At 34.9% G+C, this 72,089-nt stretch overlaps 2 pseudogenes; both read right to left on the reverse strand.

Annotated features, from left to right (window-relative positions):
• Window positions 1-15,478: 15,478 nt before the first annotated feature.
• Window positions 15,479-17,165, reverse strand: LOC111886701 (E3 ubiquitin-protein ligase SINAT3-like; annotated as a pseudogene).
• A 1,201-nt stretch (window positions 17,166-18,366) lies between these two features.
• On the reverse strand, window positions 18,367-49,171 carry LOC111886699 (polyadenylate-binding protein 2-like; annotated as a pseudogene).
• Between the last annotated feature and the right edge of the window lie 22,918 nt (window positions 49,172-72,089).

Here is a 72,089-nt window from a genome sequence, read left to right on the forward strand (position 1 = left end):
AATCTAGACTAGTGCATCACTTAATCAGACCATTCTATCTAACATTTGAAATCTATACTAGCATGTAGTTCTAAAATCTCAAAAACATGCATATAAAGGCATCTCTCCTAGCATTCTAACATGCAATCTTGAGCACATCCTTAACCCTAATCTAGCATGAAATTCTCATATATTCATACCAGAACAATAAGCATAACGCATGTATGGTTAGTTTGGTAAATACTTACTTGAGCTCGGATAATTGCTCGCATCACACCCCTATCTTTGTAGTAACATTTTTAGAAAAATTAATTTCTCTCTAAAAGTTTAACAATTCCTTAGTTTGAGTTTAGCCACACCCTAGAGTGTGCCCGAATCCTACAAACTAAGGCTTTGATACCAACTGGTAACGTCCTAAAAAATACTAAGTAAAATTTTCATTTTAAATAAGTCAAAACCATTCATTCGTTGTTCCAAAAGAGGGTCAGAGTCAAAGTATTGTCAAACCGTCAGAGTAAAATCATAAAGAGTCAATGCAAAAATAAATCTCCAGGGGATGCAATGTGATCAAATAGGGCCCTTCCTTTTGAAACTAGAACTACTTGAAAATATTTTAAACGTAAATTCTAAGCACAAAGCTTAATGAGTTCCCCAAAATACCGCATACGATACATACATATTAGGTGGAAACTGTAACAGGTCTATTTCACCCCCAAGTTTATTTCAACTCAATCGGGTTTTTTCAAACAAACAGTTCTATTTCAGCCCTAAGTCTATTTCAACTCAGTCAATATATTTCAATCGAATATGTCTATTTCACCCTCGAGTCTATTTCAACTCTACTAGTGTTTTTCAACTGAACGGGTCTATTTCAACCTCGAGTCTATTTCACCCTGCATACATATAGCATACAAGTATACATGCATAGAGCAAGAGTCACAAAGACAACAAGCACATACGACACCTAGTGTCCTATAGTAGAGTGAGAAAGCTCACCTTAATCGGTCAACAAATATATATTACAAACGCGCCGCTAGTGCTAAAGTCTCTCCCACTAAACATATCCAAAACTAAACCTTATTTAGCAATTAAGGTAAATACTTCAACCTAGCAATTCCAAATACCATGAAAAATCTTCACTTGGGTAAAGGACCATCTTGCCTATCTAAGTCCTCAACCCTTAACAGTTGACCAAAAGTCAAACTAGCAAAAAGTTAAAAGTCAAACTAGCAAAATGTCAAAGGTCAACATTTCATTGAATTACGTGCAACATACTTCTTACTCTATGCAGGGTGTAGAGTCTTTTCCCGAAAACGGGCAAACATGAGGCTGCGTTGGGCGTATCCCAAATTAAGCTCTGCAAACGACATCCCTTTCCAAACTTTATTTTAAGCACTTAATACATTAACACCTTTCACTCAAATCATAGATTTGGTTCCTAATACCTCCATAATGGATAAAGTTTCAAAGTTTATCCATTAGGATGGTCCAAAAAACCAAGATCTAGTCTTTAAGTCTCAAAGGGACCAGAAATGCATCTTTCTCAACTTAGCCATTATGATTAAGTCTCCAACCTTTAGATTTTAATCAATATGATGCTTAGATGGATAAAGTTTCCAACTTGATTCATAAAAGGTCACAGACGTTCAAGATCTAAACTTTATACACTAAAAGGACTGAAAATACTAATACAACTTGCATGGTTTAAGGAATAAGCACCAAATCACAACTTTCCAAGTCAAATAAATACCAAGAGTGTTCCATATAGCTTAAAAGGTGTTGGAGTTGCCTCAACTCCCAAAACACAAGCTCAAGGGACCAAAAAGTGACAAGTATGAGAATTAAGATGATCTATGAAACCAATGAGCAAGTTTGAAGCTTTTTACTCACAATGGTCCAGGAATGAAGTAACCTTGCTGGATCTATACTTGAACCCTTTTCTATACACTTTGCCACCACCTTGGTCTTCAAGATTCCACCTTCCAATGGAGAAAGAAGCTCATAAATGATGCCAAGGCTAAAAAAAGTGAGAGGAGGCTTAGGTTTCTCATGGAATGAACTTAGGTGATGGATGTTGGTCATGAGAGGGTTTCCCATAAGTTAGAGCCCTTGAATATGGCTCAAAACCAAAGAATTAGGTTTTTGATCTGCAACATTACACCCCGCATAACCCGAAGTTACATCGTGCATTACCCATTAGTAACACAATCCACAGTTAGGAAGTTACTCCATGCGTAACTTGGCTATGGCTTGCATAACTTTCCTACACCATGCATCGAACAAAACCCCCAATTTCCACAAGTTGGCGAGTACCGCCTTGACCTCCAGTCCTCTAACCCCCTCCTGACTCACTGAGTCATCCCCCAACTCAGCAAGTCTACTCACTGAGCAATTTACGTGAAACCCTAACCCTACTCGCCGAGTCTCAAGAATAACTCGGCAAGTTCATGCCATGCACAAACTCTACTGGCCTCCTGAGGTTAGATATGTTTCCCCAAACCATAGATCTGGCCTCCCCAAGCATGAATGTCACGTAAAGTTCGAAACTTGATGCTTGTATAACCAAAACAAGGCATCAAAAGGAGATTTAGTCCCAAAAATGGCAACCTAAGTCCAATAACCCCAAACTGGTCCATAAACCTCCAAGGGTCAAGGTCTCTGGACCTCTTTGAGTCCAGATCCAAGGCACAAACTCGAAGAGGGACCATTTGCTCCCCATAATCACTCTCCCAAGGGGTTAGAAAACCCTAACTCTGATGATCAACACCAAAACTAAAGGAGGTTCGAACTATTACCTCAAAATGAAGTCTCTGAACTCTGGAATTGCTTGAATCGCACCTCCTCTTTGCTCTTCTCACCTACTTCTTGCTAAACCAAAGGTACAAGGATCAAAAAGTGACTTCTTCTCCCTCACAACGATTTGGCTCACTTAGGGTTCTCTCAAGGGACTGGTAGCCGCAATGGGAGGCTATAAGTGCCCTTAAACAGGCTCCAAACCCGGGGGATTAGGGTTTCATTAAACAGCATGGACTCGCCGAGTCCGGACATGAACCTGGATGAACATCCGCGACCCTACCCGGCGAGTCTTGGATCGAACTCGCCGAGTTCCTCCACAAACTCCAAAATAATAAAATAAAATAATATACCTGGGAAAACCGGATGTTACAAACTTAGGTATCTATCCTAAAATATGCCATCACACACACATCACCATTTTACTTAGCTTCTAAGTTTAAGTCTAGAAAATTATCAAAATTCTTAGTTCGCTTAAACTAATGCTCTGATACCAACTGTGACATCCCCCATTTTTCAGAACCAATTAAAACTTTTTTCTTTACTATTTAAAATAATGAGTTGTCTTTGTTCAAGAAAATCCTAGTTTAATAAAGCATTTTGATATGACAATTATTATTTCATAATAATAAAATAACAAGGATTTCATAATTAATATCTAACATAGATTACAACTTAAATACTTAAATGTCCTTAAAACTATTATAAAATCATCTCTTATTTCACTCGACATCCTAATTAGTTTCCAACAGCCTTAGTTCCGCTACATGTGATGCATATAAATTGTGTGGGTCGGGGTTTAGGAAACCATGGTGAGATACATAGGGTCTTCAAGCCCATAATTATTTAATTATATTAAATGTTATTAATAATCCTGTAAAATAAACATTTCTAAACAATATAGATATATAATTCCAATGTAAAAATCTATCAGGCACTCTACCCATACATACCCAGTCTAACCGATTCTCAGAAATCCTAGTTAAACAATTATCTGGATGAATCACCTTACCTAATGAATCGTTTGAGTAACTATTTGACTACATAGCTAGGGGAAACCTTGGCTATCGTATGTTATTTAAAGGCAACCAATATTCAAAGTGTTTGATAGATATTGTATCTCATTTTTTATACGTCAGTGGGTGATAAATCCACACTAGCAACGTAATTCACAATGTCTAGCATAATCAAGTGTTGTTATCTTACTATGGTAGATGAATCATACATACATGTCAGTTGTCCGACTCAGACACATCATTTCTGGCTGTCTAAAAATAGGAGGACTACTATGCTTCACCTTAATCTCACACTTTACCCAACTATGAGACTATTCAGTTTTTCAACTTACTTTGAACTAAAACATCCTTTGTAAGCCTTAATTTATAATTAAACAAGACTATAATAAAAGAAATCGATATTAAATAAAGTTTCATGATCATACAAATCTATTGTAATGCAATTATATAAAATCAACACACAATACAGATAGTAAAGGCTAAGATATAATTAAACCTCCGAGAAACAAATACTCTTATTATAACTATGCTCTAGAATGTAACTACACACTCACCAGGTTAAAGGTGAAGGATTTTTAGTCAAGTCTGCGATCCGAATAACACTTCAACCTTTTCTTTTAAAAGGACCTAGATATGAATATTAATACGTTCAGTCATTGCTTATATTATTAATGATTATAATTATAGTTTCTCAAATTTATCAATAATACTTAACGAATACCAACTTACAGCTGATAAGAAACAACCATGTAAGATCGTATAAGAGGTAGGGTCTATTTGGCATATAAAGATATATTGTTTGGAAAATCCACTCTAAACACCTCACGCATATGGCCTAGACATCATTCCCATAAGTAGATCGATTAGTATAATATCTAGTATTATTGATAAATCTTATTTAGAAGTTCATAATTACGATTACAAACATAAATATAAGTTATACTTAAAGTACAATATACATAACTCAACTTACAGGTTCTTTAGCGAAAAACCGGAAACTATGTGGATAGAACTTCAAAACCAAAAACTCTATTTCTCTGGGCTTTCTAGTGCACCAGAGCTTCACTACTAACACCTAAGTGATAGGAATTCTAGGTTACAAAAAAAAATCACATGCGGAAAATCTCTTAACACTGTAGGGTACATGCAACCTAGAATTAGAACTATGTCTTTTTCACATCTAATAGCAACATACTTCTGAAGAACACGAACTAAACCCTATGAATTCGAAATTCATGTGACACCTCTAATGGATTACAAACACCACTAGCAAGAGGATGAAAGGAGATATGATGGATGCACTTAGAAATTCGGTTAGGGTTTACAAATGCAAGCATTGGCCGAAAATCATAGGTGGTGTGGTCTTTATATAGTTGTGGGCTGCTAGGGTTTTCTAGAGGAAAGTCCCTAAGTTGCACGGAAGCGGATACGGCAATGGGAAACGGATACGGAACAGAAACGGGAAACGGCAAAACCCAAAAAATCAAGATACGGATACGGCAAAGATACGTCAATATAAAATTGTGTGTGTGTGTGTATATATATATATATATATATATATATATATATATATATATATATATATATATATATATATATTGACGTCAAGTCCCGCAATGGAGGTTGATCTATTGATGTAGTTGATGATCCTTGTGTTTCTTGAGAAGCCATAATCGATGATGTGACTAGGAATTAAGAGAATCAAGAATGATGATGAATGATGATTGACGATCCTAGAGAATTGTGATCGACTAATCGTTTTTGATCGAGAAGACAGGAGACGACTCACGATTGGGGAGACTTTGATTGACGATCGGTTAGGGACTTAAGGGAATACCAAATACGTTGTGAGCCTTAAAAACAGCAGCCCATTATTTTTTTTGGATTTAAACTTAAAAAGCCCATGTAAACCTTAAAATAAAATAGAAACGGCTAGGAAACTTCATCGAAACTTTAAGGAAACTTCACAGAAACGTTTCCATGATATCCGATACTTCCAGGAAACGTTTCCAAGGAGTTTCCATGGAGTATCCGTTTCCATGGAGTTTCGGAAACGGAAACGGCAACCTTAGAGAAGTTTCCATGCATCATAGGAGGAAACCCTAATTTCCTGCTTAAGGCTTAAGCAACCCATGGACTCCTCACCTAGAGGCCTTGGACGAAACCTATAGGGCCTCCCTATAATTTTTGTCCACTACCATCTAAGGAGTCCAATAGCCCATTTTCACAACTATCAATGATTTGCAAAATAGATCATGTTCCTTTAATCAGTTCCTTTAATCCCAAAATTAATTCCATATTAATTTTTGATTAAATACTAATTAAATAACATGATTTCTAATTAATATATTATTTTCATAATACATTAATAAATCAATTTATTATTCCAAATAATAAATTCAAACTCTCTCTCTCTCTCTCCAAAAATCATCATGTCAAGTTGCTAGAGTGAAGGAAACCCAAAAGGACCATACTACTATCAAATCAAGTACATACCAATTATAGTTATGAGCTTAGACACTTAATCCAATAGTCCCGACTCTGAATCTTAGCTCCAACCAACACCTATCCATCCGAGTGACCAAATCCATCAAAATCCCAAAATACCAAAGTACCTAAAATACCCTTTAGGTTAGACTTGGTCAAAGTCCAAAGTTAAAGTCAAGGTCAACAAACCATGTCGACCAAACAAGCCGTGTTGACTTGACAACACGTCGTGTTCCGCCATCATCCAAATAGTCGGGAAACCCCAAACCAACACACTGTGTTGACTTGCAAACACGCCGTGTTTTTCCGAGTTCCAACAACTTAATACATTAAGTTGCTTTCTTCGACTCCAAGAGCTCCAAAGCTCAGATCTAGACCAAAATCTGATTAAGAAGGATAAAGTTTCCAACTTTATCCATTGGGACCACCTAGTTGGTTCAAAAACTCAAATCATAAGCTTGATGATGCAAGGCTTAACCCAAAATGCACTTAATCCTTAAGATCTGAACTTTATCCTTTCCTGAAGTGATTTAAACACCTAAACCATCCCAAAAGTTGGTGCTTTTTAGACATGCATGTCCAATGTATGTATTGAACCTATATTAGGTCAAAATGAGGGTTTAAGACCTAACTTCTAAGCACGACATCATAACACGACTATAGATCAGATCCAAGACACTACTAGGTCACCGTGACCTGGAGATTCATAAAGTTGCAAATTTATGAGATCTAGCCATTCCAACATCCAAGAACAAGAAGAACAAGGGACAAAACTCAAGATCTAGCAACTTTGAATGATAAATATTGAATCTTGAACACTTACAAAGATCCAGAAGAGTGCCAAACTGAAGAATGGGAGCTTGCTTGCTGGATCTTTGCTTCCTCCTTCCTCCTTCCACCTTCTTCATTCTTTTGCTTCAAAAACACCACACTAGCTCAAAAATGAGAAGGAAAGATGATTAGGGTTTCTTTCAGGGCTTGAGGGGCTGATGGAGGCTTAGGGTGAACAACCCTAGCCTCTAATTTCCTTTAAATAGGGGGGAAAACATGGAAAATTAGGGTTTCATTCCCAGCCATCAACACGACGTGTTCTAAGAGGAACATGTCGTGTTGCCTAAATGAAACCCGCACCTTTTCCTTATCTAGACACGCCGTGTTGGTGCCTCCAACACGCTGTGTCAAATTCTCAAAAGGAAATTATACTCAAAGTTGCTTCTCAAACTTCCGGGTGTTACAGAATTCAAGCCATTTGGAAGCAGGTTCCACAACCCGCCTTAAGCTTCTTCTAGCGTTACCCTCCTTGCTCGGAACCGCCTCCTTGATGGTATCGCCGGAGCCCGCTGACGATTGTCTCCACCCTTATGGCCTCACATGATCCACCAAGCTTTCCATGACAAGTTTGATATTCCAAGTTGATATGTTTTCCTTTCCATATTCCAACATGTTTTTTAAGAACGTGTGTAACATCTTGCTGTTACATAATTCAGTTTTTTTAATAAAGTTATTGTAATGAAATCAGCCTGCTTTCTTTATAATAAAGTTGCCCATGCGGTTTTCATCATTAAAGAAATGGGGACACTTGCAGTTCTAAAGAAGTTTATACTCAAGTTGGTATATTCTATTGACAATACAGCTGTCGGGTTACCAATTTATATGCTTGGTTATGGAAGCCTTTTGCGTCCCCATCAAAGTATATGTTAGTTATCAAAACCTGATAGCTATTACAACTTTATATCCATTTCTTGGAAAAAAATGTCATTCGGAACAATAATTTACATTTTGTGGGCTCAAGAAACCAACATCCACAAAATTAAGAGCCAATTACCAATACAAAAAATTATCATTTTTCTTATTTGAGGTCCATGGAATTGGTCAATGATTAGAGCAATGAAATTTCGTCATCTTAAGGACCAGTTCTAGGCACCAACGTACAACGGTACAAGGCCAGTAGGACCTTGTTTAAAAACGAGAATGGGTCATAATTAAAAGATATTTGTTAATATGAGTCAAGTCGTCTAAAACTAAAAGAATTGGACTGGATTGATTTACCAATGTTGTTTTTTCTTCTGATTTTAAGATATAGTTTTATGATAACCCAATTTCATAAGCTCGTAAGCAAATTCTGAACTTTTTTTTTTTTTTTTTTGTTCCATGGGGTATATAAAGATACAAATTGAATTAACCAATCTTTAGAGATATGAGTTAAAATAGGTGTTTTAGGCATGACACAAAGATGTATTAGGATTACGAAAACGGTTTCTACCTTATGAGTTATGATAGGGGCGCCGACGATCAGACTTCTTCTTACCCCATTTTTATGGGATATTATTAGGATAATGTTGTTATTGTATAACGATGTATAATAGCCAATAACAAAAAATTTAACCTCTATCACTACAGATTACAGAAGTTGTTAAAAAAGCAAAGAAAAATACAATAACTATAAGAACAACCAATAATCTAAGTTTTTATGATTAATTTTGTTTTTCAGTTTGTTCTCGTAAACAAGTAAGAGATTATATGAATTTTTAATAGGGAAAATGACTTATATGGGTAACTATGTTTCAAAATTGTTCAAAAAATACCATTCAAGTTTGGTGTGTCCAAAAGACATCATCCAAGTAAAACATTTGTACAAAAAACACCAACGAAGTATATTCTTTGTTCAAATTTGACCTTGTGTAACCGGCAATTACCGGTAAAAAATAAGTAAAGGAAAAAAAACAAGAGGAAATGACTTAAAGAGGTAACTATGTTTCAAAATCGTTCAAAAAACACCATCCAAGTTTGATATGTTTAAAAAACACCATCTAAGTAAACTTTTTGTACAAAAAACACCAACAAACTATATGTTTTGTTCAAATATTACCCACTGGACCTTACAGGTTAAATGATGACTTGACTTAACTATTATGACATGACGTAATAATTATTAACAAAACAATAAATGATATATTCCTCATTTAAAAATCGATTTAGGGTTTCTTAATGAACGAATGACTTCATATTCTCCTATGATTGCTCTTCTTCTTCTAAAGTGATGATCTCAAACTCAAGTCCAAAACCCTAATACTTGATTTAAGGCAAAAAGGGCTCCTTTACCCATGCCTCAATAAGCCTCCCTCCGACTAATGCCCAAATCCGTAAAAAGCCCAAAAAGGCATCCAAGCCCAACTACAAGGCCTCTAAGGCCCAATATGGCCCAAGAACCCCCAACATGGCCTTAAGCCCAAAAAATGACATGCTACAATCAGGTGGGCTTGAGGCCTAAGTTAAACAAGTCCATGCATATGCCTAATATATGTTGAAGCCTCTACGATCTGGATTTCAAGCCAGTACGCTCGACATACTCCTAGCGTACGCCTATTGTACCCGGCTAGGGTCAAGAACCGCCAATCTTCTGAAGACCATAACTTCTTCATTCTAAGTCCGATTTCGTCATTCTTTATATCCATAGGAAGCAAACGAGAAGCTCTACACTTCTATCAACTCCCCCTTGCCTTACAAAATTTCAAACATAAACCTAAACCTCATAAAAGCTCGAATTGATACTTACCGATATGTCCTTGGGCTCCAACACAAACCGAACTGTAACATCCCGAAATATCAAGAGTAGAGTTGAAGGGCTAAAAGAGTAATTTGGGAAAGAGCGACTCGGTGAGTCCATGGATGGACTCGGCGAGTAGAGTCGCGACTTGGTCGCGTGTTAAGTAGCCGACTCGGCGAGTCAGTGAGATGGACTCGGCGAGTAGGCGCTGAGTGGAGAAAACCCTACTCCTCGGGGTTGAGCCCTATATAAAGAACATTATGTTTCCTCCCCAGCCTCCTTATCACCCCTTGAGTCCCAGAAACCCTAATTTCATGGAGAAACCCCATTGTTGAGCAAATTGGAGCTTGGAGAGGTGGTTGTTGAAGAGATCTTAGAGAAGAAGAGGCTTGGAGCAAGGGGCTTTGCTTGGATTCAAGTTTCATTGCAGTTGGGGCGTTCTTTTGAGGTAATATCTCGTTTTTGAGCTGCTATTTCCTAGATGCATCATTTTGGGGGTATTAGAGATCATATCTTTGAATGTATTGGAGTTTAGAGGTTAGATCTGAGGTTGCTACCTCAGATCTGGAATGGAGAAGAGTTGGAATGCATGAAAGTCCCTGTGTTGAGTGTTGGATGAATCTATCATGTCCCAAACCTTAGCCCTAATGTGCAAAATGCATAGATCTCTTTGGATTCACGTAAAGTTTGCCACTTTACGTGATGGATGAGTTGTAGGAGGCTAGATCTATGTTTTGGATCAATTGCATGGCCTGGAATGCTTCTGTATGGATTCAGACCGTCGGTACTCGGCGAGTCACATGGGTGTACTCGACGAGTTGCTTGAAGATGAGCTGGAACTCGACGAGTTGGAAGAACAACTCGGCGAGTTGGATGAAGATGGCCTGGAACTCGGCGAGTTGTATGAACAACTCGGCGAGTAGGTTGAAGATAGCCTTAGACTCGGCGAGTCTGTTCTTGGACTCGGCGAGTCTTGTCGAAGAGTCCCAATATTTTCTGGTTGAGTCGAGAATCGGTGAGTCAAGGGATGACTCGGTGAGTTGTGTGCGAGTGGACTCAGAGTTGTTGGACTCGACGAGTCTCGGGGTGACTCGGCGAGTTAGGTCGCAGATTGAGTGAAGTTTTGAGTACGGGGACTCGGCGAGTCATCGGGTTGACTCGGCGAGTAGAGTCAGTCAGGGGTTGACGTTGACCTTGTCTTTGACCAAGGGTTGACCAGTGGTTTCCAGGGGTATTTTGGTAATTGTTGATTATTGTTTTGAGTTCAGTGCATTGGTGGTTGTCCAGTGGTGGAGATCGTATCAGTGATCGAAGCAGCTTGGGTTATCTGTTCAGTCGGCAGTTTCGAGGTGAGTTATCCTCACTATATCAACAGGGTCTAAGGCACCAAGGCCGGCCCTTATCGGATTGAGATCCGGGTAGTTGTTGTTATTTTGTTGTTGTGATATGTTTGCATCCTGAGAGCTAGGGTGGTATATGTTAGAGACCTGATTGAGATTGGTATCCTGAGAGATAAGGAGATGCTATGCTAGTGACCTGTTAGGTCGGTATCCTGGTTAGGATGGTGGTATGTTATGTGATCTGTTTGATCTGCTTGTTGACTATGAATTGCTATATGATTGTATGTATATGTGCACATGGTTGTTTGGACTAGAGTTGGGTTGAGGCGGGTCCTGCTGTGTGCTATAGGCCAAGATACCCAGGGCGGACCGGTTGTTCTGAAGGCCCAGTGAGCGGTCCGGATAGGCTGTAGGCCCAAAAGGGCGGACCAGACGTGCCGAAGGCTCGGAGAGTGGACCAGACAGACTGAAGGCCCGGGAGCGGGCGGACCAGTCATACTGTAGACTCAGAGAGTGGACCAGGTGGATTGAAGGCCCGGGAGCGGGCGGACCAATCACACTGCAGACTCGATGTATGTGGATAGACTCAGAGGGTGGACCAGGTGGACTGTAGGCCGGTGCGGCGGACCAATCACACAGTAGACCCGAAGTGCATGGCTGTTCTGTGATTAGATATGTTGTGGCATGATATGCGTGTATGGTATTTTGGGGATATCTCACTAAGCTTTCGGGCTTACAGTTGTGGTTTTATGTTTTTCAGGTTCTTCAGGAGACCGTGGCAAGGCGAAGGGGTGATCGTACCGCTCCTCATGATTTTGTAGCAATGTGATTCTGGGAATACGTTAATTGTTTTGTATTGAAAACCTTTTTGTAAAGACTTAATGGAATCGAGCTGTTTTTGAAAAATTTAAAATTGGTTGTTTTTTTGGTCGTTACACGAACACTCGGTCCCCAAAACCTACATTATCCATCACCAAATGGGCATTACAGACACCACGACTTGTTACAAACGAATATAAATTCGAATACATCGTACACAAGTATCCGAACCATATCCCAAGAGACATGCAAAAGAAATGATACAAAACAATAAAATAGCAAGGAAGGGACAAGAGACGTGCCTATCTATAGACCAGATAATAAATGAAGGACCGGTCAAGACTATAAACTCTTCTAACAACGAGCAACCTATTAGGCCTTAAATGCCTTGTAGTTGGGCTTGGATGCCTTTTTGGGCTTTTATGGATTTGGGCCTTAGCGGGGAGGGAGGCCCATTGGAGCCCTTTTTGCCTTAAGTCAAGAATTAGGGTTTTGGACTTGAGTTTGAGATCATCACTTTAGAAGAAGAAGAACAATCATAGGAGAAGATGACGTCATTCGTTCATGAAGAAACCCTAAATCGACTTTTAAAGGAAGAATATATCATTTATTGTTTTGTCAATAATTATTATACCATGTTATAATAGTTCAACTAAGTCCTCATTTGACTTGTAAGAGCCAGTTACCGGTGGATAATATTTGAACAAAACATATAGTTTGTAGGTGTTTTGTGTACAAAAAGTTTACTTAGATGGTGTTTTTTGAACATACCAAACTTGGATGGTGTTTTTTGAACGATTTTGAAACATTGTTTCCCATTTTAGTCATTTCCTATTGTTTTTTTTTTCCTTTACCTATTTTTACCGGTAATTGCCGGTTACCACAAGGTCAAATTTGAACAAAGAATGTACTTCGTTGGTGTTTTTTGTACAAATGTTTTACTTGGATGGTGTTTTCTGGACACACCAAACTTCAATGGTATTTTTTGAACAATTTTGAAACATACTTACTCATATAAGTCATTTTCCCTTTTTAATAATCAATTAAGATAGATATTTTTATTTTCTAATAACAATATACTTTTTCCCACTCAATTAATTATACAAACTACAATCATAGAAATTTCCTTTGTACGTAAAAGCAACATTTTGTACGATGACGACGTCAAATATTATGCGATTGTCACTCGTTGACTATATAACAAATTCCAATCGAAAGAGAGTTTGCCAACATGTTGTTTGTTTTTTATTTTTATTTTGTGACCGTAAACTTCTAAGTCCCAGAATCATAATTATTATTTATTTCATTTTACTTCCGTTCACACTCTTTGACAGTTTTAAATAATAAACCTATATTATAATTTAAAAATTATGTCATTTTCATCAATCTATTTTTTTTTATGAAAAGACTGAAATTTATATTTAAAATCGGCAAGAAGCTAGAGAGAAAAACAATTACATCACAATAGTAGCTAAAGAGGGGTTATTAAGTCATTCAGTTCAACATAACTTAACTTTACTACATCTATTAGAAACCCAAAATAAAGATTTTTCAACAACTTCATCAAAAAGTAAAGACTTCATTGTAACGTTCCAAAAATTGCTATATTGCGAAAATTTCATATGCACTAGAAAGAAGTGATAATGACCGCATCAAACACCTTCCGTTAACCCCTCCGCAACGTAGCATCATCCAGCCAATTGATTAAAGACTGCACTGAAAGCTGACCGAAAAGAGATAAACCCCACCAAATAGCGATCCTAACCCAAATATCTATCAACTCGGAACAACCTTTAAAAGTATAACTAATAGTCTCCACTCCACAAGCACAAATTAGACACATAATTAAGGATGTCATAATGTCCCTATTAGATAATCTCTCTCTTTCGTAGGAATACTACAAAGCTTAACCCTCTAGATTAGAATATTGCATTTTCATCATTCTATTAATTTTATCATCTAATTATATAATTTTTAAAATGATTTAATTTTATCTAAAAGTTTTTTTTTTTTTTTTTTTTTTTTTAAATTAACTAATTTATTTATATCTATCTGAAATGTTCTATAAATCCTTTTTTATTTTTTAGTAATTTTTTAAATACATGTCATAGTTTAATTTATTAAAAATATTACAACACATTGTTTGAAAATAAATATAATACAAACATCCTTTGTAAAAACTAAGACGAAAAAATAATAATGGCATATTCATAAAAAAGTTTAAAAAAAATTATATAATCGTTATAATTTTGTAACTCATAAATGAAATGTGATTTAATATATTTCTTGAGGGTGTGTGCTTGCGTTGCTACGAGTCCGGAAAGAAATTATTTTCTTTTTCTGAGTTGATTTAGATTTCACAATTCATAGTCGTTTGTTGGTTGATTTTTCACAAATAATCCAAAAGGTTTATTCTTTTTCTAAAGCAAACTGAAGGTACAGTGATATTTAAGTTTCAGTAAGGCCATCTGTTATACCCATCACTAACCATTATAGTGGTGGGTGCCACCTAATCACTACATTCAACCACTAAACCTATGGGATACCCACCACAATATTCTTCTTATTTTTTATTTTTAAATTAAAAAATATATATATTTTAATTAATTAAAATGTAGAGAAAGGTAGAGAGAGATAGAGAGACATGGAGAGAGAAAAAAAGTTATTGGATGTTGTCGTCCGTGCTCCCCACCACATTTGACCACGAATTTTTCCACCACTAGCCACCACTAAGAGTATGGGGTGGTGTTCACATTTTTTGTTCGTGGCCACATAGACCACCAACATACTCGTTATGAGTATACCATAAGGCCTAATAGCCACACTCCGTTTTTCAAAAAACAGGGTCAAGAAGGAAATCATTTTTAAAAGACAAAACTTCAAAAATGGTCCATGTGGTTTTCGAAAATCTGAAGGTTAGTCCTTAATTTACAAAAGGCTCACGGATGGTCCCTGTGGTTTCAAAACTTTTAACATATGGTTATTTTCGCTAACTCCGTTAGCTTTTAGCCATTAAATAAAGACATTTATGTCTTTTCACTACCACATGGATCATTTATGAAGTTTTGCATTATTTAAAAAAAATAATTATTTAATATTAAAAGTCTCTCTCTCTCTCTCTCTCTCTCTCTCTCTCTCTCTCTCTCTCTCTCTCTCTCTCTCAAAAAATCAACTTATTATTCCTTGACCTGAAAATTCATTACATATTTCAAAACATCATCAAATCAACATACTAAAATTTGTTCCAGCAACATGGCCTCTTCAATTCAACCCATTAAACACAAACAAGAACTTCATATCAAACACAGGGTATCAAAGTATCATGTCGTTCCAAATTTTTTTCTCAAAATGAACTACAATCAAGTCCAACATCCAAATCGATACTACCATAGAGATTGACAACAAATTGAAAGCCATTAATCAAGATCCAAATGATTTAAACAAACTTGAATATGACAAATTCTGGAAAATGAAAGATACTAGGGGAGGAAAAACAAAATCCTAAAATCGCTGATAATGAACAAGTTCAACCAAGATCTGAAATTGATTAATGATAACGAGATAGTAATTCCAATCGATAACATAAGAAAGATTAATTTCAGATTCACAGTTTCCAACCAAATTCTGGAAAATGAAGGATATCACGATAGTAGTCAACTTTGATGTGTACTGCTCACCTGTTAGCAGTTCCTCCTAGGGCCACCATATCATCTCCGATTGACCGCCCACACTTGTGATACAAAATCGACAAACCGCTTACCTCTATTAATGAAACGATGACCACCTAGGCGCCCAATCAAGTGGGTTTATACCCCTAATGTCTGAAACCTATAGCAATCATCGACCTCATTCTCTCTTCTCTGTATAATCAACCCATTAGGACTATCTCTTACCTTCCTATGTCTATCTCTGATACTCCTAGTGTTCTTTCCCAAACCAGCTTCCTCTCGTTGGCTCCGACCTCTAAACTGTAGTTGTAATTCCTTGCATCCGCTTCATCCCCCATGAGTCGAAGAAACGCCATGTAAACAGGTACCATCCCTAGCTGAAACGCCTCAAAGTGAAAAACAAAAGTACTACCCAAAACAATGGAACACCTACCAAACATAAAACATTACCCCGATAAATAAAATGAAAAAACCCTAAAATCGGAAATCAGAAATCATGGGAAAAGTGAAGGGAACTCACTGTTAGCATCCAGGTAGCATTTTCAACTTCACGGGGGTTGGATTGGACATAACGATGGTTAAAAGTACAGTCTGTGTGCATGTCGACTTTGTGGTCATCTCTAGAGATGGGTAACCAAGGAAAGTCTCCGGTGACTGAACATTCAGATCCGGCGTATGGGCAGTTGTAGGATCTGAAGTTACATAAATCTTCATGCTTGAGTTTGCTGTAATATGGGAAGATTTTTGGGCATCCCAAAGAAAAATGTTTGGTGCACAACTGCACATGTAGAGAGAGAGAGAAAGAGACTTTTAATATTTAATTATTATTATTATTATTATTAAGACAAAACTTCACAAATGGTCCATATGATAGTGAAAAGACAGAAATGTTTTTTACTTAACGGCTAAAAGCTAACGGAGTTAGCGAAAATGACCACATGTTAAAAGTTTTGAAACCACAGAGACGATTCGTGAGATTTTTGTAAATTGAGAACTAAACTTCAGATTTTTGGAAACCACAGAGACCATTTTTAAAGTTTTGTATTTTGAAAAAATAGCGATCGGGGAGTTAAGAGGAATGAAATTATCCACTTTTGTTTTCAACTAAACTTACAATTATGGTCTTTGAAAATGCATCTCTATATCTGATTATACCCCTCTACTAATCTTTGTTATATGTTTACTACCATATTAGTACCATTTGAAAATGATTATCACTCCACTATCGATAAATTTTTTATTTTATTTATTTTATTCTTTTTTTAATATTAAAATACATAGAAAAAACATTATATATTAAAAAAAGAATAAAATAAATAAAATAAAAAATTTATCGATAGTGTAGTGATAATCATTTTCAAATGGTACTAATATGGTAGTAAATATATAACAAAGATAACGTATACCCTTAATAACCAATTACGAATGACTGAACGAAGATGACTATACTCTTAGTAACTATACCCTTAAACTAATTACGAATGACTCCATGTAGCCCTGTAACCTGATTTGACATCTTGTTTTTTCCTCAAAATTTCGTACTTTAAAACTTTCAACAGAACGCAAGTGAAATTGTATGGGAAGCTTCCTAACCTATCCAAACTTCACTTTATTTTGGATGGTTAACAAGAGTTCAAAATGAAGTCAATTAAATAAAGTGTATATTTTTGATATTTCTATAAACTAATATAATAAAATATCACTTAGATAAAAAAAATTTAAATAACATTAGACCGTGATTTCACAACAATGTCAAACTTTAAACTTTGACATAAGATAACAATATATGTATATATATATATATATATATATATATATATATATATATATATATATATATATATATATATATATATATAGGGTTAAGATCAAATATGAATCACAAATATTGTGTGAATGTATGACCAAATGTTAACCATTAGATTAAAAGAATGAAATATTATGATCTTAGGGGATATCTTATTTACATGGACTAGCATATACTATATAATTACATTTAATTAAGTATAAAGAAAAAATATGACATTTAATAAAGAGAGAGAAATGAGAATTATCTACATTTTAGGCAAGTAAGTTAGATTAGTTAATGAAAATTAAATCAAATCTCATATTTTATTCAATGTATTTAAATTAAATCAGATTTTTTTATAAAACGGCTGCATTCAACACATATTTTGATTCATTCATTCTTAAAGAATATGATTTCATTAATTAGTTTTTTGATTCTTTGATTCTAAAAGAATCCATTGAGTAATCTTAATGAATATACCTCGATTATTAGACAATAACCTATCATTCTTTAAGAAAAAAATATATTGCAATACAATCTCTAATACATTCTATAAAGAATATGATTTCATTAATTAATTTTTTGGTTCTTTGATTCTAAAAGAATCCATTAAGTAATCTTAAAGAATATACCTCGAATATTAGACAATAACCTATCATTATTTATGAAAAATATATTGTAATACAATCTCTAATATATTCTATAAAATGAGAATCATTTTTATAACACAAAACAAGAATATATGCAAAAATTAAAAAAATATACATAACCTTTTATACTACATTTTATAAGAATCTGTTATCATTTGTGAAAAATATACATATAATTTATAAAATATAAAACATTCTTAAAGAATTTTTTATCATTCTAAAAGAATATGTTGTCAAATATTTGCTTCGATTCCTCAATGACCATAGAAACGGAAAAACTAAAGTTGTATGGATTGTGATTTATCAACTGCCTCCTTCATACCCTGTTTAAATCTTTGCTTCAATTCCTGTTCCCTTTCGTATTTCTTCTGTGCTTTTCCAACATACCATTCTTTGTTATCAAATTTCTAACCATTAAGCCCTTCCACTGCTTTATCAGCATCCTCAGCATTCTCAAAATTAACAAACCCAAAGCATTTAGAGTTCCCTTCAGCATCCCTCATCACAACAACACTTGTTACAGTTCCAAATTCACTAAATGTCTTGTTTAGATCATCATATGTTGTTGATTCGGACAGGTTTTTGACAAAGACATTAGTAAACTTTGTCTTGCGAAAACTAGTTCTCTTTCTTGTTTGCGCAAAAAGGGTCCCACGTATACTTGTTTGTCGTTTAAAAGCATGTCCTTCAGTTTTTCAATGGCTTTTTGTGCAGATTCTTCAGCGTCGTATTGAACAAAACCATACCCCTTTGATTGGCCACTTGAATCTGTCACAATCCTGCAGGAGAGAATATTGCCAAATGTAGAGAATGTGCCGTGTAAGGCCTTTTGGTCGATTACCTTATCAAGAATCTGTTTTTGTTTAGATTGTTCATACAAGTCAGTAGGTAAAGAAGACTATAAGATAGTGGAAACAGTGATTAATAGATTAAGGTTTTTCTGCTTTGAATACCTTGATAAATATGTTTCCAGAGCCACTTTTGCGTACGCTTGGGTCTCGATGAGAATACATTATTCTGATCGCCTTCCCATTCAAAGGTGTGAAGTTCAGTACCTCCATTTCCCTTGCAGCTGTCATCAACATAACAAGAGGAGTAAGAACTAATGCTTTCAACAATGTTGACATCATAAGGAATTGCAATATCTAACTATGAGAAGGTGAATTTGTTAAACAACACTAACCATCTTGAGGATTCACATAGTTGACATAGCCATAACCAAGCGATCGTCGAGTCGACAAGTCCCTGCAAACTCGAACAGAAACCACTTGACCTAACTAGTTAAACAGATCATACAGCTGCGAATCCGTCACATTCCACTCCAGATCCCCAACATACAATGAAGTCGGCACAAACTGCTGAGCACCAACAGGAGCAGCACCACCAACACCAACACTCACCGCCTGAGGTTGAACTTGAACCTGAGCCGCTATCTCAAAACCCTAGAAATATTTACCTTTTCCCCAAATTTTCTGATTTTTTGGCTTTTTTAACTTCCCTCTCCCTTTATTGATATGAATCCAAACCTAGATAGATAAATAGCCTGCAAATCAGAAAGCCTTTCCAACTCCGAACAAAGCAAACCACAGAAACCCTAGAAACTCCCAACTCTTTTTGTTGTTTTTTTTAAATAAGATAGATAGAGAGATAGGAGAGGGAACGATATGAATATAAGGATAGATAAGTCGGAGATCCGGCGGAGGAGAGAGAGGATGTAATTATATAGTATATGCGAGTCTATGTAAATAAGATGTACCCTAAGATCACAACATTTTATTCTTTTAATCTAGTGGTTAAAATTTTGTCACACATTCACACAATAATTATGGATTATATATGAACCTAACTCTCTCTCTCTCTCTCTCTCTCTCTATATATATATATATATATATATATATATATATATATATATATATATATCCTTCGTATTCCCTTTTCTCTCCTCATAATTCACCCTAAACTCTCTTTAACCTCTCCAAAATTTGAGTCTGGTTTTCTTCCTAACTTTTAGAACATTTTAGTATAGTCTCGGGAATACTAGGAGCCCGACAAGAAGGAGTATTCTGGTCAAAATTTTGTTCGCTCGTTTTTCCCGGTTTTCGGTTAAAAGCTCTATAAGTTAAGCTACGCTCTATCGGTTTCAATGTAACTTTTATTTATAGTCATAAGTCGTTATTATGATCCTATAAATAAGATTTATCAGTAATTCCATGTCAAAATACTGATTGATCTACTTACGAGAGAGGTGTCTAGAACGGTCACGTTGGCTTGGTTGTTGGATTTTAGAAAATCAATATGCCGAAATGGTCCTGCCTCCCTACTGTCTTGCCTGGCTGGTCCTTATTTGACAGCACTCTCAGTATTCATTAGGATTAGTGAGGAATCTAGACTATAATTATTATAGTCACTAGGATTACGAAACTAGACTAAGGCTTAGTACTTTTGTGTCTAGGTCTTTTAAAGTACGAAGCGAAGCGCTGCCAAAATCGACAGTCACCCACTTTTATCAATTGAGTGCATAGTTACTTTCATCTTACACATAATTATGAAGTATTAATATAATTAATTCCTATATGTGCCTATTATCTACAATATGTTTGGATGAAGTTATATGATATGATTTTACTCAATTTAATTAGATAAGTACATACATACATACATACATACATACATACATACATACATACATACATACATACATACATACATACATACATACATACATACATATATATATATATATATCAGTTAGTGATGGGTGATGAGTAACGGGTGATGAGAGATGAAAAATTATTAGGAGATGTCCTAACCCTTACTTCCGACGATTGTGATGTAGTCGTCTACGAGAGTATAGATGAAGACCACAGACTAATCTAAATAGTCTAGTGGATCACTAACATGTTTGCAACATGTAGGTGATGAAATGACGAGTTCAGGCGATGTAAGACCCATTCATTCATGCGATGATAGGTGATCATAATATAAGAAATGGCGATGAAGGTGATGATTCTTTGGAGAGGATCTTAGAATAAATATACAAGAAAATGGGGATGGCTAATTGGGTTAATTGTTTTACAATTATACCTTTTAACTAGATTATTGTGGGTTGAAAATTCTATGTACACACCACCTTTCTCAACCCGACCCACTCGGTTTCTTTGTATCATAGAATGTAGTACAAAGAAATTGAAGTTCGAACCTGATGAGAGTTTCGAGGAAGTATAGGCTATAGAATAAAAAATGATGTAAGACTTATGTTTATGCTTATGTTTCTTGTATCTCTTATGACATCCCAAGATTTTTATAATAAATTAAAAACATTTATTCGGTAATACTTTTACGGGAGCAAATCCATATTAAAAAATAAACTCTGGTTTTGAATAAGCAAAAATAAAAAAGTTTAACATAGCCGTAAATTTGGGGATGTCACATATTACATGATATATACATATGTATTTTTTTAGTATTCATGCATTAATCATTTTTTTTTATTAATTTTCATGTAAATTTGTGGAAAATATTGAAGATATGAAAAATAATAAATTGAAGAAAATATGAAAATTTTGACATGAATACATGAAAACGTTTTTAAATTTTGTAGTATTTTTTGTTTTTAAAATTTTATTTTGTATCGAATAAAATTGTTGTACCATGTAAGACAACCACCCATAAACACTCAGTAAACCCAAGATCATACACCCTCACCATTGAATCAAAAACAATCAGCCCCACCATGGAGAATCAAGAGACTGAAGCAACTGATAAGAGGGTAAGAAAGGAAATAAAATCAATAAGAATCAAGAGACTAAAGCATGTATATGTATCTGTGTATGTGGAATATGAAGGACCTGTAACCTTCCAAATCTAATAAAAGATTATATATAAAAAAATTAAATTTTTTTTTTGACAACGTTAAGGTAGCTTGTATGTCTTCAAAAAAAGTTACTCGTTCTTACCTCGAATCTGGACTGAGGGCTTAAGTAAAACAAGGAGAGAACGCAGACCTTAGGAGGAGGCTTGAACGGCGGAGTAATGAGAGCAGAGGCACGGCTGCTTACACAACCATAGGCGAGGAGAAGGTAACTTGGGGAATAAATTGGATTGCAGATTTGATGTGCGTTGATCGCTGAAGCTTCTCCGGGTTCTCATTTTTTCCTTTCGGAACGACTGAGATACGAGAAGGGTGTGCGATGTTTTGTCGATCTATTGCAAGGAGAGAGAAAGCATCTCCGATTCTCGTCTTCATTTAATCGGGGATAAAAGGAACTCGAGCGAAGCAGGGGAAGAACGAACGGAAGGCAACAACATAACTAGGTCAAATATATTTAGTTTAATTCCTTAATTGAATGATTAGTTTATTTTCTTAATAGAATGATTTCAATTAAATAATTTCCTTAAATAAAAGTACAAAAGGTCCAAAATACTCTTTAATGATTTAATTAATTATTTATTATTTCTTGAATTCTCATTGGTGCATTTAGGCACACAATAATTGCTAAAAACATTTGAACCTAACTCTCTCTCTCTCTCTCTCTCTCTATATATATATATATATATATATATATATATATATATATATATATATATATATATATATATAAACACAGAGAGAGAGAAGGGGGGGGGGGGGGGGTGGGAGAGGGAAAGAGAGAATCATTATTCATCAATGAACCAAAGAACTATAAAAAATATTAAAATTTAAAGCGATTAACGGCAAAAAGAATGATTGGTTATTTTTACAATGGACGTGCATGTTCTGGATTATACCAAAACACACTTCCTTTTTTATTCTAATTTTTTTAGGTCATGCATTTTTTTCTATAAAAAATAAAACCGAATATAACATTTTTCATTATTTTTCGTCTTATTTTCATACAGGTCTATATTGATATATAAAAATAGATGTTTTTTTTCAAAAAAACTCACTTCATTTTTTTCTAAAAGTTAAAGACTATTTTTTTTTCGAAAAAAATTAAGAAATATATCAAAAATTTTATTTTTTTGGTTCTCTTTAAACATAGATTTGCATTGATATAAAAATATTTGTAATTTCAGCTTAGATTCATGTTGTGAATCATCTTAGATTCACAATGTCAATAATAGTAAATCATATTCATAATATGAATTCACAGTGTAAATAATAGTAAGTTACATTCACATTCTGAATTTTGAAAATTAAATTATATAAAGTTCAGATTCACAATGTAAAGAAATTCATTTGTTGATTTTACAAAACTAATATATAAGTAGTCAAAACATTAAAATATTATAAAATTACATGATAATACATTTTGATTCATATGTGAATTTCACTAAATTAATTGTGATAAAAAATTTGAAATAGTAAGTTAGATTCACATGGTGAATGTTAAAATTGAAATATTTACCGTATATAAATTGATCAAGGTATTTTTTAATCGATGTTGATGTTTGTTAATAAATGACAAAAAATTGAGATTTTTGGTATAATTAGTTTTTTTTGGATAAGAATAAACCTAAATATTGAAGAATACAACAAAACCAAGTGAGTATTTTTTTTTTTTTTCAAAATAGAAATGTTTGTTTTTTTATATATATCCACATTGATATCTAAGGAAACATGACGAAAAATTATGAACAACGGTATATTCGGTTTTTAATTTCGATAAAAATATAAACGAAAAAAAGAGGTGAGTTTTTTGGTATAACCGATTTATATGCGTCCAATATACAAATCTATAACCATTTTTTTAGCCGTTAATCATTATGATTTTCGACGCTCACGATTGGTTTTTTAATCTCTTTTTAATAATGATTTTCTAATATATATATATATATATATATATATATATATATATATATATATATATATATATATATATATATATATTCAATTAATTTAAACTCATAATAATAAAGACCAGCTGTGACCGTAAGTATTTTTTTTATTTATCATTAATTTACATGTATTAAATCCGATAGAAGATATAATTATTGTAAATAGGTCTCGGTTAATATTGATGTTATCATTAAGAAAAGAGACAAACATTTCTGTATTGCAGTTTATGTATTGATATATTCACCAAGAAAGAGACTTGACATTTGTTTCTTACACTTTATGTATGCTTATTGATTAATGGTTAATGGACCATTGCTTGGTTTTGCTATTTTGTAACAATCAACTTAATAATTCGTCAACTTAAATGTATCATTATCTTATGAGATGTGTCAACAAACTTAATAATTCAAATTCAATGGAGTATTTAGATGTGTCAACAAACTTAATAATTCAGCTTAAATGGGTCACACGAATGTATTATTAGTTTATTATCTAATCGAATTTGGAGATGTGTTGATTAAGTACTTTTCATAGAGCAAAGACTTTTCCGTGATCCACCTCTTATATTGAAGAACTAGTTATGAGACCCATGTAATACATGAGTTAATTTTTTTTAAAAAAAAAGTCAAATATAAATGTCAAAATATTTGAGAACTTTAAATTTATAAGAAAATAAGAAAAATAATGAATTATTATAATTGAAATGTTTTTTATCTTTTAAATTTAAACAAATAATTTAAATAAATAAACAAAAAAACTAATGAGTTTTAAATTGAGTATTTTGAAATTAAAAGGTAAATTCATTAATGAAATTGATATTCATTTATTACTACATTTATTGTAATTATTACATTAAAATATTATATTGAATTTAATAAAATAGAAAAATTCATAAAATGACATGTGAAAAAAAATTAATTAAAAAAACCATAAAATGACATTTGACAAATTGATTGAGAGTGTGACATATGGCAAAAAAATAACTTTCATTTATTATAGTAGATATTATAAATACAATTAAAATGGTATGTAACGTACACAACTGATTATTACCATATATTTTAGAAGCACGAAATCAATCAGTTATTACCAACTAGTTTATAAGATTATGGGAACAATGGTTACAAAATTAATTAAATTTTCATAGTAAAAAATTAAAATTATTAATCAATTATTTTAAGTAAATTATTATTTAAGAGATATTTTTTTAGTTATATAAACTTAAATCGTTGATTTAAATAAATACGTGACCTTATAATCTGTATTAAGTTTTTTTTATTTTAATGTTATTAATTTAATTAATTAGAGTGAGAAATATAAAATTTAAAATTTGAAATTTGAATTAAAAAATCAATAGGTTGACAAGTAGCATAACATTAATTAGAAGACTTATGGTAACACATCACAAAAAAAGAATAAATCTATCATTTTATTAAAATAAGGAGATACCATATGCACGAGTTATATTGAAACTTTTCATTAATATACAACATGCATATAAGTTTTCTATTATATTGTTCTCGAATAGAAGGTAAAAAGATTTTTAAAATAGAAAATACTTGAAAAATAGTCCAAGTGGTTTAAAAAAAAAATCAAGTTCAGTCGTTAATGTTGTTGTTATCATCAAAAAACTTCCCTATGGTTTGAATGGTCATTAACCCTAACTCTGTTAGTTTTTTACTGGCAAGTCAATTAGGGTTAAGGGCATAATAGTTTTTTCATACTATAAGGACCATTTTTGAAGATTGTTTTTTTTTTTTTTTCTAATTTAGAAAACTATAAAATAATACCTCCCCCCCCCCCCCCCCCCCCCCTCTTTCAACCTATCTTCTACTACTCCTTTACATGCAGACCACCACACACCACAAGTTTAGGATTTATTATTCAAAGTATTCTAATCCTAACGTGTGTATGTTATCCATATAAAGGGTATAAATGACAATATAAACTCCGACTATTTGAAAGGTAAATTATTATCTTCAATGGCCTCATTCAACAACTCAAATTAGTTGAGGGAATCACTGAAAGTTTTGTAGATGAAGAGCATCAGCCACTACGACACAAAGGAGGATATCATCCAAAACATACCAACTATTCCACATTACATGAACTATATCAGTATATTGTGTCCATTCAAGTCCTCCAAGATGCTAAGAAGGCATACGTCAACATGGTAGCCACCATCTCTAACATGTAAGAGACCATGCATGGAGTAGGCAATCACTACCTACAAGAACATTATCAAACACCTTTCTGACGACTACGTGTTTTGCATGTTTCTAGTTAGGTTTTCATGTTTTTAGTTAGGTTTTTATCTCTGGTTTTATGATGTATTTTGGTGGCTATATGATGAAAAAAAGTAATAAAAGGTTTTATGGTTTTGGCATTCTTTTGTGCATGAAAAACAGTTAAATTTTATGTTTTCACCAAATTTGATAACAAACAATAATGGGTAATCAATTTTGATTTTGTTTGTCTCTTTTTTTAAAGAGGAATGGGAATGAGAATAAGAGTTGGCAACATCTGTGTTGGATTAGAAAGAGGAATAGGAATGGGAGTTGGGAGTTGGGAAGGGGATTCAACGATTCTTGAGGTGGATTAGAAAGAGGAATGGGAATGGGAGTTGGCAATATTTGTGTTTTATATATATACCAATATAATGATTTTTATGATATGTAGTTTTTTATTTGTTGTTGATAGATTACTCCAACAAATGATGGAAAGTCTGTGACTATTGAGCTTATTGATGCAAAGACAAATGAGCCAAAAGATATAAAAACAAAATTAAATTCAAATATCTAATAATAAAAAATATGATTTTTTACTATTAATTGTTCACTGGCGGCGGCATTCTGATGGCCAGTGGTGGCGGTCCGGTGGTGGGTGGATGTCTACATGTATAGGAGGAGGTGATAAAGGGTGGGTCAAAGGGTGTGTGTGTGTGTGTGGGGGGGGGGGGGGGGGGGGGAGGGGGGAAGGAGGGGTACTATTTTCTAGTTTTCTAAATAAGAATAGAAAATAATTAAAATCCTCAAAAATGGTCCCTAATGTATGAAAAGTATATTATGCCCTCAACCCTAATTGACTTAACATCAAAAATCTAACAAAGTTAGGGTTAATTAAGGAACATTCATTAAAATTTTTGAAATCACATGACTGCTTGTTTGAGGATAAAAAGAAATAATGAGCTAATTCGATTTTTTTGGAACCATAGAGATCATTTTTGAAGTTTTTTCTTTAAAATATTTAGGTTAGGTAATTAAATGGAAAAGAGACCATTTGGACTTAAAAGAGGAACTAAATAAGAAGAGATTAAATTTGGCAAGTTAGTAAAACTTAAGGGCTAAAATTGAAAATATTATGGGTTTATTTGCTAGAATATTGGTAATTTGATGCAAAAAGCCAAAGCTTGGAAGATCATTAGAATCTAGTGCATTTAATGGCCAATATAAGGGATAATGAGGACTAGAATGGTTTAAGTTGAGCATTCATATATAAGTTAGTTTGATCTCTTTTCCCTTTATTTTGCGTGAAACCATCCAGGTGAAGAGGGACAGAGAAATGACGCTTTAGGGAGCTGTAGATTGAATATTGATTGTGATTGGAAGCTAGTGATTCAATGTTGAGCTTACAATCTCTTTATTTCTCTTCGTAAAATTTAACCTAAGCTTTGGGCTTATGTCAAATTCATATTCTAAAATTCAGTAGGTGATTTTAGTTAGTTCTAATGCATTCATACATTCTAGATTACTGTGAGGTTTCCATTTTATCATTAAATGGTGAAATTCCATCGTCAATTGTGGAATTAGGTGATCTGAGACTTAAACCCTAAGCTCATGATTAAGTTGTACACATGCTTATATTACTTTTACTTTTTCTTCTTATAGTGTTAATGAAGTTAGAATCATGAAACTTAGGCTAATTTATATAGATACTAGTTCATAAATTAATTCTAGTTGTAATTCCATGATTTACTTTGAAGTTGACGTTAGAATTGGCAATGCCAATGATGATTCACCATTGGAATGAAATAAGGATGTTTAGAAAGAAAGTAAATTTTAAAAAAATGATTTGTAATTTGCAAATAAATATAATTATGTGAATCTAGGATGGTTTTGAAAGATCTAAGGTTGTTTTAAAGTTGTAAATGAATTTATAACTTCAAGGAAGGATTCGAGACGTCACTTCTACTTGGAATGACCATGAAGGAAATGAGATTTTTATATAACGCCCATGTTTTTAGGCTAAACATTAGTAGTATGAAATAATAGTTAGGGTCAAAAATTGTAACTTATCTTGAAGTAATGAAGATGAATTATTTGAGTATTATGTGATTAAATATGCATTATACTTGCTATTAACGATATAATAAAATAATAATAAAAATAAACGTAAAAAAATAGACCCAATATCTTTAAAGAAAGTTGAAGTAGTCGTAACAAGGATTTTCGGGATAAAAGGAACGCTGAAATCCGACTTATAACGAAGAAGTTATGACCTGTCGAATTTCGCGACAAAATCAGCATGACGATGTATGACGAAAACTGAGTTTGCGACAAAATACTTTTTAGCTTTAGCAATCTAAACGAAAGTCGTAGTATACGTTAAACCGATAGTGTGCATAAAAAGAACGTATAGTAGTGCACAACCTGTAAATCGAATTTTAGATCGACCAATTTTTAGCCAACACAATTTAAACGAGAATCGAAGATCTCATTAATAGGAGCTCAACGATATAAAGACAGACATAAATGGACGTCGAATGACAAAGTTGTGAATTTTAACGGACTTTTCATGTCTAAGCCTGTTAAAATATAACTTTAAAATTAAAGTTAAAATTAGGCGATGAAGTCTAAATGAAAGTTCTAGATTACGTCGCCACCTACGCATGGATATAAAGAACATAAAAAACAGAGCTCGTATGCGAAAGTTACGAAATCTAGAAGTTGTGTATATGTTGATGCGAAGAGGGTGATGTGGTTGAATCTTGACCCTTGCTTTCTCCCCAGGGTCTCGCATGCGGAGATGACAGCTTCCTCCTCATATATGTAGCGTAGCCCTCATACGTGCAGCGTACTGAGTACGCACAACGTACTCCAAAGCAGCCTCCTATAAATAGGTTCCAGGTTCCCCTCATTTCTTCACACCTCAACCTTTCTTTCTCTCTCAAACATCTCTCTAAACCCCTCCCAATCCCTAGTACTTTGTTGGGTCAAAAATATTGGTTTATACTTTACTTTTCTAGGAAAATGTATATTTATGTAATGTAATACGTGTTTGCGGTTGTGTTTATGGCCCATGTGCAGCACATATATATATATATATATATATATATATATATATATATATATATATATATATATATATATAGTTGTAAGGGCGAGTGAGAATGGGCAGTCTAGAGGAGAAAGAGAGAGAGAGTTTACGGCTAGACAAGGACGGCCAAGAGAAAGAGAGAGGAGCTTAAGTGTGTGTATTCTAAGGTGTTCTAGATAGAGAAAGGAGAGAAGGTGCATGTGTGTGTGAATCTTTTGTATTGTTCATCATTCCAATCTTGAATACATCATAGATTCATATTATTCTTCTCCTCCTTCTTTTTCATCAGATCCAACATCATCCGTTTGATTAGGATTCCGCACCATCAAACGGATCTGATTGATACACAAGTAGATTTGGGACTTCCAGTTGGTATCAGAGCTTGGATTGTATCAATCAATTTTTCCAGATCTGGAGCGTATTTGATCTTATTTTGGAAGAATTTTAGAATGATGCTCGATACACATAGTACACACACTAGTTCTTCTCTCTCTAAAACACACCTTAGAATACACACACTTAAGCTCCTCTCTTCTCTCAGCCGTAAACTCTCTCATGCACTCCTCACCCTATATATATATATATATATATATATATATATATATATATATATATATATATATATATATATATATATATATATATATATGGGTTATGATTAAATGCGAATTGTAAGTATAGTGTGATTGTATGACTAAATTGTGTCCATTAGATTAAAGATAATTGAGGGTTAGGATCAATAATGGCATACTGGTAATTAAGTGGAAAAAATTAATTTCTTTCAATATTGAGAGCTCCAGAAGAGTAAATTTGACGTTATGGTTTTAAACAAATTAGGAATGACAGATTTGAAGGATATATGTTACGTTATAATTTGATTTTAATTTATTTCAATTGTACTTAACATTTTTAAAGAATATAGTATGTTAAATGAATCTACAACATTCAATTTTAATATGATTTCAATTGCACTAAGTATTGGTTTGGCATATAATTCTTTAAGAATACAAAGATATATTATAGCACATTTTAAAGAATTTGAACCATTCTTTTACACGGTACTCACAAATTGTATATCAAATTCATAGATTACATTCTTTGAGAATAAAATAGATAACTTGTATAAGAAATTTCAGCCGATGATAATTTTCAATTATTGAGAATACAAGCATTCTTGAAGTCGGATTTAAGGAAAATCGATATAAAGGTCTGAAAAATTTAAGAATTCGAGTATTATTGAAGAATTGAAGAATAAAAATAGATTTGCAGATTTGTAACGTCACGACATTTGTATACAACCAAAAAATTCTTGAAGAATTCAAGCATTCTTCAAGAATGCTTGAAGAATACAATTAATGTATTTGAAGATACTTATGCGCTTCTTCCCTGTATCTTTATAGTATTTTTTTTTTGTATAATATACAACATTCTTGAAGAATAAATTAATTGTTTTGAAAATTAACTTTTCAGGTCAATTTTCTTGGAGATTGATTTACCCGTTTTCCAAGTCACAATTAGATTTCATTCTTGAAGAATAATTGTTCTCACGTTGTCTCTCTTTTTTGACATGAAACTTTTGCTATCGAAAATTTTTGTCTACGTTGAACTTCTGGAATCAAAATCATCAAATTCAAAATGTCATCGCTCTTTCCCAACCTAAAAAATTATAATCAACAAAATTCCACTTCTAGGCTTGACAACGTGAAGCAGTAAAGATGATTTAAGATCACAAATATAGTTTAAAAAGGGGATAAATTTATATAAAATTTGTAACTGAAACCATGATTTAAGGAAAATATATGAGTTCATTTTTTGGTAATAAATATATATAAACTTCCAAAATTAACTTTTATGTTTTTTATTAATTATTTATTGTTTTCTAAATTTTCATTGGTTCACACATTCACACAATAATTAAGGTTTATAAATGAACCTAACTATATATATATATATATATATATATATATATATATATATATATATATATATATATGAGACATGGACCGTGAACAGGTTCACGGCCGTAAACACAACTGTAAACACACATATAGCCGTACACACCAAGCTGTTTACGTTCCTAGATTGAAAAATATATTTTCCTAGAAAAGCAAAGTATAAACCAATATTTTAGACCCAACAATCTCCCCCTTGGTTTATAGGTTTCTTTTCTAATTGACCCAACAAACTCCCCTAAAAATGTAGTTGACTCTTCTTGTCAATCTTCATTGGGAGCTTGGCTTTAACATTAATCTTCAAATTCTTCACAACTTCAAGATGAACTCGATGAATCTTCAATGAATGACTTTAGCTTGAGCAGTTGGGCTTTCCTTTAGAATTTCGCTTTGAACGCACGTTGGGTGAGGATGCTTCTTGAAGAGATTTTTGAAAATTGATGCTTTTAGCTTGAGAATCTTTAGAGAGAATATCAGAGAGAACTAATCTTCTAAATCACTTCAGCAAGTTCATAGATAGTAGCAAACTGATCGAGGAGGCTTTAATGAAATCTGTCACATAATCTTCAATTGTAGCTTTACCTTGCTTCTTGGGTTGAAAGATTGAATGTTGAAAGAATAGTCTTCATTTCATGCTCCTTCGATTGAGAATTCTTCGATGATCACGGATGAAGCCTTGGCTAAGAAAATCTCGGTACAGTCTCCATGAGTCTCATCTACATCTGAATTCACTTTTCAAGACAAAACAAAACTAAAAGAAAGAGTAAATTACACGAATGGTCCCTATGGTTTGGGGTAATTTGCACGTTTGCTCCCTAACTTATTTTTTTTAACTCGGAAGGGTACCTACTGTTTGCTTTTATTACGTGTTTGGTCCTTACTTTTTGTTTTTGTTATGCGCTTGGTCCCTGTCTTACCTAAAAATACTATTATTTAAATAGGAAAAAATAGTGGGGTTGGTAAGGTAAGGTGAGTGGGTGGGGTTGGGGGTGTGTTTATCTAAATAAATTAAAAAAATCAAGGGCAAAATAGTCTTTTTAGCTAAGACAGGGACAAAACGCGTAACAAAAAAAACAGTAGGGACCTTCCGAGTTAAAAAAATAAGCTAAGGACCAAACGCGCAAATTACTCTAAACCATAGGGACCATTCGTGTAATTTACTCTAAAAGAAAACTTAAAACATAATATTTTTGGATTTTTCATATTTTCTGGAAAAATGAAACAGAAAAAAAATATTTTTGGATTTTTGATTTTTTCTGAACAAGAAATAAAACAGAAATAACACTATTTTTTGATTTTTAATTTTCTGGTTTTTATTTGATTTTTGAATTTTTGATTTTTGGTTTTTTTTTTTTTTTTTTTTTTTAATTCTCCCCCTAAATTTGTGCATAGAGAAAACTATGAACAAATTTAACAAAAACAAAAATATATGGGATCAAAGTTGTGAGACAGTCTTAACTTGTTTATCAGTACTTTCACCTTCATTAATAGATCTGGTCAATTGTCGGTATTGTGGTCCACTTAGACACGAAGGATATCGACAAACTTTTCTAAATAAACCATTTAGCTGACGACTACCACGGGTATTGTTGTCCACTTAAATCAATCAGCGAGATCTACAGACAACCTCTTAAATGGTTCAATTTTAGTTGCACTAGAACGTGTTCCCCCCTTCCCGATATACCCTGGTTATCAAGAACTTCCTAAGGACTCCTTACATTAGGTGAGTAAACAATTATTAAGGAGGAAGTCAGATTTAGAGAAGGATGCATATGTTGTGTCCCAAGTCGGATGTCTTTCAATCACACAGAGGAGACAACATATGGCTAACTAGGATAGAGGGATTGAGAGGATAGGGTACATATGATGTGTCTTAGGTCGGATCTTCCAATCACGCAGAGGGGACAACATATGACTAACAGATAGAAAGATTTTCATAGATAAAGAGATGCGTATAAATAGAGTTGCATATGTTACATTCCAGGTTGGATCCCTTCCAATCACATAGAGGAAGCAACATATGACTGACAGATAGAAAACAAAAAAATAATTTCCTACATACCTACTTTATCAATACCCGCCAGTTGCCCTATCAGAACCAAAATTAAGGACATAAGTCCGTACATCAAGGAAAAGTTAAGCTACAATTATAGATGCGTATTAATTTAGTACATCCCGTGGGTTCCCATGTTTATCTCACTACTCAATATACCTGAGCGTCGTCTGGTCAGTCCAAACAATCCTATCTAAATCAACACCATCAAATCCTTCGTGCCTACCAGCACATTGAACATAGAGTCTAGACAATTTAGATTCAGATTCCGTCCCTTACACATGTTTAGACTGCTCCTTATCACTTTATTGATATCACTTCCCAACAGGCATATAAGAAAAAAAATTGTCTTCAAAATGAATCAATGTAAGAGAGAAACTCGGGAGTATCGAGAAGAAATACATATAAGGAAATTAAAAAATTTGTCTTTGAAATGAATCAATGTAAGAGAAGAAAACTCAAACCGTAAGTCACTGATTAAATTTGCATCCAGAAGGTCTGAGAACAGCACGCATATTTCAATCTCAGAACAGATCCGAAAATTCTTCACATCGTTAAGCACAAACCCCATTTGTGATCCTCTCCTTTCTTCCTTTCTTGCAAAGGACGCATAGTCTCACTTAAAGTTCTGAATGTTGTACAGTTGAGAGATGTCCCTACAATGTGCCTGGAACAGCCACTATCAACAAACCGAAGTCTGATGATATGCCTCCATAGCTGCTCCAGCACAAATTCGAATCAATTGGTCTTTGGAACCCAATCCATTTTGAACCCGGGTTGACCTTTGTCATCAATGCAAGGTACCCTCTCCTATGACATATGTTGTTTATCACAAACAAAAGATGAAGAAATATTATACGCATTAGATGATGTGGGAGATTGAACCTTTGGTACCCATCTGTAGTCGGGTTTAACCCATTTCTTGTTCGAGCGGATGGGTGCCTCGACACTTGATTTAGAACTTGAAGTCAGCCTTTGAGATGACTTTGACCTAACCGGTCTTTGTTTCACCGGAGCATCTTTTGAACTGGACATCTTTGCCGACATTTCCTTCTTGTTCTTGGAAGTTGGATTTTTGGCCTTGTGTGTTTGATTCTTGGTCGTCTACACACTCCAGTTACCATTGCGCGCTTGTGACCTCGAAGGGATTCTTTTGGGATATCTCTCTCTTGGTGCATTCTGCCAGCCTTGTGCGTAGTAGGGAACATATGCACGATTTGGACAGTTTCGGGCAATGTGTCCAGGTGTTCCACAGTGAAAACATGTCTTTTTATTCACTGGGAAGTTGTTTCTTCCTGCCCCTGGTGGCGTGCCTTTGCCTTGTCAGGGATAATTTCAAACTGTAAAAATTATGACTTTTTGGGGGATCATGTAATGTAATTGAAAACAGAAAGAATATTGGGTTTTAACAACATTACATTTTCAGGGATAATTTCAAACTGTAAAAATTATGACTTTTTGGGGATCATGTAATTTAATTGAAAACAGAATGAATATTACCTTTTTTGAAGCCAACGAATTAGGTTTTTTTGGATGGATGATCTGTCAGATTCCAATTAGGGATACAGTCGGTAGCCTTGCGAAAGAGATTGGGGAATCGGTGGATAAGTCGATGTTTACAAGGGAATCGTAGAAGTTGAAGACATCAGATGGATTGAATCGACGTAATGTCGGAAGCGTTGAGTAGAGATTGCGGAATCGGTGGATAAGTCGATGTTTAGAAGGGAGTTGTAGATGTTGAAGACATCAGATGGATTCAATGGACGTGATAATTTGCGTCGATCGGTGAGGGTCGGTTACGTGGCATTTATGGAACCGGGGGTTTTTTTTGGCAACATCTCAGTGAAAGGGTCTTTATATATAGTAATGATATATATATATATATATATATATATATATATATATATATATATATATATATATATATATATATATATAATCATTAACTTTTAATATTATAATAGGATAAGTGTTGAATTTTAAACTTTTAAAATTCTAAGGTTTATTTTGGAATTAAAGTATACATGGGGAGGTAACTTTGTAAATTCCAAAACTTGAGAGCAAGTTTTTGAAACTTTTCAAAACTCTTCAATTTCATAACATATGATTTTAATATAGGTTCTTACAACTTTTAATGAAGAGACTCTTGAACATCCATAACTCGAGGACAAGTTATGGAGTTCATAAAACTGTTTATGAAGAAAAGACTCTTCAAGTTTCTTAACCTATGGTTTTAATAACTTTTTTAATGAGACTTTTCATATAACTTGAGGACAAGTTACGAAAACACATATTATGAATAACTTGTAGATTAATTTGGATTGAAAACAACTATCACAAACATATCTAGCAATATTCTTAATCTTGATTAAACTCATATGAACAAGACAATTCAAATCAAACAATTTTCATGTGATTAGCCTAATCATTAAACTAATGCAAAACATGAAACTTTTGACAATTATATTTTGAATTGGATTAGAATGATCATTACCACCTCAAAAAACAAGTTTAATAAGTCCAAAACAGTTTAAGGTAATGATTCTAAACCAATTCCAGCCTTAAAACTCGAATATATGTTGTCTGGGGGTCCAACTCGTTGAGTGCATGAACCAACTCAACGAGTTGAATGAATTTATGCATGCACTCAGCGAGTCAATCAGTGGACTCGACGAGTCCACTGTCCAGAAAAGCAGAAAATCGATTTTTTCAACATTTTTCCAGCAATTTGCATCAAGTATAATTGAAAACAAGCCTAGGCTCTGATACCACTATTGGGTTTTGAGCATTCTAACACTCCTAAGGTGTTAATGTAGCCCAAAATACCTTGGATCTATGTTTTCACTAATTATACATGCAATGGTGTTTCCAAGGTATTAAACCTATGACTAGCATACAATTTTAAATACCACACAAGAATCTAGTTAGGACAACATAACTTATGGTGGAGATTGAAGTCTTAATGTATCTAGCCTTAAGAGCTTAGCCCCAATAGTGTGGAAGCCTCAAGTGGAATCACAGCACATCATGGACAGAGGAAGAACTTGAGAGAGAATCTCCATGCACCCAAAACCATCATGAATTCCAAGAATACATTAATCTTGATTTTGGGCAATGAAATATGTATTTATATGTGGGATTTCTAGGGTTATGGATAAAACCCAAATCCGTACCCATGGGTCTTATGATCCATGGTTCATGTGACCCAACTCTTTATGTATCCATACATTAACTTGGTCCAACATGGATCATAAGCCTAACACACATGAATATAACTAATTAACATAATTAGTCCCCATAGATTTAATTAGTCTCTTTTTGATCACTAAATCAATTCTAAATTAATCCTTGGTCAATACTAATTAAAACCATATAATTTCATATTAATATATTAGTACTTATAGTATATTAATAAATCATATATAACCTTCCCTCAAGAGTCCATCCTAACAAATTGTCCTGATGATATGCAACCCAAATGGACCGTATTACTCTCGTGTCAAGTACATACCAATAATAGTTATAGGCTTAGACATCTAATCCAACAGTTGCTTCTACCACTTCTGGTGACACTTCTCACTCTTTTAGGTGGCTCTTTTTCGTTTTCTTATGACGAGAAAGGTCTGATATTTCTCCTTTTTTTCTTCTTTTCTTTCTTACAACTCTTTGCTTCGCTGTTTTTTACCCTTGTTTCTGTCTCGCCAGAGTCTTTTGTTTGACTGGTGTGTAGTGAGACTAATTCCCATTCCTTTTCCTTCTAAGTTTTAGATTGATTCTTTCTGCTTGTCGTTTTTTCATGATTTTGAAGTTTTTGAAATCCTCAAATTCCTCAATTTCTTTTTCTTCTTCTTTTAACTGTCTTTGGCATGTTTCCTCTCCTTTTTCTTCTGGCTCTTCAAGCGTTACATTCTTGTTTTTTACTACCGTCATGATTTGTGTCGTTTTTCATTTCCCTCGAGAGTCTACATTCTTGTGATAGAACTCGCATCAACAACTGTGTTTTTGTCGTTGGCTATTTGTTGTTGTTTTAAAGAGTCCCACGGATGACACTACTTGATGTGTCTTTGGATTTGCCTTCCATGGATTCTTAGGATCGTTGCCTCCTTGTTGATATGGAGGGGATCCTGGGCCAATGCTCTGATGGTAAAGTCAGGAAAGGTTTTATAACGATGATAGCGATCTATTGCATAGTGAGGGAACAAATGTATTTAGGATACGATCAATTAAGAATGATCGGTTACGTATATGTACCTTATAGTTTGTTCTCCGTTAACTATGTATAGTTAATGTTGGGAGGTTATAACCTCTTCCTATACTGAGCGAGTCTGCCATTATGTCGCATTAATGGCCATACCCCCGAAGGTATACTTGTGTGTACTTGTTAGTCGTTTAACAATTGTGCTTTGTTAGTTTAAGGACCCATCAGTCACACATCCTTGTACAAGTTGTTTTCTGTGAGTTCCTATGTACTGCTATACTATTGTGATGTATTCTTGTACTTTGTTCACTATTTCATACAGTAGATAACATATCTGGTATATACCGAACCAATCATATACCGAACTAGATATATGCCTGCCTAGGCATAATCCAAATAGGTTATCTACCGAATTAGTTATATGCCAAACCATATGAAATAACGAACAAAGTACAAGAATACATCCAAACAATATAATAGTACATTGGAACTCACAGAAAACAGCCTATATAAGGATGTTTGACTGATGGGTCCTTAAACTAATGAAGCACAATAGTTAAAAGGCTAACAAGTACACACGAGTGTACCTTCGGGGGTACATCTATTAATTCCACATGATGGCAGACCTACTCGGTATAGGAAGATGTTATGGCCTCTCAACATCGATTATCAATAGGTAACGAAGAACACTCTATAAGGTACGTACACTTAACTGATCATTCTTAATCAATCGTCTTCTAAATACATTTGTTCCTTCACTATTCGATAGATCACTATCATCGTTATAAAACCTTTCCTGACTTTACCATCGATGGGTTATCCCGGGATTCCCTCTCGATCAATTAGCTTACGAGTTTGTTTATTGTCTCTAGGTTATCCATATCAACAAGGGTGCAGTGATCCTTATAATCCATGGAAGGCGAACCCGGAGGCGCTTCAGGAGCTTAACCAAAAATTACATTGAGGCTAAGAAAGTTTACTGCGGATGGATTCCTAGGGATGCATAAAATAGATGTGCCTCAAAGTAAGTGGAAGCGTTTATGAGGATCATAAGTATTTTGGGCTTAGGAAGTATTTAGGATATTTTAGACACAAATGCATGCATTGCGGTGATGCATAATTAGTGGGTTCAATTCAGATTGTTTTGTGTGATATTGGTGGGCATGGTTCTTTGTGATATATTATAATAAGATTTAATTAAGGGCAAACAAAAGTCAAGTGTGGGGTATTTTGATATTTTTAGATTTATACATTTATGTAGGCATTATTTTAATACATTTAAGCTATATTTTGGTAAAATGCAAAGATATTTAGTACTTATTAAGTTAAATTGTATTTTGCAACCAAAAATGACACTTTTGAAGAAAAATGACTGAAATGACAATAGCCGGATACTTGGTGTACTGGAGCTGAAACTAGGAGCTTGAGGAAGAGAAAATCGAGCATTATACACTTTCCACGACGTGGAGTACAAAATGTGATAGTATGAATTTCAGAAAATTCTCGATTTGTGCATGAAGATGATGCTCACGACATGACATAACACCTTTCACGTCGTGACCACGTGTCCTTAGAAGATTCTCATACGGTGAAGTACAGTTTCCTTGGTGCATATGAGATAGATACTATTCTCATGACGTGACACCCATATGGTCATGACGTGAAGACCTATTTATGGAAACTTTAAAGAGAAAACATTATATTGACACCCGACTTACTTTTCTATAGTATAAACTAATTAGGTACACTGCCTGTAAGTGCATTAGTTTGTTGAGTTTTGTTAGGTTATTAATTTAAAAATGGTAGGTATATATATGCACATCAATATGCTAGGTAATCTGATCAAGATAACTAGTAAGCTATAATTTGGTAACCAATGGAATTAATCCATTATCTTCAAATAAATCAAAGGAAAAGGGGGGATTCGAGGCTAAACAGAAGTATCTTTTATTCTTGATTAAATCTCATTTTCTAGTTTCCTGCTTTGTTTTTCGTATTAGTATTTGATTGCTTAATTTAAGTTTTTCTTAACTTGAAAAATCAGATAAAAACCCCCTTTTAAAGTTTACTTCTTTAGGTTTAATTTTTAGCATTTATTTTCTTAATTAGAATTACTATTCCCTGTTATCGAGACCTGACTTACTCCACGCTACTATTATGCGACTAGGTACACTACTTATTGTGTTTTAGCTGGTTAGAATAGTTAGGTTTATAAATTTAAAACTTTTAAGCAATAGAAAACACATCATTTGTTATCTCAAATTTTTTTATTAAAATGGGACTTTCCGCAAACAAATACAACATGGTATTGAAGGCATAAAATAAAAGTTCTTTTTGGTTTTGAAAAATAGGGTATGTCACAGATCAAGAAAAAGTTCGATGGAGATTATTTCTCTTTCCTTAAATCATTTTCGAACACAAGAAGAAGATCACTAAAAACTTAAGTGAAATCTCAATCTAAGATGGAATGCAATATGAGGAACAAATCTAGTGCACTACCTTGAAGAAATCAAATTTTGCTGAGTCAATAGTAGAGTTTGGACGGAGTTTGTTATGAAGCTTTTGGAGAATATTACCATGATAAACAATTGTCCAAAATAGTCACCACTTCCTTCCTAGAGACCTATGAGAAGTTAGATTTGATGAAGCAGATGTTAGTGGAAAAGGGCGAGCCCTCGTCCACGAAAGAGGGATACAGAATAAAGAAGTTTTCCTTTAAGATTGTTGTTGAAAAACTCTCTTCTAAAGACGAAGAAGAAGAAAATGTCAAAACTCCCAAGGAGAAATCACCATATCACTCTCTTCCTCCTTCCTTGGAGAAAACTAAACCACCTCCCTCCCCGCTAAAGAAAACCCCCCTTCCTCACCAAAGAAGTCTAATCCTCCAACTCCTCAGGCCCCTACTAAATATCAAGGTAAAAAGATTATCATAGAAAAAAAAAATAAAGACTGAAGTCATGTTCTCTAACTCTTGCAATGGAAAAAGAATAAGAGTTAGAAGAAAGTTAGAGAAGAAAACAAGAAGAATTGTATCATATTGTATCCCTCAAACTTGATAAGAAAAACAATAAAAGTTTTCACGCCTCCTCCTGAAAAAGAAACTATTATTCTTCCAGAAGATCCTCTGACTGATCCTTGGACTTTATTTTTAAGGAAGTTGGTAGATTGGTACATTATTCCACATATATCCTATAATGCTCCTTTTAGCTCAAAATTCGAGTAGGATATACCTAATTCTCCAAACATCGATACTTCCTAATTTTTGAACCAATGAACAGAGTCGGAACCATTAAAGAGTCTCAATATAATAAAAAAGGAAAAAAAACATGACTTTATAAAGACGCACTAATAAGACTTCCTTGTGTGGACCGAGCGATGATTTACAAAAGTCAAAGGGTTCCGGATAACTTCATTCAAATCGTCTCCTTACTACTCTTATGACTTGGTAATGAGTGCCGATACTAAATATTATCTGAATCGAGTTGATTTCTTACGCTAATCTGACAAATTTGATAAGCCTAGGAAAAGAAATTTTCTGAAGAATCCCATCTAATAAAACTGCTAAGCATCCTCTTGCACCTATTCATTCATTCATATATTGTCTAACAATTGAAATTTCTTCGGTTGATTTTGAACTAAACCGCCTCCTCACAATACCAAACTTTGAAGAACTTGATATAAGTCTAGAAGGAATCAATATTAGAGACTTCATGATTATGACTGATTTGGACCTAGGAATAATTTTTTTTGTCAAAAAACTTGAGTAAAAGATGTTCTTCAGATTTAGCCAAAAACATATGATCAAACTCTTTTCTTGAAAGTATCATAAACATTGATCTTGAGTCTCCATAAGCATCAAAAGAAATCAAAATGGAGATCACCAAGTAGATTCAATGGATCTCCGTTATATGAAGAAGCTACAAAAAGGTGAATGGAGTCTTAGAGAAATACAATGAAACTTATTGAGGGCTAATATGACATCCCTAATTTTGAGAGCCGAAAACAAAAAAATTATTGACCCTTTCAAAACTCGTAATATCTTTATTTGCAAAAATTCCCAGTATATTACAATAGTTTGATTACAATTGATTGTACCAAAATATCAAAACTCTGAGGATTTCATAATCAATACAAAACATATGATACAACATAAATACCTAATGGTCCTGAACACTAATGCAAGTCTTCTCTTCATTCACTCAACATCATATTCAAGTCATCAACGGTCTTAACACCGCTACCTGTGATGCATATAAATTGAGTGGGTCGGGTTGGGAAACCCGGTGAGATACATAGGGTTTTCAATCCTATAATAAATTAATGATAATAAATCATATATCTCAATCCTATAAAACCATCTATTATCATCAACATAGATATATCATATCTATAAGACAATCTACCCTATCCCATAGATCCTCACATACCGATCCTGTACAACGACCTTACAAGATTCATATAGAAGGGTCATTATGAAAAACAAGTTGACTATGATGCTTAAGGTATTCCTTAGTAGTAGACGAGGTGATAGATATTAGTGCCCATAGCAATAATAAAGCTCGATAATATTTCTATAAATAACAATGTCCTTTTGGGTTACATGCAAGAAATATGAAAAGAAAATCAATATATATATATATATATATATATATATATATATATATATATATATATATATATATATATATATATATATATATATCTAGGGATTTATTTTTCTAATCAACTACTTGTTTGATTAGTTAATAGTAAATAAAGGAAATATCAAATATTCCAGAATGATTTGAATTCCATAGATAATTACAATTAAGTTTTGTAATTATCTCTATGGTTTCAAATCAGTTCCCTATAAATAAAGGGTTCAAAATCGGTTTTGATACTTATGAAATATACCTCTCAGGAGAAATAGTTATGAATCCTCAAAAACCAAAAGGAATCCAGAAGTGCAGTTCCCACGATGTGGAAAGGTGTTCTATATGTTTTGATCGACAAACAAAATCAAGATATCGATTATTTTTAAAGTTCATAGTTCGAGGATTGCTTGGATCTATTTTTTTTTGCTTCTTAGGTGCTATTATAGAATATGAACTCTATGTTAGGTTCTCTAGTCTAATAAACTTGCTCGTCAAAGGAAGAAACCTACAAAGAAATGAAATGCATGTTCTTACAACTTTGTGTGTCCTATCAAAGTTGCATAGATTAGTTGAGTTAGATCTGTCAAGTTTTTGAGTCTTTGATCAAATATGTTTATGTTTCTGCTGCCCAATTATTGATCTTTGAGAGGCTCGAAACCCTTCAGTGGTATTAGAGCGTAGGTTAACTCAAGTATGTTGAACTTAGACTTTGTCTTGATAAGTATATGGTTTGTATGTGTAGGGTTTTTATTTTAAATCATTTTAAAAGTCTAGAAATTTCCTTGGTTGAAATTAAATCTGTTTATGCTTAAAAAGCAACGTTTTAGTCATTTTGCCTCTTTGCCACGTCGTGGCTAGTCCTCCACCAAGTCGTGGGCTCGGTCTAGAATGGAACTGTCTTCATTGCCATGTCGTTGTTTCCTCTTGGCCACGCCGCGACAAGCTGTTGAGAATTAAAATAATAATTTAATAAATATCACATGTTTTCTGTCTGCTACAATGTGGTTGTTCATTCTCCACGTCGTGGAACCTGATGTTCCAAAATTTTCTAAATTCGTTTTTATTTTTGGTTGCTCATCTTTACGATTTTTTAATACATACAAACTAACCTTTATGCTAAAAGATAAATTATATTTGATTTAATTATAAGATTAATTAAAATTCAAAAGATTAGGAAACTTATAATTTAATTGTTGACTTTTAGTTAATTAAATTAAAAGATATATCAATTCAAATGTGTATATATATTGTAAAACTGTATTTATATGTATCACATCATCTTCAAACATTGTGTCCTCACCTGTTTCTTAAAAATGTGTGTTGTTAGTCTTACCTCGACTAAGCTCATCCGCTTTTATTGTTATAAGGAAGGTTTAATGTAGGTCTCTTAGATTCCTAATGAGGTTGTATGTTAAGTGGAATTCATTTCTCACCACCCTCACTGCTTTATTGAGTTTTGAAGTGGAGTTACCGAAAGGTTTTGATAGGACAATTATGAAAAGTTAACAGTATTAAATCTACAAGTGATAAAAAAAAATTGGGGTTTTATATTAACAATATGAATCTTATGCTTCCAGAAATTATGCCAGTGGTATGTTATTTTTCATGTAAGCGTGCATGGTTTACCGGATCGTCAAACAAAGAACATAGTCAAAGAAAGGTATATGTTGATCGCGATTATCAAGCATTACTTGAGCCGAATCTCATTGTAACTTCGCATGGTCGATTCAACATTTGGATTCATGATCCTTAGTTAATCTAGTCATGATCTTCGAATTAGCATTAGAAGAGATTAACATGCTATTGACATGAGTAAATAAATCTCCTCTTCTAGGAATCCTATAGAGATTGAGATCGAAAATAGTTTGTCCACTTGAATAACTTCATTTTAAATTTTCGGCTAATCCACTTTACATTCTGAAGCTAAATATAGATCTCATCCTTTTGATTAATACTTTGTGTTGGGTAATTATATTAAAAAGGAATTTTCTTGATCAAACAAATTGTGTTCTCTTTTCTTAAATAGGTGGCTAATGGAGCCTCTCCTCCTCCTCTTACACCAACAACTTCATTAAACCTCTCACCACTTTCTCTCCTATCGTGAGATAAGATTATTGGTCCTCACTACCTTGATTGGATTCGTAACCTAAGTATCACTTTGAGGTATAAAAAAATGAGTATGTGTTGGACAAGTATCCTGAATAGCAACTTCCTGATGATGGTACTGAAGAAGAAGCAGCCAAACACAAAAAGCATCGTTATCACTCTAACGAGGTCTCATGTTTGATTTTGGTGACCATATCTTCTGAACTCCAAAAGAGTTTTGAGAACCTTGGGGCGTTCAACTTGAATGAGCATCTCAAAGACATGTTCCAAGAGCAAGATAGGACTGAAAGATTCAAGGTGATTCAATCAATTCTAGGTTGCAAGCAACATGAGGGTTTTTCTGTCAGTACCCACGTTCTAAAGCTAAAGGGGTACTTTGACATACTTGAATTTCATGGCTTCCCATTTACTTAAGTGTTGGCTGTTATTGTCATTCTCAACTCTTTTACTAGTGCATATAAGAAGTTCACCATGAACTACTATATGAATGGTTTGGAAAATAGTATCATGGAGTTACATAGGATGCTCAAGACTGCTGAGGAAAGCATTGTTCCACCTAGGAACACGAATTCAATCACTCTTGTGCTGTCTATTAGGGAAAGTGATGTCAAGAGAAAGATGCCCTCTCATACCAAAGTTAAGGAAAAAGGAAAAGGAAAGTAGGTGCTCCGAATTCCAAACCTAAAAATGATGTTTCTAACAAACCACCAATAAGTGACCCTAAGGAAACCATTTGCTACTACTGCCTAGAGAAGGGCTGTTGGAAACATAGCTACCATAAATATTTGGAGGATCTTAAGAAGAACAAGGTCAAGAGTGTTGGAACTTTTGGTATGTTTAAAATTGAATTACATTCGACATCTACTTTTAATAATTGGAGATATGTAACCTAAATTTTTTATGATGTGTAAAGACTAAGAAGAAATGGGAAGATAACGCATAAAGAGCTTGACTTGATCATGGTAAAAAACAGCAGAGTAGTTGTTACCAAGATTGGATATTACGAGCTTTCTTTACCTTCTAGTTTTTCTATTTTTATAGATTGTTGCTATTCTCCTTACATGGAAAGAAACATTATTTAATTTCAGAGTGCATCATTTTCTCTCAAAGTCTTCCAAGTTCTTTTGGTGAATTGTGATTCCACTTGAGGCATTCACATTATTAGTGCTAGGCTCTTAAAGCTCCAAGCAATCAACCACAAGAAAAGGTATGCCATCCTACTAGTTTTTATATTACATGTACCCCAATCACATGCTAGTTAGGATGAAACCTTGGAAAAAGAAAGTTTGCATGTATAATAGACAAAACATAGATCCAAGGTTTCTAGGGTTGCATGCACACCATAGGAGTGTTAGAATGCTCAAATCCAATTAGTGGTATCAGAGCCTATGCTTGTTTTCAATTTTACTTGATGCAAATTGCTAAAAAAAACGATTTTTTTGCTCACTATTCAGTGAACTCGCTGAGTCCACGGGGGGGGGGGGGGGGGGGGGGGGAGGGGGGACTCGACGAGTCCATGTGAAAACTCATCCTACTCGTCGAGTAGGTTCATGCACTCGACGAGTAGGAGGCCCAGAGTGTAGAATTTCGAGTTTGAATGTTGGAATTGGACTGGGAACATTACCCTTAACTGTTTTTGAACTTATAAACCTGTTTTTGATGTGGTAACAATCATTCTAATCCAATTTCAAAGATAACTATCAAAGTTTAAAGTTTTATAGTAAGATCATATGATTCTTGAAAATTGTTGATATGGACTATGCATGCTTATGAGTTTTGATAGATCATAGATTATTTGACATTGAATGTTAGTTTAATTATTGATCATGAATGCCTTTTAATGGACTCCATAACTTGTCCTCAAGTTATGGAATTCTAGGAGTCTTTTCCATTAAAATTATTAAAACTCATAAGTCATAGAAATGAAAGGTTTTGAATAGTTTCAAAACTTGCCCTCAGGTTGTGGAATTTGTAAAGTCTCACACACATTAATACTTTAATTCCAATCCCTAGAATTTTAAAAGTTATACTTTATAGTATTATAAGTTAATTATACAAACATATATATATATATATATATATATATATATATATATATATATATATATATATATATATATATATATATATATATATATATATATATATATATAAGATCAAGTCAGTCTTACCGTCAGTAGGCCTCATTCACGAAGCCGATCTATAAGGGGGTATAAGATTGATGCCTATAAAATGACAGCTTAATGGGTGTCACTACTAGAAAAACAGCCTTTTACGACGAGCAATATGTGTCGTAAAACGCTCATACGACACGCAAATGTGCGTCAAGGAAGGCTCTGTCATAACGAGAGACGACACGCTTTTGCGCGTCGTCTATAGACGACGCGCATTTATGACATGCAATGTGTATCATTAAAACCCCTGTCAAGAAAGGTCATGTCATAAATGAAGATGATACACATTTTTGCGTATCGTAAATTTAAATGTTTACAAAAAATATATTTATATATTTATTAATTTTCAAATAAAATTTGCATTTAATGTCTCATAATAGAAATAAAATACCATATACAAAAAATACAATCCATTACATAAAATTTAATGTCATACAATTCTATTTTTTACAATATATAAATTTGCATCTATTCTACTCTGTACATCAAATTCCAACTAAGTAAAGTTGCATCTTCCCTTTCATAATTCTTTAAGACTAATGAACCCATGCTCCAATAATTCTTGTGATCTGATCAAATAAAAGTCAAAAAATTAATATGCTAATATAATTATTTGAAGAATGAAACATGGAATGTTGGTTGTGAAAGACGAAATTACCCTTTTCTCCATCCAAAGAATGTGGGATTTGGAATAAATACACTACAATATGAATTACCTGATATCAACAATGACAAGAATACCCCGATACAAATGGTAAATATTACATGTAAAGCTATCAACAATGACAATCCTTGAAAATCTACTCAATGGGAAAGACAAGTGAAAAATGGTTTGTATAATCAGATAAACTTTTGAAAGTAGAATTTACCTCTTTAGCCTCGACAAGTGAATGCAAGACTATGTTGTAAATTGGAGCTCCTGGCATAGTTAATTGGTTTTCTGCCACAAGCAAGTATTGTTCAATCTCACTTATCATCCCTTCTGATCCAAGTGCTTTCAGTTGTAATTTGTAAATCAAACAAAACTATATTTTTAAGTATTTATAACCATCTTAATTTCTTTAAGTAAATAAGTGGATTGTTGTTTTACTTTTATAATAGCTTTTTCTGATCATATTTAACATTTATGAAACTCAAATTAAAAACAAAAAAGTATTGCAAGTCAACCCAACCGAATCAGTTGATATAAATGTAAACAATGCAAATAGCAACTCATATGTTGTAATATTTGGAGCCACTTTCAGCTTCTTCATTTTACCAAAAACCTGAATCCCACAATCAGGTTCATCCTGCATGATTAAAGTAAACAAACATAAATTTCTCAAGATAATTAATGATAGTATAATTAATAATTAATGTAAATTGTGTGATATATGGTTACTAACCAGTGTGTCACATGCTCCAAGCAACTGATTATAAGGATAAGCAGTTGTACATTGGCCCATCTCACTCAAGAATGACTCAGCCAAATTCAACTCTAAGTCTTTACTGCATCTTGTTGATAATGTTGCAAGATTTGAATCAAGTGGCTTCATATTCCTTTCTTCCATCAACTTTACCTGATGCACAAAATACACACAAAAAAAAGAAAACATTATAGAGGAAGGGGTAATTTCGGAAAATGTGAGGGGTATAATATAATAAGAATGCAAATACTTAATACCACTTTCATGCCATCATTGAAACCCCTCTCCTGAAAAAACACTCTAATAAGGCCATCGTATGCACCACGCGATGTGTTAAATGCCAAGATTTTGCATCTAAAACACATAAAACAAAATAAAATCAAGAAATGACAAGTTTTCAACTTTAAAAGAAAAAGGTAAAAACAGAGCGAAACACATTGTACTTCATCACTTGGTTATATGAAAACCAAGTAACAGGAAAATGGTGTTTTTTATGTGGTCAAAAAGTATAATGGTTTAATCAATACTGAAAAGAGTGAAGTGTTAAATCAATAAAATGTTGAAAGTACAAGTGTTTTTCTAAACACAAATAATATGTAATTTTCTAATTAAAAACATACTAAATGATGTGGTACCTAAAAGAATAATTGATCTACAAGCTCATGGTTTTTCTCCCATTCGAGACTACTGTAGAAAGGTATCGGTACATCTAATCTTGAAATGACCAATTTACCCTCCAGTATGAAGGCTCTGATAACCATTGGGATTTAGGGTTTCAATGTAGTCTTTCATCTGTCAAAAATGTGTAAATGAATTAGAAAATTAGCTGAAAACCAATTAGAATCAAGGGCAAAATGGTGAAGATACACACTGCTCGAGGTATGGGGGTCCAGATCCCATGTTCCAACCCAAGGACATGGTAGCAAATCTGCAACGAATAGCATTTATATGGAATAATGTTCTTCTAAAAGTTGTGCACCAAGTATTTGGAAAATGTAAACTTTATCACATGTTGTGCATTACATAAAGGCCCTACACCAACACAAACCTTGGGTTTGATTATGATCCTCAGCTGTTAAACCAAATACAAAAAGCATGTCAGAAGAATTAAACTAGATGTAGATGAAACTTTAAAAGAGGTTGATCCATCACCTTACCTGTAAGGTTCCTTACAGACAGAACGCACTTCGGTTTTAACAGTCATAAGGTCTAAGAACTGATCATCTTCAATCTTCTTAATCAAAATTTAATTTGCCTAATAGAGAAAGATAACAATCAGCCAGGAAAACAAATGTAATGATAATAGACTTTAACAAATTTAATTTCACATATGACAATGATTCGATTTTATTACAGGAAAGTACTTCTTTAATTTCTTTCTTCTCTTCTTTACAGAGTTCTGCAACTCGTCTCTTGACTTTAGCATACTCTTGTAGATTGGTACATTCCAAGGAGCTTTGCAATAGGAATAGGTACACTACCGATTCCTTAAGCTTGATCTGGACCTTGAGAGAGACGTCCTATAGTAGCTATATGAAGGAATAGGTGAAGAATGAACATAATTAACCTTCACAACGGATAAATTAATCCCCTGAACCATATCTAAGCTAATCGAAAGAAGAAAAAACCCTTTATCCTCCGCAATACTTGATGACAAAACGAAACCATGCAGCAGAACTTGCAAGACTCCCACATGTGAGATGATGGAAGTTCAAACGAAACCATGCACTAAGAGCTCCAGCATAAGAAACGCCAAACAAACACCATGGATTTTCAATTTTTGTTATGTTGAGTTTTGAGTTTAATGATTCCTACAAGATCATCGAGGCTAAAATGGTATCAAAATAAACCCAATATTCGAATTACTCAAAATAAATTCATCTATAAACCTAATAAAATTGACGGAAAGCAGCTAAGTCAAATAGTTCCTGCTTAGATGAAAGAAATTTGAGATTTTTAGTAGTTAGAGATTTGAATGGAGAAATCTTTCCGTAGTATCGATACTCAAGTCTGGCATGGCGTCTTTTTTCTTTGGAGCCATCGCCGTTGCCCCATAACTTTGGAGATGGAGTGCCCTAATGTTGCCTTGACAGATGTCGACGATCGGGAATGGCAAGCAACGATGGTTGAAGTGCGAGGGAAGAAGCAGGCGACAGTCAATGTCGGGAGGGGAAAGGAAGAGCGTCGATAATTAGGGCAAGAGGGAAAGGAGAAAAAAGGAAGGCGGGGTTTTTAATTTTTTATGATTTCATTTCCCCCCTGCAATTAAAGGATGGAACGCGCGTTTCCATTAAAATTTATAAAGCGACACCATCCGACGACCCACATTTATTATAGGCACCCTTTGTGTTTTTTTTTGTTTAGACACTAATTTAAGGGCACGCAAAAATACGCGTCGTAAATCCTTAAAATTTATAGAGAGATGACATTATTTTTAGGTCACACACTTTTGCATATGGTAAATCAATGCGTATCATAAATTACGCGTCGTAAAAGACTATTTTTCTAGTAGTGTCCACTCTCACCCACCGCTTCCTTGATTGGTGGAGGGTCGTTAGCCGATCGGGTAGGATAGGACACTAATTCTCATCAAGTATAATGATTATTATAAAGTAACTAAATGTTTTATAAATTCCCAATCATAGTTACTTTAGGAAAATGTGAATTTGGTGCTAACCCATGAAATTACACTTTGTACCTTTCAAATTCGTTAGTGGAGCGTGTGTGGTTAACCGACACACCAACATGGACTAGTAAGAGTGGCAATTGGTAACTTAATGTTTATAATACATTGGTGGAATGTGTGTGGTTAGCCGACACATCGATTAGGTGATAAAATTAAGGGTACCAAGTTAATTTGCATGGTTATTCACACCTTGTTTTGTGATCATCGGCATCCCAATCACAAACTTGAAGGGCACAATCGAGATTTAAAAATGCCATTGAAAAGTTCAATGAATCTCAAAAGAATCTACGAATTTCAATTCATTAAAACTTAATTTCGTTTTTCATGGTGGAAATTGGTGAATCGTCATTCGCCTACCTTCAAATATTTTGTAGCTTGGATTACGGCATCCCTCTTCCAGGTTATAAAATATTGTCTTGAGTCCTAGCCTTAATATTATATTTGGGTGACTTATTTAGGACTCTTTATCTAATCAAACTTGTCTTTTCTTTGTTTCAGATGTCTTCCAACAATGCTTCTAGCTTAAACCCTACCGACTCCTTCTCTCTCATGAATCTTTGTGGGAGAGTCATCTTTGATGGTTCCAACTTTAATGATTGCATCATGAACATCAGGATGGTGATACGTTACGAGGACAAGGAATATGTCCTCGACAAGGATCTGAAGGAAATTAATGAGTCTTCTGCTACTCCACAGGAGATCGCTGACTTTAGGACTCATGAGAGAGATGCCACCAATGTAGCATGTATCATGTTTGCCACAATGACAACTGAACTCCAAAATTCCTATGAGGACTTTTACCCTTTTGAGATGCACACGGACCTGATGGATAGATACCATCAGAGTGCTCATTAAGAGAGGTATGAAATCATCTCTTCCATGATAACAACGCGAATGAAGGATGGTGCCAATCACGGGGCCACATGCAGAAAATCAAAAGGTTTGTGGACCGTTTACTGAAGTTGAATGTGAACTTCCCCGTAGAGTTGGCTATTGACAGTGTTCTAAAAGGCGCGCCATGGCGTGAGGCGTGGCTTCGCCGTTACGAAAAGCTTCATAACGTTTCTGTTAGGCGTAACGCGTGGCAAGGCGTGATATGGCGTGCCATGGCGCGTTATGGCGTGTTATGGCGCGTGTTTTTTCGTTTGAGACACAGTTTTTTTCTCTTTGTTATGTCTTTTCAAACCGGAGATACAAGTATTGTGGTTTTTGTTAACTTTTTGTTATTAGTTATTGATTTAACACTTCTAAAAAGTAGTTATATTTAATAAAAATTTATATTTATGTGGTAATATAATTTTAAATTAATACAAAATCGCCGCCTTACATCACGCCTTGAAAAACGCCGTGGCTCGCCATGGCTCGTTAAGCTTGAGGCTTGGCCTTGCCGCCACGCCACGCCTCACGCCATTTAGAACCTTGGCTATTGATATCATACTGCATTCCTTACCTCAATGTTGTGATCAGTTTCGAATAACCTATCATATGAATAAGGAGGAGGTCACACTCAGCAAGCTTTAGGGACTTTTGAAGACCACCGAAAGTGGTCTCAAAGGTAAATCGGTTGTTACCACTCGTACTCCTACCACCGCCCCTGTTCTGGGAATCGGGCAAAGTAAAGGGAAAAAGAGGAAGACCCCTTCAAAGCGTCACAAGGGAAAGTCCCTTAATGGATCCTCTTCAAGTGGAACCAAAGGTGGTCCTGCTACTCCCTTTGCTAACCCTAAAGAAGCTGAATGCTTCTATTGTCATGATAAAGGGCATTGGAAGCGAAGCTGCCCCAAGTACTTGCAGGATGTTAAGGATGGGAAAGTTAAACCCACCCATGCAGGTATTTACACTATGTTGTGTAATAACTCACCACATACTAATTCTTGGGTCTATGATATAGGTTGCGTAATTCACATATGTTCTGATTTGCAGGGCCTAAAAAGAAGTGAGGATGTGGAGCACGGGAAGATAAACTTAATCATGAGGAATAGGAAAGCTTCACCTGTCACCAAGATTGGAGTTTATTCTTTATTACTGAGTAGTGGGTTAATTTTAGATTTGAATAAATGTTGCTCGTCTGAAATGGCGAGAAATATTATTTCTTTTCATGGTTTGTACAAGCAAGGATTAACTTTTTCATTTGATAATGAATGTGGTGGTATTAATGCTTTTTATAATGGTGTTTTTTATTTTAAAGCATTATCTTGTGATGGTGTATATGAAACTGTGTCGGTTGTAGACAACTTAGGAAATAATGTATTGCATATTGATTCTTCCACTATTATAGACAAAGCATCCTTGTGGCATTGTCGTCTTGGACATATTATCAAGAAGCGCATAGGCCAACTCCAAAAGGCTGGAGTCTTGGAATCATTTGACTTAAAGTCGGATGATACTTGTGAGTCTTCTTTACTTGGTAAAATAACAAAGTCACCCTTCACTAGTACTTGTGCTAGGGGTGAAGCTTTGTTGGACCTCATACACACAGATGTGTGTGGACCCTTCAAAACCGCCACAAGGGATGCTTTCCGCTTCTATGTGACTTTTACTGTTTATTATAGTAGATTTTACTATATTAATTAATTAAGCATAAGTCAAAAACCTTTGAAAAGTTCAAAGACTTTAAACAGCAAGTGGGGAATCAGCTGGGCAGGAACATTAAGATGCTTCGATCCAATCAAGGGGGAGAGTATCTTAGTACAGAGTTCCTTGACTATCTTAAGGAATGTGGAATTGTTTTACAATTGACACCTCCCAGGACACCACAGCTTAATGGTGTCGTTGAGAGGCGCAATCGAACCTTTTTGGACATGGTTAGTTCCATGATGAGTCGAGCTTCTTTACCAATCTCATTTTGGGGGTATGTTGTAGAGACTGCCGCCCATATCCTTAATCTAGTCCCTACCAAAAAGGTTGCCAAAACACCTCACGAGATGTGGATTGGGAAAGTTCCTACTTTAGACCACATCAAGATTTGGGGTTGTGAGGCTTTCGTGAGGTGCGAGACTCACGATAAGCTTGAACCTCATAGTGAGCGGTGTATTTTCATCGGCTACACACATAAATCCTTTAGTTACTTCTTCTACAGACCTAGTGAAAATGTGGTCTTTGTGGCAAGAAGAGGGGTCTTTCGCGAGAGAGAATTCATAAGCCAAGGAAACAGTGGGAGGCAAATTGACCTTGAATAGATTTAAGATTCAAGTGGTGAAGGAACCTCAAACCCTAGCAATCAACCTGAGGAGGAAACTCATGTTAAACCAACTGACAAGTTTGTACCTCTGAGGCATTCCACCAAAGTTAGGAATCCACCTGAGCATGACTATGGTTTCCATATTACTGCGGAAGGTGATACATTTACCAGTGATAGTATACTAGTAAATTTGGATGAACCTAACAATTATAGGGAAGCCATGGCAGGCCCAGAGTTTGCTAAATGGAAATAGGCTATGGACAGCGAGATTCATTCCATGTATGACAATCAAGTTTGAAACTTGGTTGACAATGTACCGGGTCGTAAGACAGTCAGGTGCAAATGGATCTTCAAGAAGAATACCAACATGGATGGGAAAGTGAACACTTATAAGGCACGATCGGTTATGAAGGGCTTCACCCAAACTTAGGGAGTTGATTATCATGAAACCTTCTCACCGGTAGCGGAGATTAAGTCTATTAGGGTTATGCTAGCCATTGCTGCATTTCATGATTATGAAATATGGAAAATGGATGTCAAAACTGCTTTCTTTAATGGAAAGTTGGCTGGGGATGTTTACATGAGTCAGCCAGAAGATTTTGTCAATGCAAAGTACCCTGATAGAGTGTCTAAGCTTGAGAAATACATTTATGGATTGAAACAAGAATCTTGCAGCTGGAATCTTTGTTTTGATGAGAAAGTCAAAGAGTTTGGTTTTTCAAGAAGCGAGGATGAGTCCTATGTATATGTCAAGGTTACTGGGAGTATAGTTAGCTTTTTCATACTGTATGTGGATGACATACTACTCATAGGAAATGACATCCCAACTTTGCATGAGATTAAGTCCTGGCTTGGGAAGTGTTTCACTATGAAGGACCTTGGAGAAGCTGCCTATATCCTAGGGATAAGGATATTGAGAGATAGGAGTAAAAGACTAATTGGAATTAGTCATAACACTTACTTGGACAAGGTGTTGAATAGGTTCAACATGCAGAATTTCAAGAAAGGTGATTTACCGATCCAAAGCATTGCCAAACTGAGCAAGGCTCAGAGTCCGAATACAGAGGCTGAGATAGCTGAGATGAGTCGATTACCATATGCTTCTGCTGTTGGCTCAATCATGTATGTTATGACATGTACCCGCCTTAATGTGGCCTTTGCTTTGAGCATGGTCAGCAGATATCAGGGGAACCCTGGCAAGGCTCACTGGACTGCGTTAAAGAAAATTCTCATGTACCTGTGAAGAACTAATGATTGGATACTTACTCTTGGTGGGAGTGATGACTTGAGAGTAGTAGGGTATAGTGATGCCAACTCTCAAACCAACAGAGATAATTTCCGCTCTCAGCCGGGTTGAGTCTTTACCCTGAATGGAGGGGCAATTACTTGGAAAAGTTCCAAGCAAGAGACAATAGCTGATTCGACATGTGAATCAGAGTACATAGCAGCTATAAAGGAGCCTTTGTATATTTTCTGTGACAGCAATAGTGTGGTTGCCTTATCCAAGGAACTGAGAGATCATGGCAGATCCAGACACATTGACAGAAAGTATCACTTCATAAGACAAAAGATAGAAGAAGGACTCCTCGTGGAAAAGAGGGTATTGTCAAAAGAGAACCCAGTAGATCCCCTCATGAAGGGACTGACTAGGGTTAAGCACTTTCAGCATGTGAGGTGCATCGGGCTGAAGGGCGATATTAGTTTTACTGATTGGATAGCTATTTCTGAAACTTGTAAAACGTAATTGACATTAGATGATTAAATAAAAGTTGTTATTTGTTTATGAGTAAAGTCTTACTAACTTGTGTGAATCGTTTACTATTGTTTCAACTTTGCATGTTTTGACTTCCAGAATGATTAAGTTATTCAAACTCTCCACAGTCAATCATACTTTCGAAGTAGGTATGAGTCAAGACTGTCATGAATTGGGCTTGTATGTCTAAGGTGTTTAGACATAGCAAAAGTTGATACAACATTCATGAGTGCTCATAAGTTCTGAGTATTGGATTAAAATCACGCTCACTTGTATCACTTCATGGAATTTATCTCGAATGATCGTGAGACGGTAATATCATATAAGTCTTCAAACCTAGAGATATGAGTTGTTGACTATGAGTTGGTTGTACATTGATTGTACGAAAACACATCAATAACTTGATGTTATAAAACGTGCCTTTGTGTATGATTCAACAAGTAGTTCGTACAAGCATATGAGTCGAATTTTATTTGTTCCTTTTAGTCCTTGGAGGACTAGAAGCGATATCTTGTTCCCTCGATGATTTTTTTTGACCTATGTGTCGAGCCCGGTCAGAACCAAATTGATGTGTTCATTTTAGTTCTATGTCAAACAAATCGGAAATTGGGAAAAAACTACTAGAAAAAAAGTACGACGTTGTTCCATGTATTTGTCCGGCTGATATCTTGAGAACAGAGGATTATATGATCACTTATCTAAAATGGCACTTCATAGTTCAACAGAGTTTTAAGAGCTACGATTACTGGTGGATTCCTGAAGTCATACTTGCAACTATAGTTATCAGACTTATCCAAGTGGGAGACTGTTGGATAAGGTTTCTAAGTCCATAACTATATTTGGTATGTACTTGACCCGACCCGGCATGGTCCATTTGGGTTGCACTTCACTGGAACAATTTGTATGGATAGTCTTTTGAGAATAGTATATTTATGATTTATTAATATATTATAAGTTATAATATATTAATATGAAATCATATTATTTAATTACTATTGATCAAGAATTAATTTGAAATTAATTTAGTGATAAAAAAGAAACTAATTAAATATGGACTCTTATATATATACATATATATATATATATATATATATATATATATATATATATATATATATATATGTATATATATATATATATGTATATATATATATATATATATATATATTATATATAGAATGGGCCAATGTTCATTTAGGATGGGCTAAGCTTGCATGGAAGTACATGGATAGTCCAAGGAGCTTTTAACCCATGGATCCTATGGAAATGAAAGGTAATGGGTATTAGGGTTTACATGGATGTAACCCTAATCCACCATACTATATAAAGAGGTCTTTGGCACTTGAAATAGCACAAGTGTATGAGATAACAAGGGTGGGCTGATTTTAAGAGTGCATCATATTCTCTCAAAATCTTCCAAGTTGTTTTGGTGAATTGTGATTCCACTTGAGGCATTCACATTATTGGTGCTAGGCTCTTAAAGCTCCAAGAAATCAACCACAAGAAAAGGTATGTCATCCTACTAGTTTTTATATTACATGTACCCCAATCACATGCTAGTTAGGATGAAACCTTGGAAAAAGAAAGTTTGCATGTATAATAGAGAAAACATAGATCCAAGGTTTCTAGGGTTGCATGCACACCATAGGAGTGTTAGAATGATCAAATCCCATCAAGTCTTTCATGAGAGAGAGATGATATCTCAAGAAACTAGTAGGAGCCTAATTGATCTTGATGAGAATCAAGAAAGAACCAATAAAGAACATGAAGTTGACACTAGACCCCAACAAGAGGTTGAACAACTTGTTGAGGAATCTAATATACTTCCACCACCACCTCATAGATCTGATAAAGAATGTAGTCCACCAGAGTTTTATGGATTCCATATTACTCAAGAGGATGACAACCTATTACGTGATGGTGAGCCATACAAATATTAGGAAACCATAGCGATCCCAGAGGATGCAAAATGGAAGGAGTTGATGGACGACGAGATTCAGTCTATGTGCGATAACCATGTATGGAACTTGTTTGATCCTACACCTTGTCTTAAAACCATTGGGTTTAGATGATTCTTCAAGAAGAAGGCTGACATGGATGAAAATGTACAGACTTATAAAGCTTGACTAGTTGCGAAAGGTTATACTCAGGCTCAAGGAATTGATTATGAGGATACCTTCTGACGAGTAGCTATCATTAACTCTATTAGGATACATAGTTGCTTTTCATGACTATAAAATAGGGAAAATAGATGTCAAAATTCCTTTCTTTAATGGGAAATTGACTAAGGACGTTTATATGGCTTAGCTCGAAGGTTTTGTACAATCCAAGTCTCCTAATACGGTATGTAAGCTTAAAAAGTCTATTTATGGAGTCAAACAAGCACCTCGCAAGTGGAACATCTATTTCGATGAGGAGTTTAAGGATTTTAGTGTCTTAAGAAATGAAGAAGAACAATGTATGTATGTTAGATCTAATGGGAGGGTAGTTGTTGTTGCTGGATTAATGTCTAAGTCGATAACTATAATTGGTAAGACTTGACCCGACCCGACATGGTCCATTTGGGTTGCATGGTATCATGCATTTGGATAGACTAAAATGAGAGAAATAACACTTAAGGTTTGTTAATATATTATAAGTTCTAATATATTAATAAGGTTAATTAATTATTATTGATCAAGAATTAATTTGGAATTAATTAAGTGATCAAAAGGAGACTAATTAAATATATGGTTTGATTGTGTAAATCATTCATTCTTATATATGTGGGCTTGTGATCCAAGATTCCTTATGTTGGACTAAGTCCATGGGGTGACCCATGGATGCTCCATGGAGGTTAAAATCCACGGAGCATAAGGAATGGGTAAAGTCATGAGTTACATGGTGTAACTCTAATAGCCACCATATAAAAGAATCCCATGGCACAAGAAATCGAGCACTATGTGTGAGTGTGAGGGCTAGCCAATTTTCATGAAGTGTAGAATTCTCTCAAGTTATTTCAAGTGTATTTGGTGTTGTGTGAACCATTTGAGGTGTCCCACTTGAGGCACTAGGCACTCAAGCTTCATGAAGACTTTCTACATCAAAGAGGTATGTATTTTATCTTGTTATATTCATAATTTTGTATGCTAGATTAGGATAATACCTTGGAAAGTTCATATTTGCATGTATAATAGAGAAAACATAGATCCAAGGTATTTAGGGTTGCATGTACACTTAGGAGTGTTAGAATGCTCAAAACCCAACAGTTGTGTTGATAATTTCATGATAACCCAAACGTTTAGTTGAGCCTATATACGTTCTAGTGCATTTGTGGCTTCCTTATTCTAGTGAAATCATGAGACAAAAACACAATCTTGCTCAGCCCGAGGGATGTAATATGTTTAGCAGCCTAAACTTGAAATGTATCCAGGAAAATTGTTATCGTTAGCCAATAAAGGTTGAGATTGAGCGTCCCTGCTTAAGCATGTAGGGATTTGAATAAAAAAAAGTGAGGAATACATGTAAAAAAAGAATTACAAAAGAAATTGTATGAATTTTGGAGCAATTAAAGTGAAGATCAAAAGATCAAAATTCCAAGAAATCCAAAAAAAAATTGAAGATACCCGAAAATCAAACAATAAAGGTGGTGAATTCAAAGAGATCAAAGCAAATATCGAAGAAGAGATGAATTCAAAAGAGCTCCATAGTGGTATCAAAAGTGTAATTCTAGATTATGTATGCTCAGGTTGCTCAATTAAAAATACCTTGAGGATAAAGAGGTTTTCTGCGGATGGATTCGGAGGGTTGCATAAAATGAGCATAGTTCGGGGTGAGTGGGCAAGTATTTATGAGGATTGTGAGTATTTAGAGTATGGGAGGTTTATAGGAAAAATTTTAGACACTAATGCATGCGTTGCGGTCTTGGCATAATGGCTGGGTTAGATTGGAGTTGTTATATATGATTCTAATATGTTTAAAATTCAGTTTTGCTTGGGGGCAAGCAAAAGACAAGTGTGGGGTATTTTGATATGTGCATAATTAGTTCATATTAAGTATACATTTTTATTCATTTATTAGTCTAATTATCGCATATTAAGGACAAAAGGTACTTAAAAGTGTTAAATTATGTTTTTCAGTACAAAGATGAAGCTCGGAAGCGAAAGGAAGCAGGAGAAACAGTTAGAAGATCGAGAATGGAATAAAGAAGGAAAACACTTAAAAAGGCACCTACTCGACGAGTCATATCGTCTACTCGGCGAGTCCAATCGAAGGATCGAGAAGATAATGACTCGGGATTCCAGAGAGTTATCGCAATACGGGGAATGTGAGAGGGACTCGACGAGTCACCACTTGACTCGACGAGTCGATTCGTATATTTATAGATAATTCCACAGATCGATAAGGGGGAGTTCTGGGACGATTCAGAAGTGTCTTTCTACGATTGAGAAGCCTGAAAAACCCTAGAAGACGACGAAGGAAGCTAGAATTCAATTCCGGAGAGTAATTAAGGCAAAATTCCATCATTCCATTTATTATTTTGTTTATTCATCATGATTAAGCAACTTGACTTTGATTGTTTGTTGTTATTTACTTTAATTATGAGCTAAAACCTTTAGACTTCTGTTTGGGGATACAAAGTTGACAATATGGTTTGATTTATTGGTAGGATTAATTCCAAGTTGGTGAATTTTTGTTATTTTAGCTTGCTAAAGAACCTTGTGTGTGAATAATAATTAATTTTCTGTTAATAGGAAGATAATTGATTAGAATGAACATCTATTGATTATTGTCCTCATATGATATATTGTGACCACATAATTATATGTCTAGGATTAATGAATATGAAACTAGAATTAATAAGAAAATTGAGTAAATTCATGTGCAAGCTTGTAAGATGACTATCAAACAAGAGGTTAATTAAAAAGACTAAATTAGTTAACTATTGCAAGTCTAACTTAATCCGAATAATTAATCTAGTAAATATAATTAAATTAGACAATTGGCCACTGTTTGAGTTAGTTTATTTGCTAAGGATTAGGGTAGTGAACACAAATCTAATCACTTGAATCGGTAACCAACGAAAGAATTAATCCATTGCACTATTACCTTGAAAATCAACCATAGAGTTAACCAAGTTGAACTAAACAGAAGTTCCTTTCCAATTATTGAATCTAGTTAAATCGTTATTTTCTAGCTTTAAATTAGTAATAATTAGTAAGTTTCTAGTCTTGTAAAACTAGAGAACAACCCCTGCTTCTTAATTAACTTAGATTAAATTAGTTTTTAGTTTAATTTGCCGTTCCCTGTGTTCGATACCCTGCTTATTTAGCTATACCACAATTGATAGGTTCACTGCCTTTTGTGTGTTCTTTGATAATTAAAAGTAGGTTTAAAACTAAGTGAGTTTGCAAACATCAGGCAGTTTAATGGGTGTCCACTCTCACCCACCGCTTCCTTGACCAGTGGAGGGTCGTTTGCCGAACGGGTAGGACAAGGACTAGAATTCTCCCTTCATTAAAAGTATTAATGATAAATATTGAGTAACTAAACTCTTATAAATACCCAATCTTAGTTACTTAGGAAAATGTGAATAAGGTGCTAATCCATGAAATTACACTTTGCACTTTGTTTAAGTCGGTTAGTGGAGCGTGTGTGGTTAACCGGCACACTAACTCGTATTTAACAAGGTAGGAAAAGGGTAACTTAATGTTTATCATAGTATCGATGGAGCGTGTGTGGTTAACCGGCACATCGATTGAGGGGTAAACACTTAAGGGTACCAAGTAATTTGCATGGTTACTTCACACCTTGTTTTGTGATCCTCGGCATCCCAATCACAAAACCTGAAGGGCACACTCGAGATTGAAACATGCCATTGAAAAGTTCAATGAATCTCAAAGATCTAGGAGTTTCAAAAACCAATTAAAACCTAATAATATATTTCGTTTATCTTGGTGGAAATTGGTGAATCGTCATTCACCTACCTTCGAATATTTTATAGCTTGGATTACGGCATCCCTCTTCTAAGTTATAAAATAGTTTGTTGGGTCCTAGCCTTAATATTTCATATTGGGTGTCATATTAAGGACTTTAAATCAACTATCTTGAATATCTCCCAAAAAGATGTCTGGTTTAGACATTTATGATCTTCCTAAATCTCTTGAAACAAGCTTTCGTAAATGAAGATGATGTCCCATGGAAATCATACTTCTTTCACCTCCTCCAATTATTCTCCCTAGCCCACAAGTTCTTGAAAATTTTAAGGTCACTCAAGCCCTATTGGCAAACTAAGGTCTATGTGTGATCACATCTTGGAGATGTAGTCACATATTGACAAGCCGGGAGAGATGGGTGTCAAAGTGTTGAGAAAGTTGGTGCCTCAACTACTTTCTAAGTCACATAGTGAGTTCCTTTGGGACTCCTATGAAACAGACTATGACAAGACCCTTAATGATCTTATCTATTTGCTAAGCTCAACTTCCTAAAACTTGTGGACATTGACAATAATGACATTGGATATCCAGTAAAGCTCTCTCTTTCCAATAGAAAGGGATCGGCCATAGTCAACTCGGTTGACCAAATGGTAAAGAGAGAGGCTAAGTCTGAGATAGTCCCATTATCAAGGGTCCATAGGTAACTATTGCCAAAGGAAGGGGCATTGGTTACGAAGCTGCCAAATTTACCTAAGGATGTTAAATTCAATAAGTTTGGCTCTACTTCAGGTAAAGTCCATTGTCTAAATCTATTAAGTGCATGCTAATTCTGATCGCGAAGATGGATTTCAATCGCATGGTTCGGTGATCAGAATTTTTGGTATTACTTAAGAGTTATGATATTTATATTGCTTAGCAATAGATAATAACAAGGTTTTCATATAGATTGTAAGGATAAGTTTTCCGCAAAGTTTTAAAATAAAAGAAAAAGGTTTTGATTTTATTTATTTTAAGTATCCTTACAATGGCATTTGTGAAAAGTTGTTGCTTATAAGATTCCACTGATAGGAATATTGGAAAGTGAATTTGATTCTTTCATTTGTGGTAGTGTCTAAATTTACCAAATAAGGAAAGATTCTCATCACCCAAGTTTCAGTTGGATAGAAACTTGGAATCATGCAAGTTGTATAGCATGATGAATGAGAACTTTCAAGCATTGAAAAAGAATTAAGACTAGCTACTTGTTCACATGGATGTGTGAGTCAAGTGAAGGACTAAGGGATCAAGTACACATTCTTGTGCACTGGTCAAGTCCATCACAAAAGATCGATAAGACTATTCGTCATGGTTTACTAAAGCTCAGTAAATATGATTATACTTACAAGTTTAAGTGTAACTCTGAGACATTGGAAAAGGTTCCAATGTATGACAGAGCGAATAAGAAGAATCAAATTAGACAGAAGGATAAAAGTTTCTCAAATCTGAAAAGATGGGAGCGTACTTTAGTATCAGTTTTGTGATCATCTTAATGATTAAGAAACCATAGCACAATTAGTTCTCTAAGGAAATCTTAGTGCATTCTTATGACTAAGAAGAGGAATCTTGAATTGTTGAAGTGGTTAAATCAAGAAGATGATTCATACTTCGTTCCAAAAATAATTCTTAGAGTTATACTCTAAGATTGAACTTGAGTGACATGTCTTAAAGAAGGTTTAAAAAACTTATCAAATGTAAGAGTAAAAGTTTCCTACTCTTGTACATTTGAAATTGGTAAGTTGTGATGTTTTGGATAAAACAAAGACCAACTAAGGCCAATTATGTGAAGTGTTTGTCTTGATTAGAATCCGCACTATCTCTTGGATGTTTGACAAGGGAGTCTTATAGGTCAAGAGGACAGTGGAAGTCTTAAAGGTCTTGAAAGTCTCAAGAACTAATCAAGAATAAAACCTAAAGTTCTTCACTAGCACACGACTTGAGGTTTATAACCTATCATGTTGACATATTCTGTGCCCATTCATGTTAAAGTTGGCTTTGCATATAAGTTTTTAGAGTTCTCAATTGGTTGCACAACAACTTGGAAGCAATGGCAGGCCCTTGAGCTGCCAAGTGGCAAGAAATTAAGATTGAGTTCAATCCATATGAGTTTGGATTTGTCATTATCCTTGTCTTGTGATTATGGTTTTGACAAATTCATATGGGTAGGAACTCATACACCATAAAAATCTAAGTGTCATAAGGTTTCTCTCCGATTCATGAAAATGATGGTGAGGAAACACTTTCACTAAGTAGATTTTAGCTAGATAGCAGTTGCGATATTTGCATTCTCAAAGTAGTTAGTGGAGCGTGTGTGGTTAACCGGCACACTAACATGGACTTGTCAGAAGTGGCAAAAAGGTCTAACCATTATGATTAAGGCATCCCTCTTCATAATTGTTTAGACACACCTATGAGCTATCTAAGGGAAGGTGTATGATTTTGATAAAGTTTTATCAAAACAATCTAGTATCAGAAATCTGAACTTTGGTAAGAAAGTCAGCTGATTTCTGGGTACATGTCAAAGCTAGTGGGAGCATAAGTGTCATGCTAATAATCATCATGTTAGTGGGAGCATGATAATTATGATAAGTATTACAAGTTAGCAATGTTAATTATAGAAAACAAAAGTTTCAATTGGGAAAGAGTTGTTTTGCTATAATTAAAGGAGAGGAAATTATACTTCATCTCAAATCTAAAAGCTTAGATTGAGGTTTTAATCATATTTAGTCAAGGATATATATATGAATTTCATGTTGGAATGGCTCAACATAAGAAAATTCTGTATATGGGTCCATTATTTGCGTTCTAAAATTCAATTATGATTATGACATCCTTTTTCATAATCTGAATTATGAGAACTTGGCAAATAGAAATGGAAATGTTATAGCAAAAAACTAGTTTAGTCGTTATGTGAGACATCATGAATCGTGTCCCATATGCTTCGGATATAGGATCGATTACATGTGTTATATTCATCCTAAAATTTTCCAAATGCCTGGGGCATTAAGAAGGGAAAAGGTCTTAGAATTGGATATGACTAAAAGGATTAATCAATTGTCGAGGACAATCTAAGGTTTACCAAAGATTGGGTGCTCAAGGACAGTTGGAAGTATAGTGATAATTCTGGAAGGACCATATTGACATAATCTGTAAGGAGGCAACTCTTGTTCAGAAGTGATAGTCAAAATGAATCTCGAAATGTTTCAAAGTTAGAATTTTCAATCTATGTAAGATTAAGGAAACTTAATGCAAGAAGGATGTTTCCAAGGATTTGATCTCCTTTGGAATAATTTGTAATGTTTGTTGTCAAGTCCTTGTGACATTGTGCATAATCATTACAAGAGGATCAATGCATATAAGTTTAGAATCTAACATATTTCAGTAAATTGCATGAATTTGGAAGTTTTGCATTTGCAGTAAGGATTTGGGACTGTGAAAAGAGGATCATTGGAGTTATGTTCAATTCATCTATTTCACAAAGTAAAGATCATAGACAAACATAGTATGCATACTTGGTGTATGACATGACTAGTGTTTAGAAAACATAGTGTACATGCTTGGAGCATGGGACAACTATTGATTTAAATTCAAGAATAAAGTTGATAGCTGAAACAGTATACAATGAATAATGTGTAATCATATGGTGATAAATAAAAGGTGTTTTATTTATTGATTCAATTATTCTTGTGTTTTATTTTGCATGTTTTGACTTCAATAATAAACTAGGTTATTCTTCCGGAATGACTAAGTTATTCAAACCATCCACAGTCGGTCATATGTTGGAAGTAAATATGAATCAAGACTGTCATGGGTTGGCTTGTAGAGGTCTAAGATGTTGGACAAAGGGCTACAACACTCCTGAGTGCTCATAAGTTCTAAGTATTGGATTCAACCCACGCTCATTGGAATCACTTCATGGATTTTATCACGAGTGATCATGAGACGATAATATCTTATATTCTTCAAACCTAGAGATATGAGTTGTTACTATGAGTTGGTTGTACATTGATTGCACGAAAACGCATTCGATAACTCGGTGTTATAAAACGTGCCTTTGTGTATGATTCAACAAGTAGTAGAACAAGCCATATGAGTCGAAGTTTTTCCATTCCTTTTACCTTCGGGATAAAAGCGATATCTGTGGGCCCCTCGATGATTTGATGATGACAAATGGAAGTGCTCGGCCGGGCTAGGACTGATTTGATTTGTTCAGTTAGTCAGTCGTCATAAATCGGAAATCGGGAAACAACAAATGGACAGAGAGAATGATTATAATCCATGTCTCAGTCCATATGATATCTAGAATGGAGGAATATATGATCCCTTATCTAATGGACAAGTCATTGACAAAGGTCAGAGTTCATCTACAAGGTTAGAGTTCGACAGAAGCTTTTGAGAGCTACGATTGCTAGTCAGTTCTTGAAGTCATACGCAATAATAGTTTCAGACTTATCCAAGTGGGAGACTCCTGGATTAATGTCTAAGTCCATAACTATAATTGGTAAGACTTGACCCGACCCGGCATGGTCCATTTGGGTTGCATGGCATCATGCATTTGGATAGACTAAAATGAGAGAAATAACACTTAAGGTTTTTTAATATATTATAAGTTCTAATATATTAATAAGGTTAATTAATTAGTATTGATCAAGAATTAATTTGGAATTAATTAAATGATCAAAAGGAGACTAATTAAATATATGAGTTGATTGTGTAAATCATTCATTCTTATATATGTGGGCTTGTGATCCAAGATTCCTTATGTTGGACTAAGTCCATGGGGTGACCCATGGATGCTCCATGGAGGTTAAAATCCACAAAGCATAAGGAATGGGTAAAGTCATGAGTTACATGGTGTAACCCTAATAGCCACCATATAAAAGAATCCCATGGCTCAAGAAATCGGGCACTATGTGTGAGTATGAGGGCTAGCTGATTTTCATGAAGTGTGGAATTCTCTCAAGTTATTTCAAGTGTATTTGGTGTTGTGTGAACCATTTGAGGTGTCACACTTGAGGCACTAGGCACTCAAGCTTCATGAAGACTTTCTACATCAAAGAGGTATGTATTTTATCTTGTTATATTCATAGTTTTGTATGCTAGATTAGGATCATACCTTGGAAAGTTCATATTTGCATGTATAATAGAGAAAACATAGATCCAAGGTATTTAGGGTTGCATGCACACTTAGGAGTGTTAGAATGCTCAAAACCCAACAGTTGTAACATCCCAGAATACCAAGAGTAAAGTTGAAGGGCTAAAAGTGTAATTGGGAAAGGGCAACTCGGCGAGTCCACGAGTGGACTCGGTGAGTAGGGTCGCGACTTTGGTCCCGTGTTAAGTGCCCGACTCGGCGAGTCGGCGGCTAGACTCGGCGAGTTGGTGTTGAGTAGAGAAAACCCTAATTTCGGAGGATGAGCCCTATGTAAAGGACATTATACCCTCTCCCCAGCCACCTTACCTTCCCTTGAAGTCCAGAAAACCCTAGAAACGCGATTGTGAAGGATTTGAGTGCAATTGAGCCTTGGAGAAGAGATTTGGAGGAAGATCTTGGAGGGTTAGGAGGCTTGGAGCAAGGGGCTTTGCTTAGATTCAGATTTCCTTGCTGTTGGGGCTTCCTTTTGAGGTATTATCTCGTTCTTGGGCTGCTATTCATCTAGATTCATCATTTTTGGGATGTGTGGGAGGTTTAGCTTGTGGTATTTTGAGTTTGAAGGATAGATCTGAGGTTGCTACCTTAGATCTGGAATGGAGGAGGTCTAGAGTGCATTAAAGTCCCTGTTTTTGAGTGTTTGGTGAAGCCATCTTGTCCCAAACCCTAGCCTTAGAGAGTAAAATGTCTAGATCTCCTTGGATTCACATAAAGTTTGCCACTTTATGTGATGGATGGGTTGTAGGAGGGTAGATCTATGTTTTGGATCATTTGCATGGCCTGGAAGGCTTCTGTATGGGATGAGATCTAGAGGCACTCGGCGAGTCACAAAGGTGTACTCGGCGAGTTGCTTGAAGATGGATTGGAACTCGGCGAGTTGGAAGAACAACTCGACGAGTAGGTTGAAGATAGCCTTAGACTCAGCGAGTCTGTTCTTGGACTCGGCGAGTCTGGTCGCGAGGTCTTAATCCTTCTTTAGGGTGAGCTGTGTAACAATGAGTCAAGGGATGACTCGGTGAGTCGAGTGAGGAAGGAATCAGAGTTGTTGGACTCGGCGAGTCTCGGGGTGACTCGGCGAGTTGAGTCGCGAATTGTGGGAAATTCTGAGCATGGGGACTCGGCGAGTCATCGGGTTGACTCGACGAGTAGAGTCAGTCAGGGGTTGACTTTGTCTTGTCTTTGACCAAGGGTTAACCAGTTGATTCCAGGGGCATTTTGGTAATTGTTAGCTTTTTTTTGAGTTCAGAGTCTTGGTGTTGGCCAGTGTTGGAGATCGTATCAGTGGTTGGAGTAGCTTGGGTTTATCTGTTCAGTCGGCAATTTCGAGGTGAGTTATCCCCACTGTATCAACAGGGTCTAAGGCACCAAGGCCGACCCTTTATCGGATTAAGATACGGATATTTGTTGTTATGTTACTGCTTTGATATGTTTACATCCTGGTAGCTAGGATGGTATATGTTAGAGACCTGGTTGAGGTCAGTATCCTGATATGTAGGGTGATGCTATGCTAGTGACCGGTTAGGTCGATATCTTGGTTAGGATGATGATATGTTATGTGATCTGTTAGCTCGGCTTGTTGATTGTGAATTGATATATGACTGTATGTTTATGTGCACATGGTTGTTGGACTGGGGTTGGGTTGAGGCGGGTCCTGCTTTGTGCTGTAGGCCAAGATACCCAAGGCGGACCGGTTGTCCTGAAGGCCCAGCGAGCGGTCCGGATAGGCTGTAGGCCCCAAGAGGGCGGAACAGACGTGTCGAGGCTCGGAGAGTGGACCAGGCCGACTGAAGGCCCGGTGCGGGCGGACCAGTCATATTGTAGACTCAGAGAGTAGACCAGGTGGATTGAAGGCCCGGTGCGGGCGGACCAATCACACTATAGACTCGATGTATATGGATAGACTCGGAGGGTGGACCAGGTGGACTGTTGGCCGGTGCGGCGGACCAGTCACACAGTAGACCCGAAGTGCATGGCTGTTCTGTGATCGGATATGATATGGCATGTTATGCGTGTATGGTATATGTGGTTGGTATTTTGGGGATATCTCACTAAGCTTTCGGGCTTACAGTTGTGGTTTAATGTTTTTCAGGTTCTTCAGGAGACTGTGGCAAGGCGAAGGCGTGATCGTACTGCTCCTCATGTTTATGTTGTGATGAGATTCTGGGAATACCCTAAATTAATTGTATTGAAAACCGTTTTGTAATAATTTAATCAAATCGGGTTGTTTTTGAAAAGTTTAAATTGGATGGAAATTTTCGATCGTTACAGTTGTATTCCTTGCCTTATATGTCGATGATATTCTTCTAACATCAAATGACATCCTAACACCAAGTAGTGTAAAAACATGGCTTGGGAAAAGTTTTGCTATGAATGACTAGGGAGAAGCTACCTATATACTGGGTATTAAGATCTATATAGATAGATCTAGGTGACTAATAGGACTTTTCCAAAAACACATACTTAAATAAAATATTGAAGAAGTTTAAGATGGAAAAATTTTAGAAGGGATTTATACCTATGTAATGTGGCATGGTTTTAAATAAAAACCAATGACCCAGTACTATTAAAGAATTGGACAGAACGAGTTGAGTCTCGTACACCTCGGCTATAGGATCGATCATGTATGTCATGATATGTATAAGGCTAGATGTCTCATACGTCATTAGTATGACGAGTTGTTATCAAGACAATCTAGGAGAAAGTCATTGGACCAGAATTAAGAACATTCTGAAGTATCTTAGGCGAACTAAATATATCTTATTGGTTTATGGTGGTAAAGAGGAACTCAGTGTCAAAGGATACGTAGATGCAAATTTCTAAGCTGATAGGGATAATTTCATATCATAATCTGGTTATTTATTCATGTTAAATGGAGGAGCAGTGACTTGGAGAAGTTTCAAGCTTGATACTATAGCTGACTCAACTATTGTAACGCCTGTGTTTCCAGGCTTGCCATTTTTAGCAATGTAATAGTCTAGGTTAACCTTTGTAACCTGTTTTGAAATAATAAGAGTGTATTATTTGAGTATTATGTGTTTTGTGCTTAATTGCTTAATTATGTGGTTTGATTAATTAAGAATAAAAATAAGCGTCAAAATTCAAATGTAAGATAAACTTGATATCTTTAAATAATGTTGTACTAGTTGAAACGAGGTTTCCGAATATATATAGAACGCCCAAATCTGACTTCGTATGAGGAAGTTATGATTTTCTGAAGTTTCGACTTAGCGGTATGCAGCCTGAAATACTCGATTTGAGATCGAGCAGTTTTTAGCCGAAGTAATCTAAACGAGGATCGAAGGTCTCGTTGTTGGTATCAAAGCGATAAAAAGTTAGGCGAGAACGGACGTCAAACGAAGAAGTTATGAATTTATAACGAAAGTTTCTGTCCCGGCCTATTAAAAATTAATAATAAAAATAAAGTCAAAATTAGCCGACGGAGTCTAAACGAAAGTTGTAGAGCGTAGTCTCACCTTCGCGTGGATATAAAGAACGTCGAAAACGGAGTTCGTATGAGGAAGATATGAATTTCCGAAGTTTATTAAATAAATTGTATTTAAATTTAATCTTTAATTCGGATGATTATCCGAAGGAGTCACCGATCTGATCCGAAGTACGCCCCGCTTACTCGTGTACGCCCTGCGTACACTGAGGATGTCGACACTTGCACTTGAGGACTTCGGATGACGAACGCCATGACGTTTCGGAGCAGTACGCCCCGCGTACTCCGAGGCTCCAGCCTCCTATAAATAGGATGCGAGGGCAGCCAGCTCCTTTGCTATTTTTCTCTCTTCTCTCTCCCGTTTTGCATCGTTTTGCGTGCCAGAAATACCCCGAAGCCCAGGTATTATTCTCGAGCCCTGAAGCAAGTCCCGAGATCCCGAAGATCCCGAGAAGTGCGGTTCCCGAGCCGAAGCTCTGCCCGCGAGAAGTTCGATTTTTGTGGAGATCTTCCAGATCTGCTGAGGATTGCTACTTCTGCAAGTCGTAGTGCTGTCCGATCATCTTCTGATCAAGTGAGTGTATACTACCTTTCATAAACACAATAATAATACAAGTATGGTTTGAGTGTATTAAGTAAATTGTGGTTTATATGTGTGAGTGTGTAGTTACTTTCTTCTAACGCATAACTATGAAGTATTTTATACGATATACTTGTTATGTGTATATTTGTTGTTATATGTGTGAATGTATATTCACTTTATTCTATCTCATAGATCTGATTTGTTTCTATGAAATACGTGTTATGTGGGTATGCATCATCTGTTATGTGGAATATATATTGAATAAAAATGCTATACGGGTTTTAAGGTATGTATAAAAATATATATTCTTATCTACTAATATGTTGGGTAGAACATGGGTAGATAGTTGGTGTGTAATAAACAGATGAGAGGCCTCGATGCTGTTGTTGTTGTTGATCTAGTTATTCAGCGGAGTATGGATAACGACCACAGACTCTTTCTAGACAGTCTTATGGAACGCTAGCAGGTTCATAACCTGTAGGTGTTGTGAACGATGTGTTCACCGGTGTACTCTATCCCCCTCATGGTTGCCTTTAGGATATCTATTGTTGAGGAAACCCCTTAGCAGTAATGTTCGTCCCGATGAAAATCCTAGATTAGGTCCCTTGAGATAAATGTTGTTTTAGGGACGTAAAGTGAGGATAATGGGAATGGGTAATCGGGATAGTGATTGGTTGGTGAAATTAAATATAATTTATTTATTGTGGGTTGAAAACCCTATATGCTCACCAGGCTCCCAAGCCTGACCCACTCAGTTTTATTTGTATTATAGGAAGTGGCGCAAGGGCGTAAGATGGATGAATCATCGAGTTGTTTTGTTTACAAGTCTGTATATGTATATATTTGTTGAATGACTTGTAATGTTATCGTTTATGCTTTATGGTTTGTATCGGAACATGACATCCCGAGTTTTGATTATATAATGAAAATGCATCTCTTGATGAAATGCTTTGATAAATATTATTTTATCATGTTTTGTTTTGGGAACAAATTACGCAACTCTTTCAAATCAAAAGGATTTACTCTGAAATTATTTTAAAAGCATAAATGAAAATCGGTCTTTTCTGGCCGAGATTTTGGGGATGTCACAACTATAGAGTAAGAGTATATTACAACCAACGAAGCAACCAAAGAAGGAGTATGGCTCATGAAATTTATCAATGATTTGGGTGTTGTTCCCAGCATAGACGAACCAGTTGCGATCTTCTATGATAATAAGGGTGTAGTTGCTTTAGCTAAAGAACCTCGAGATCACAAGACATATTCAAAAAACGTTTTACTACATCAGGAAACTAGTTGAAGATGGAGACATCATTATGAGCAGAGTACCATCCTAAGATAATCCAGCTTATCCGCTCACTATATCATTATCAAAAATTAAGCATGATGCTCATACTAGTTTTATTGGCATTAGATTTGCTAGTGATTTGGTTTGATTCCACAATTCGTAGTTTTATCATATGGAACATATTGGATATTTTGATTTAGTGGTTATTAATAAATAAAGTGTTATGCTTATTATATGTGTTCCTACTTTTGCATGTTTAGAACCACTTCCAGAATAATTTTATTTTTCAAACTTCCATATACAGTCAT

The sequence above is a fragment of the Lactuca sativa genome, chromosome 8, assembly GCF_002870075.4.
Source record: "Lactuca sativa cultivar Salinas chromosome 8, Lsat_Salinas_v11, whole genome shotgun sequence".
NCBI classification, from domain to species: Eukaryota; Viridiplantae; Streptophyta; class Magnoliopsida; order Asterales; family Asteraceae; genus Lactuca; species Lactuca sativa.